Source organism: Glycine soja, chromosome 11 (genome assembly GCF_004193775.1).
Source record: "Glycine soja cultivar W05 chromosome 11, ASM419377v2, whole genome shotgun sequence".
NCBI classification, from domain to species: domain Eukaryota; kingdom Viridiplantae; phylum Streptophyta; class Magnoliopsida; order Fabales; family Fabaceae; genus Glycine; species Glycine soja.
In genome coordinates this window covers 37138262-37200756 of record NC_041012.1, presented here as the reverse complement: position 1 = coordinate 37200756, position 62495 = coordinate 37138262, and the positions used below count along the sequence as shown (strand labels likewise).

The 62495-nt window shown below is 32.8% G+C and overlaps 6 protein-coding genes, 1 long non-coding RNA gene and 1 pseudogene across 14 annotated transcripts; 3 read left to right on the top strand and 5 right to left on the bottom strand.

Annotated features, from left to right (window-relative positions):
* Nucleotides 1-2763: 2763 nt before the first annotated feature.
* LOC114375344 (protein RTF1 homolog) lies at nt 2764-7020 on the bottom strand. 2 transcript variants are annotated; one of them, XM_028333120.1, is made up of 3 exons: nt 6556-7020; nt 6327-6412; nt 2764-5112 (listed from the first exon to the last, which is right to left on the bottom strand). In XM_028333120.1, the coding sequence occupies exon 3, from the start codon at nt 5080-5082 to the stop codon at nt 3112-3114; it is 1971 nt and encodes a 656-aa protein (XP_028188921.1). In that variant the 5' UTR covers nt 5083-5112; nt 6327-6412; nt 6556-7020; the 3' UTR covers nt 2764-3111. The 2 variants fall into 2 exon arrangements, with proteins under 2 accessions (XP_028188921.1, XP_028188922.1); XM_028333121.1 differs by lacking the exon at nt 6327-6412.
* A 3604-nt stretch (nt 7021-10624) lies between these two features.
* Nucleotides 10625-13414, top strand: LOC114373256 (annotated as a pseudogene).
* Nucleotides 13415-13889: 475 nt separating this feature from the next.
* Nucleotides 13890-16494, top strand: LOC114375723. 2 transcript variants are annotated; one of them, XR_003658828.1, is made up of 5 exons: nt 13890-14133; nt 14224-14393; nt 15097-15560; nt 16188-16239; nt 16345-16494. It is a non-coding gene; the product is annotated as an uncharacterized LOC114375723 (long non-coding RNA). The 2 variants fall into 2 exon arrangements; XR_003658827.1 differs by having other exon boundaries at nt 15097-16494.
* A 13779-nt stretch (nt 16495-30273) lies between these two features.
* On the bottom strand, nt 30274-34909 carry LOC114375627 (phosphatidylinositol N-acetylglucosaminyltransferase subunit A-like). 3 transcript variants are annotated; one of them, XM_028333459.1, is made up of 9 exons: nt 34782-34909; nt 34544-34689; nt 33055-33627; nt 32117-32271; nt 31813-31903; nt 31539-31655; nt 31344-31447; nt 30811-30901; nt 30274-30719 (listed from the first exon to the last, which is right to left on the bottom strand). In XM_028333459.1, the coding sequence occupies exons 2-9, from the start codon at nt 34667-34669 to the stop codon at nt 30471-30473; spliced, it is 1506 nt and encodes a 501-aa protein (XP_028189260.1). In that variant the 5' UTR covers nt 34670-34689; nt 34782-34909; the 3' UTR covers nt 30274-30470. The 3 variants fall into 3 exon arrangements, with proteins under 3 accessions (XP_028189260.1, XP_028189259.1, XP_028189261.1); XM_028333458.1 differs by lacking the exon at nt 34782-34909 and having other exon boundaries at nt 34544-34775; XM_028333460.1 differs by lacking the exon at nt 34782-34909 and having other exon boundaries at nt 30516-30726; nt 34544-34775.
* Nucleotides 34910-35925: 1016 nt separating this feature from the next.
* On the top strand, nt 35926-44572 carry LOC114373495 (epoxide hydrolase A-like). Of its 4 annotated transcripts, XM_028330964.1 has the most exons (8): nt 35928-36096; nt 36178-36392; nt 37088-37255; nt 37507-37742; nt 37869-38073; nt 39472-39578; nt 44259-44347; nt 44432-44572. In XM_028330964.1, the coding sequence occupies exons 1-6, from the start codon at nt 36027-36029 to the stop codon at nt 39478-39480; spliced, it is 903 nt and encodes a 300-aa protein (XP_028186765.1). In that variant the 5' UTR covers nt 35928-36026; the 3' UTR covers nt 39481-39578; nt 44259-44347; nt 44432-44572. The 4 variants fall into 4 exon arrangements, with proteins under 4 accessions (XP_028186767.1, XP_028186765.1, XP_028186766.1 ...); XM_028330965.1 differs by lacking the exons at nt 44259-44347; nt 44432-44572 and adding an exon at nt 42133-42301; XM_028330963.1 differs by lacking the exons at nt 39472-39578; nt 44259-44347; nt 44432-44572 and having other exon boundaries at nt 37869-38669.
* On the bottom strand, nt 40310-42632 carry LOC114373494 (bifunctional epoxide hydrolase 2-like). Its single transcript, XM_028330961.1, has 5 exons — nt 42483-42632; nt 42199-42413; nt 41450-41617; nt 40948-41183; nt 40310-40798 (listed from the first exon to the last, which is right to left on the bottom strand). Exons 1-5 carry the CDS (start codon nt 42550-42552, stop codon nt 40552-40554), a joined length of 936 nt encoding a protein of 311 aa, XP_028186762.1. The 5' UTR covers nt 42553-42632; the 3' UTR covers nt 40310-40551.
* LOC114373493 (cytochrome P450 71A26-like) lies at nt 44174-47011 on the bottom strand. The gene is made up of 2 exons (XM_028330960.1): nt 46062-47011; nt 44174-45023 (listed from the first exon to the last, which is right to left on the bottom strand). The coding sequence occupies exons 1-2, from the start codon at nt 46983-46985 to the stop codon at nt 44412-44414; spliced, it is 1536 nt and encodes a 511-aa protein (XP_028186761.1). The 5' UTR covers nt 46986-47011; the 3' UTR covers nt 44174-44411.
* A 993-nt stretch (nt 47012-48004) lies between these two features.
* LOC114375319 lies at nt 48005-56271 on the bottom strand. Its single transcript, XM_028333093.1, has 13 exons — nt 55532-56271; nt 54199-54298; nt 53736-54078; nt 53050-53162; nt 52330-52458; nt 52025-52118; nt 51751-51861; nt 50538-51106; nt 50082-50347; nt 49512-49662; nt 48825-48922; nt 48667-48748; nt 48005-48443 (listed from the first exon to the last, which is right to left on the bottom strand). The coding sequence occupies exons 1-13, from the start codon at nt 55987-55989 to the stop codon at nt 48360-48362; spliced, it is 2598 nt and encodes an 865-aa protein (XP_028188894.1). The 5' UTR covers nt 55990-56271; the 3' UTR covers nt 48005-48359.
* Nucleotides 56272-62495: the final 6224 nt, after the last annotated feature.

The window sequence follows — 62495 nt, the reverse complement described above, 5'->3', positions numbered from 1 at the left end:
TAGCCCGAATTTGGAGTATTTTTTAATATGTTTTCTGGTATCTCAAATTAGAAGCATTTTTTGTTTTAGTGTCCTGATTAAAAAATTTCTATTTTTAGTCTTCAAATTTATGAAATATTGTTTTATTCTCTTAACTTCATTTTTTTGGAAGACTACAAATTAATTTTTTTTTTAATCTCTCAATTTCACTTTTGGAGACTATAAACAATATTCTCTACACATTTAAAAGACTAAAAATAATATATTTTAAATTGGAAACAAAACCAAAAATATCTTAAATTTAAATTACTAAAAATATCTAATCCTTTTTTATATAGAAAAGCATTTTTTTAAAAAATAGTGATCATTATATCATCACAAGTCCAATTATATAATTGATTAAATTTAATACTCCACCAAAGTCTCAAACCAATTGTCGACCACTTGAACCCAATTTTTATAACACCAATTCAATAACTTATGATTAACTTTAAATTGTATAATCACTCACTGATCATTGGGATATGTCTCCCAAGTAATGAACAATAAACATTCAAATGTCAAGCTCAAGAAGCCTAGGATCATTTTGATGCCAATGAAGCTATTTCATAGACTGAAATGAGAAATGACACAGATCTTGACCCAAAGTGATATTCTGCGGAGCACATCTCTTATTTAACTCAATCAAATGTTCTTAAAAGTTGCTTTGAATCTTTATTTTTTAGATAGCATGAGTAAAAGTGATTTTGAATTTTTATTTTTATATATATACATTATTTTGCTTTTTTTTAAAAAAAAAAGTGATTTTGAATCTTTGCATTGTATATGCTTGAAACTGTATTATCTTATTATCTTATGTGATTAATAAAGAATTGTGAGTACAATAAGAATTTACATTAAAGATATTCTCAGTATCAAAGTAGATTGAGTTTGTAGTTAAAGTGTGTGCCACCAAATTAGCTTGTCTCCTAAAAGGTTGATTTGTGTAGAAAGAATACAATCTCATGATATTTATCTTTTTTTTAATTTAGTTAATGTATAAAATATGAGACTCAAGAGCGACTACCAATAAGTCAACAACCACATAAGTGAATTGACACCACACTTTAATCCAAAATATTAAAGTTTGAGTTTTTGTATCTTATCTTCACTTATATGATATTCATCATTTTCATTCTTACACAAGGTAAAACTTCATCTCACATTTGTATTCCAATACTTTCTTTTTCCCTTCCTCCTTAACCAATTCAACCAACTTTATATCTTCCCTTTAGGTGTATGTATTTGTGATGAGTTCACTTCCCTTGGTTCACACATTTAGTATTTTGAGATTATTGGATTTATGATGCATATGGTATGTAGTGTTATAAGGCACAATTCTTTACTACTTGTTGCTCATGATTTGCATGTATGCTATCTAGTATCCATATGTTGGTGGTGTGGTGCCTTTATGTGAGGAATGCTACAAGAAACACGAAAAGTTTATACGCATTTTTAGAAATAATCTAATAAGAGTTTTTATATAAAAAAAATTAATTAATTAGAGGAATAGTCAATTGAGGTCATGTAGTAGCAATGGTTCAATTCAAGGATATAAAATTGTTGTTGGGATTGACCAAAATTGTCCAAAGGAAATAAAAGGTTGGGAAAAAGTTGCTGGAGAAGCCCTCTCATTCTATTCGCTAGATTCTGTTGGTTGATGTGGAGATTCAGTTTTTTAAGCATATAACTAGAATAGAATTTATGATGTTATACAATCCAAAAAATTAACAAAAAAAAAAAAAATAGATGTTACTACTAAGTACAAGCTCTTGTTCACAACCATTGGACTAGGCATTGCAAAAATCCTTTTCTTGATAATAGCTTTTTTAATTGCTTGACAAGGTTGGAAGATGTTGCTTGCCTACAAGCAAAATAGAGTTGTTTGTAGTCTTACAGTATAAATATTCAACTTGACCATGATGCATACATCCCAGGAAAAGCTCTTGTGGCCTAATCTTCAGCATAATGACAACTTTCACATTTGTTATAACAGCCTCATTTTGACCGTATATGACAATTCCAATTTCCAAGCCTAATATTAGAAGAGAATTATTTTTTTAAATCGCCATTAAAAGAGACAATTTGAGTGATTGAAAGATAAATTATGTAAGTAGGTGCGCTAGTGTGTGTATTTAATTAAGAACCACTAATGATTCTTTTCTCTTTACTTTTTCTGTCAGTTCGATTCATTTTTTACGAAAATGGTTTCCGTATCATATAATACTAGTTAGATTTTATAATTTTCACCCAGAACAAAAAAAAAAATTAAAATAAAAAAAGGAAAAAAATAGAAAAAATGAAGAGGTAATTCAAAGAGAAAATGACTTTAAGCACAATTTGGTAACTCAAGAAATTCACAAAAAAATGTTCTTATATTAAACTAAGTGTGGAAACAACTCAATTCAAGCGGTTGAAATACGATGGATAAATAACGTAAATAACAAGGTTCATATATCTTCCATACCATATCATGAATGCCACACCTCGACCATATATTTCTCTATTTTAGCCCATAAGTAACATTATGGTTTCAGATGCCATTATTTTGCATTTCACCATTGTTTTTTTAAATGATTTATACTTTGAATCTGTTTATCATGAATACAATGAGCAAATGAGGTAGCTACTATTGCTTGCCATAACAACTACAACAGTTCTTAAGAGAACCCTTCCTATACCAGAAAACAAGAGCACAAGAAAAGTCCGTGGATAAGTATAACACTTAGCACAGCACACAGGAAATTGAAAGTGAAACAAAAGTTCTTCTAGACAATAACAGTCTCAACTCAAGAGGACAGATAGTCTGTAATATTTCACCATGATATCAGATTTCATGTGCATTTATCAAGCTTTCTCTTTAACTTCCAACAATCTGGCTAAATAGCATTGTTAAATTACACACATTCTTCACTAACATTTATGAAATATCTATTGTTTTATGTTTGAGCATTGAGAAATAAAAAATCTATGGAAACATGACCGCTTAAAAAAATCAAAATACATAATATTACAGTCAACACAACACAAACCATCAGCTCATAGAGCCTCGGACTTACCTCAACTGGCATACTGCAAGAGCAGCAACAAATTTCAAAGAAGCCCTCTTCTTCTTTTGTAATCACTGACTGTCAGCGTCAACGCATGCCTCCTACCATCATTTTCAGAGACTCTAAATCCAACTGTTGATTCTATTCTTTGTTTTCTTGCCATAAATCCTGCCTGAGCTCCTGGAGCCCCACCATACTTTTGAAGTAATGCTAATGAAATTGGCAGCTCGAAATTGTGCAGCATATTTGACTCTGTCCCTTGATCCACAGGAGCACTTGTATCCACCAACTTCCCAGCACCAGCAGCAGCTTCCAAGGCAGCAGCGGTAGCCACCATGCCAGCCTCGGCTGTCACTGGTGCTCCTGTTGCATTGCTGCCAGCACCAGCCACATTGCCATTGACAATATTATTTCCAGCTGCAGCCTTTTCACCAGGTTTTGCAGCATAGTAATTCCTTGATCTAGTCCATCTCCTTGAAAATGGATCATAACCTGCCTCCCCTGCTTTCAAACCTATATTCACTGGCTTCAATTCAGAAGCATTCTTGAAGTTCTCAAACCTGTTTTTTCTATTCATCTCAGCCAGTTTCAATGCCTTGGCATCCTTCTGCTTTGCTTGTCTCGATGCCTCTAATTCTTGCAGTCTTGTCTTGATCCTCTCCACTTCTGCCTCATCATGCTTACTTTGTGCTATTTCCAATTCCCTCCTCAGCCGATCCTTCTCAGCAGCAACATTCAGTGGCCTTGTTGAGGCAGACTTTTTCTCTTGTAACATCTGCTTCACAGTAGCCGCTGAGTAGACAAATGTGATGGCTTTTTGGATAGCTTGCTTTTTTTCTAGCACGTCTTGTTTACTTGGCATCCGGCCGCCACTGCAATCTACTTCCTTAACCCACTGTTTGAACTCCTCTTCAATTGGAGCAGAGTCACTAACCATAGCCATTTGCCACCTAGCAGCAGAACTTTCATTTCCCCAAACAACATTCAAATACTTGTAGGTAGTTTTATTTTCTAATTTATACTGTCGATCAGGTTCTGAAGCATCAACATTTTTCACCATGCAGAGTCGGTAGATTGGTCCAGTTTTTGATCTACCAATTCCCACTCTTACAAAGCAACCAACTATTAACTCCTCAAAGAAAGGCTCCATAAACCATTTGGCAAGTTTTGATCTGCGAATAGTTATTTCCTTTATATCCTGAAATGATGGACCCTCAGACCCAGCTAGTGCCCTGTCATCATCACTGTCAGCAATTCCTCCATCCCCAGTTGACCCTTCATCGTCACTATGGGACCTACTTTCACTCTCACTATGACTTGAACTACTGAGACTTGTTGATGTGAACGTTTTGCGCTTTGGCGGAGAAAAATGCCGGGGCCCTGCATTTCTTGATGCCTCTCTCAGTCTCCGGTGAGCTTCCGGATCTTGCTGTTTCAATCGCTTTGCACGCAATTCATTTAACGCATCATTCTTGGCTGACCTGTCAGCAGATCTGGCTGATGCACGCATGCGCGATGACGACATGGGGGGAGACTGTTTTCTGGGTGCTGCTGCCTTTCCTTTCTCACGCTTTGATGCTATCTTTCCCAACAAATTTTTATCATCCTTTTTTGTAGCCCTGTCCGATAAGATCATCTCTCTTTGAAGTTCAGTCATCTCAGAAAGCTTTCGCCTGTCATCCTCATCCTTGTAGAGATCATCGCCAATATTTGATTCATCACTGCTATCACCATCATGATCGCTGCGACCATCATCATCTGCTTCTTCCTGACTGCCTAAATCATCATCTCTTTCTGTTGGATCTAGTCTTTTCTTCAGAGGAACTTGTGATCCAGAGGGCTTTCTGCTTGCATAATTGAGTTCGTCATCTGAATCGTCATCCCTAGAATCACTCCCACCATCTGAATAGGCGCCATCATGTCGTCTCCTTGAAGGTGGAAGAGAATGACGATTTCTACCAGCTGTACCAGTTCTCCCCGCAGCCTCCAAAAGCAAATTCTCCAAATCGGCCATATTTGTCCTGACTTCAACCTAAATCCTATCCTGCATAAATCACAAATCCACAAAGACCGCTTTAGATGGGAATAACATGCATAAAATATTTAATTGGGTTCATTAATGTATCTAAGCCATATATGGTACTAGTTATGGTATACAAACATATTCAACGCATGGATAGTCTATATAAGGGTGTCGAATTCAGAAAAAAAAATTAGCTCACGGTTTGTGTAGGTACGTGGTTTGACTTTGACATCTTTTACATTATTACCACAAATTCTTTTAAAGAGAACGCGGTAAGCGGTACATGTGCTGTGAATTTAGTACACACTATGCAGGTTGTTGATAGAATTATGTAAGCCTTGCAAGTCATAGTTATGATATACAATAATGTTCAATGCATCTGTGTGGATAGCCAACATAGGGGAGTAGAATTCGGAAAAGGATTGACACGCAGTTCATGTTGGCAGGCGGTTTGTCACCTTTCACATTATTATTGCAAGACTTCCTTTAAAGATGAAAGAGAACCCACCCACAGGGATTATTAAGAGAATTATGTTAGCCACACAAGTAGTAAATAAGATATACAACAAGAGAAATGATAACAACACACTAATATCGGTTGAAATTTATTGGAATCCACACATTTTGGTGGGTTGAACTCCTCTTTTGGCGAGTCTCTCTCCTGATTTTGTAGTTTCAATAAACTTTTAAACCAGCGGGGAGTATGTTAGTTAGAGAGTGTGTTACTAGCATTCCTTAATACAACAATGTTCAATGCATCCAAATGGATATTCGATATAGGGGACTTGAATTCGGATATGGATTGAAACACACATCATTTAGGTAAGTAGTATGTCATCTTTTAAATTATTATCAAAAGAGTTCTTATAAAGAGAAGTCGGTTCATCTATGTAATTTTATTTTATTTTTGCTGAATAAGTTCATCTAGGAAAGCAGTTAGTAATCTTTTGTCATCTTTTACGTTACTATTAGAAGACTTCCATTAAAGATAACCTAAAATGCGGTACACAAGTGCTGTGAGTCACAGGTTTATTGAGAGAATTATGCATTTATGCAACTAAGCTCAAGTCAACTAAAATCATAACTAAACTCAATAAGCAAAGTACTCTCTTGGGTCTAAATAATTTTGATTACTTTCTAATAAAGCCAAATAATAAAAGTCCCTTTTAAACAGTGTTCAAGAACAAGAAGATCTAGGTATGAAACAAAAAGAATTCATAGATCGCGAAGCTTACTGCTAGAAAAAGCTTCCGTGGAAACGATATGGGAATTAATCACAAAGGGCGACGTTGAACGTGTTTGACTTCAAATTTGAAAACGTCTACAGTGAAAAAAAGATAGAGAGGGTTAATCGTTAAAAGAAACTAAACTAGGGTTTGATTCTTGAAACTTGAATTCTGAATAGAAAGATTACAATAACTATTTTAAGGAAACAAGATATAATGAGAGAAAGAGAGAGCTTACAGATAGAGAAAGTGCGTGGAACCACAGGAAATAGAGAAGTACTGAACAACTAAAGTAGTTGCTTTTGTTGTATCCTTTCTCCCTCTCCCTTATGCTCTGTTTGGTAGAGTGGGAAAGTGTCACAGGTCTCCCACCGTGGGAAACCAATTTTGTAGCGTTGGGATGTTTTCATTTTCAAAATCGACGGATGAGATTCTTTTTTATTCTTTTCCCGAATTACCCTCCTTCTCTCCCCTTTTTCCATCTTCTGCATCTTCCCCTCGTCCCAGAATACCACCCATTTCAGCACCACTAACGGCGTCAGCAACGGGTCAATCATTTGAGGCGCAGAGACAGGTGTAGAGAGCGGAAAGCCCTTAACGGTGAAGATGTCGCCGTCCAAGGACCCTCACCGTGAGGTCGACGGCGGCCACGGACGCCGCACGTGTGTTCCAGCCGATGATGGCTGCTGGAAGGGGGTTTGGTTGGAAATTGGAAGGAAGCGGGGTTAATTCGGGAAAGGGAGAAAAAAAGAAGAAGAAAAGTTTCCCACCATCGATTAAAAAATGATATATCCAACGGTATAGGATTGGTTTCTTACGGTGGAAGAACTAAGGTATGGTATGTTTGATTCACAGAGAAACAAGAATGGGATACTATAAGAATATTTGTCTAACTTTTAATTTAAAGATGTGTTTGGCTAAGGAATAAGGGATTCAACCAAAGACTATTTGTTAAACATTTAATTTAAAAAAATAACTAAAGAATGTTTAACAAAAATAAAGATTGATGGATTAAACAAATATTTATAAATTTTTAATTCATTAAATCCCATATAATTTTTTTCTAATTTAACAAAAATAAAAATACAGTATTATTCGGTAACTTTAGTCTCTCACTTTCAAACTTGCTATTAAAGCCAAAGCTTTGGTCTCTCACTTTCAAATTTCAATATCTCTTGCTATTAAAGCCAGAAAGTTTTGCAAACAAAATTTTGGACTTTATTTTCATGCAATCCCGTCCAAATATTCAAATAATTTGAGCTACCTATTATCCCCCTACTTGTCTTTACAGTAATGTAAAAACATTTTCAGTAATCATGTATATTATTAATAATTTTATTATTTGTTTAATTTCGTGACACATATAATTGCATTTATTTTATATTTTCCTTATTTTAAAATGTTGTTTTCACTCTTTTAGTTAGAATTTAACTTTTCAGAAATCATTTTAGTATGTTTAGATTTTGGAATTATTTTTTTTATGTTTTCATATGTTTTAAATGAATGTTTAAAAGTTTATTGTTAAAAGAGGATGACTCAAAGTAATATATATATATATATATAATTCTGGTACAGCAGACACAAAGATACACATCCAGTTAGAGAAAATCAGTAGTTATCCTAGTTTTATGAGATGTGAAACGCCCAACAATAAATTGTACTCATTAGGCCACAAATGTCATGTTGACACTTTTTGGATAGAAAAGCAAAGCATTAAAAAATGTTTTTGGAAAAGAATAAGCTATTGGTTGGTATCCAGCTGTGTGGAACTCTCCCCATCCTCCATTCTCTACCTTCAAATGCACCGTTCACCGATAAGTGTTTTCTTTTTTCTTAATGTTTGTTTTAGTTTGATCACTCATTTATTTGATTTTATGGTTTAAATGTGATTTGAAAATATATTTTAACTATAAATTAAAGAAGAATACCTAATGGATATTATTGCTAGACATAGAACAAGATTCGTTAGTCACCTTTAACTCCTCTTCTTAAAGAGTGTAATTTTGTTAAACTATGTAAGGGAATGGTATAGTTTAGTCAAGGAACTTATCTCTTATAAGAAACTAGAGATTTAGCATTTTTATGAGTTGGTATAAACAAAAAATGATAAATATTAATTAATAACTTGTGTATGCATGAATGGGTAGTTCACTAAAGTTAAACCCGAAGATTCATAATCATTGTTTTGTGCAACGCTTTTTCTACAATCTAGATCCTTTAGAATCATAAACTATTTTTATTAGTTTTATTTTTAAGTTTTCATCTTTATTTTGGTTCTTAATAATTGTTATTCAAGTCTGCTGATATTTTGTCTAATAAATCAAAAGTGTGTAAATTATCAAATATTGTACAAGTCCTTCGAGAAAATGATATTTGAACTGCCCATTTTATATTACTTGAGTGATTTGGTAAGCTTGCCAAAGATGAAGTATTTATATAAATTAATGATCCACCAGCTAAGTATGGTTACTCGATTCAAGAGATCATGTTAGTTACTTAATTAAGAGATAAGTAATGTTGAATCACCATCCTCTTTTCCAACTCAACTGTGTATCTATACACATAAAAATCTATAAATATGTAGATGCAAAGAAATAAGTGGAAGTAAAAGAAAATATGATGAAATTTAAATAATTAAAATTCAGTGAGAGCAACAGTAAAATAAAATAGATATAAAGAATAAAAATATAATATTTTGGACAATAATCACACACCAACCAAATTCTACAATTAATGTTAATGAAAATGCCAAAATGTTGTACTTAATAAATATAATATCTAAAGTGAAAAGAAGAATGATTATCTAAGACTTTTGAACAAATTAAAGCATTGAAAATCAAAAGGAAAAAATGATTAAGGAAAATAGAATATAGTATCATGGAATGAAATTTCAACCTTAAAACTTACCTTGAAAACCTACTTGTCCCTGTCATTGTCCTTCTTGTTTGGAACTCAAGGTCTCCGACATTACAATTTGAAATGTTACGTATATGGAAAGTTAGTTACCATGTTTTAAAAAAAGTGGGAAAAATTCATTTCTAATTGAAAGATCAAGTTGCGATACTCAATCCAAAATCATAGAGATTGTAGTCATTAAGATTGTAAACGAAGAATGTGTGATGAGCCTATATGTGGTTACGTGAAAAAAAAGGTAAGAGAATAAGAAATTTTTTTAGTCCAAATAGTAGTGAGATTTTAACAAAATTTGAAGTTTTAGATAAAATTAATGAAGATTCATAAGCAAAAAATGACATCAATGTAGAATGAAGATTCATGGAATAAAATTCTAACCTTGAGAACCCAATTGTCCTCGCTATGACCATGCTTGTTTTGTTTTTCTTTGTCATTAATTTTGAAGAAACCATAGAAAATGATTGGGAAAAGAATGGATGCAACTTGACAAAAAAAAAAAAAAAAGAATGACAGATAGAAGAACAAGAGATAATTACATTTTATTAACAACGTGGGAATACGAAGAAGAAGATGGTTCGAGACTCAAGGATAAGAGAGTCTGAATCAAGAGAGATGAGGTTATATTTTTTATATTTATCATTTATTTATCTATTAAACAATTTTTTTAGAGATAATTGAATAAATTAAGCATATTTATGTAATTACTAAGGGATAAAGTAGTTTTTTTTTTTAAAAAAAAAACCAAAAGGTAGTCATCAAAAGATATTCCCTTTATACAATGGTAGGTATAAATAATAAAAAAATATAGGTACGTGATTATCAATGGATTTTTTTATGTAAATTTAAAAATAAAAAATATTACAAGTAGTATACATTTCTATTTATGTCAAAGGAAAAAAATATATCTGTTAATTTTTTTAATAATTAGTATATTTTATTTTCATAAATAGAAGATAACACTAAACATTTTAACAAATCTTATGAAATATAAATTATCTACTAGAGATTTAAATATTTATTTTAACCAATATTTAATTTCAATAATAAAAAAAAGACATTTGTATTTTTGCTTTTGAAATATAAGTAGATTTTTTTATTGTTTGGTTATGATATTAACGATCAAATATATCTCATATATTTTTTTTTATATTTACTTTATTATTTATTTTCAAAGAAAATAATTATATACATAAATATTTTTTAACACGTGGTACACACAATAACATGACTTGTGGCCGTGAGTATGCACGGGTATGGAAGGTTTATTACTCAAGACTTGCCAAGGTATGTCACTCGAGAGTATTCTTTATAATTATTTTCAAAGTGATTTTGGTAGGTACTAGAATTTTACTACTTATTTTAAGAAAGTTTCCCACTCTACCAAACAGAGCATAAGGGAGAGGGAGAAAGGATACAATAAAAGCAACTACTTTAGTTGTTCAGTACTTCTCTATTTCCTGTGGTTCCACGCACATTCAAGAATCAAACCCTAGTTTAGTTTCTTTTAACAATTAACCCTCTCTATCTGTTTTTCACTGTAGACGTTTTCAAATTTGAAGTCAAACACGTTCAATCGTCGGCTTTGTGATTAATTCCCATATCGTTTCCATGGCAGCTTTTTCTAGCAGTAAGCTTCGCGATCTATGAATTCTTTTTATTTCATACCTAGATCTTCTTGTTTATTCAAGAACGCCGATTCACTATCAGGTCTCTATACATTAGGTTGGCGCTTCTTGGACGCCGATTCAAAGCCTCCAGGTGTTGAATTGTGGGCAGTTCTTGATGTCCCTGTACATTAGGTTGGCGCTTCTTGGAAAAATTTAAGCCATTCACTATCAGGTCTCTTTTCTTGGACGCCAATTCAAAGCCTCCAGGTGTTGAATTGTGGGCAGTTCTTGATGTCCCTGTACATTAGGTTGGCGCTTCTTGGAAAAATTTAAGCCATTCACTATCAGGTCTCTTTTGTGCTTCAATCAACTTCCTGGAGTCTTCTACCACTTATTCTGCTCCTGAATTGGCATTTTAATCAGCTTTGGGCACTTTAAGATACGGTACACTGCCACGTGAAATCGAAAAAGTGTGGGTGCCTCTACTAGATGAAATTCTATGATTATTTGCAAAATTTTGGTGTACAAGATTGGCCCTGTCCCTGAAATCGGAAAGTGTAGTTGCCTCTATGAGATGAAATTCTATCATCGTCTGCAAAATTTCTTTATGCAAGAATGATCCTGTCCCTGGAATCGAAAAAATGTGATTACCTCTATGAGATGAATTCTATATTCATCATTTGCAAAATTTCGATATGCAAGAATGATCATGTCCCTGAAATCGGAAAAATGTGATTGCCTCTATGAGATGAAATTCTATATTCATCATCTGCAAATTTTCAGTATACAAGAATGACCCTGACCCTGAAATTGAAAAAGTGTGGTTGCCTCTATGAGATGAAATTTTATATTCATCATCTGCAAAATTTTCGGTATATAAGAATGACCCTGTCCCTGAAATCGGAAAAGTGTGGTTGCTTGCCTCTATGAGATGGAATTCTATATTCATTATTTGTGAAATTTCCTTATACAAGAATGGCCCTATCCCTGAAATCGGAAAAGTGTGGTTGCCTCAATGAGATGAAATTTTATATGCATCATTTGCAAAATTTTGGTATACAAGAATGACCCTAACCTTGAAGTCAAAAAAGTGTGATTGTCTCAGATGATTTCTTTATTCATCATTTGCAAAATTGGGGTATTCGAACCCTCTATAAGGTTGACCCTGGCCCTGTAATGAGAAAAGTGTGGTTGCCTCTATGAGATGAATTCTTTATTCATCATCTGCAAATTTTTGGTATATAAGAATGACCTAAACCCTGAAATTGAAAAACTGTGGTTACTTCTGAGTTGGATTCTTCATTCATTATCTGCAAAATCTGGGTATATAAACCCTTTAAGGTTGACCCTAACCATGTAATAGAAAAGTGTGGTTGCCTCTATGAGATGAATTGTTTATCCATTCATTTGCATAATATATAAATCCTAAGATGAATTCTTTATTCATAATGAGCAAAATTAGGGTATATAAACCCTATAAGGTTGACCCTGAAAACAGAAAAGTGCGGTTGCCATTATGAGTCTAATTCATCTGAAAAATTGGAGTATCTATAAGGTTGACTCTGACCCTCTAAACAGAAAATTTTTTATTGCCTTTATGAGATGGATTCTTTATTGACTTAAAAATTAGGGTATATAATGATGACACTGACCTTGAATTTGGAAAAGTGTAGTTGTCCCTTGGAGATGGATTCTTTGTTTAAAAAAGAGATGTTAATTTTTAGCCTCAATGACCCTAAACCACTCTCAGCGGTTGCACTTGACAATGTCCACAGATCATTCAGATGGGTCAAGATTAGGAATTAATCTAGAACAAACAGTTACAGTTGTACTCCAGCCTAATGAACAGAAAGCAGGTATGAACCATGTCAGTGAAACAAAGATACAATACAACCAAGCTGGTCCCTGAGTTCTATATTTGGAAGAAAAATCAGTGGAAGATGTGTTCTTGCCAAGTTGAGTAATGTTTAACTTCATGCTGAGAGAGGTCTAGTCTCTCAACTTGATAATCTCTAGAAGAATACTGCTAAATTTGCTGCTAATGACACAGGTCCTGAGGATTTTAGAAGGAATGCTGGCTTTGAATTATCTGTTACTTCCAAAAGGGTGCATGCAGAAATGAAAATGAGCTCCTCAATTCTGTATGAATATCCAATCAAAGAATACACTGAGACTTAACAATTTGATTTAGGCCTAACGTGGAAGCATCCAATTGTTTGGTCTAGCCCACATGCACCTTTATATGCCAGTAGATTTTCGATGGGAAGTGGGAATGAAAGGGGTGCTATTGCAATATCCTTGAAATCGATCCAGGGACTTGTTGCAATCAATAATGTTAAAGAGAGGTGTAAGTTGCAAGCTAATGTTCTCCAAATTGTGCCTTGGTATGTCAAGGTATATTATCATACTTTGCAATTAGTAGTTGATGAAAGTCCTCAAGCACTCACAGATTTTGTTGAGAGAATGCGTGTTTCGCCTTCCGAAGACAAAGTATCACCCTGGGTGATGGAGATGATTCTTCAATTTCCTTGTGAAATGAAGTCAGCTGTATTGAGTATAGTGTTTGATAAGGCTTGATCAAATTTTTACTTTCCATTTGTACTTTACTAGTTCTTTTTCCTCTCAATGTTTGCCTCACTTTTTTTTGTTGGCATTGAACTGTGTAAGTTAATGTTTGTAAACAACCTCAAAAATCTTAATAAGTAACTTATTGTATTATATGAAAGTAGGACTGGTGTTGATATCACGTGAAAGTAGGAGGAATCATATAAAATATCAATTTGATTTATATTTATAACTTTTTAAAGTAGTGATGGAAGTGAGTGAGCCAGGCCAAACTCTGGCCCTGCTTGAGTAAAGGTGAATTGCCCATTTAGCTCATGCGCTTCCCTTAAATTGGCCAGGACAGTAAAATATAAGCCTGTTTAAACCTTCCTCTTTTAGGCTGCTATGCTCATATGGGCCTTGTTGACCCATTTATAACATACAGTTAAGTACATGTCACCATGGCATAAAAAGCTGATAGTAATGTGGTATCGGAAACCTTATGTGATATGCTCACTTTAGATTATTTTAGGATGGATGAATAGGAAATTGGTTTGTTTTTCATATCAAATTGGATTTTGACCTGCTTTTGTTTGTCTGCATAGGGCTTCTTACACATTGATGAATACCCTCTAGATGTTAATCAAGGATTTGACATTCCATCAGCAATAATAAGCTTTCCTGACTTCCATGCTGGTTTGCAATTGTCTAATAAATCTCGAAGCAAGTCACCACTGTTGTCTAAGTTACAGGTTATTTGAATCTCCACTCTTTCTGCTTATAACACGTATACATATAGTATTCCTTGGTCATGCCTCTAACTATCTGGATTTGTAATGCAGGAAAAAAGTCTTCTTCTCTCTTACACAGAACTTTTACTTGTACCCTTGATGACTCCTGATTTCAGTATGCCATACAATGTCATCACAATTTCATGTACAGTTTTTGCTTTGTATTTTGGATCATTGCTAAATGTTCTCCGGAGAGGAGGAAAGACTTTTGAAAAACAAAGGTAAGCCTTAGCTCTTGTAGTGTTTGCATCCTGGGACACAAGTAATGAAGTAATTCAATTTCGTACAACAATGAGTAATCCCCAAGCATGACGCTTTTGTAATTAACAAAGCATTCTTACCTTAATAGCCATAAAAAAGAAAGCATTCACTTTGTTCTCTCTCTGCATTAGCTTTCCAGATTGTTGCCTAATACCTTCACTGAAATTAATGATCGAATGCACTTATCACAAACTAGACATGAAAAATTCATTAGCAAACTAAATAGTCTACATGATTTTTTTGTGTTATGGTGGTCCTCGTATATGAATGTCTTTGTGTTGCTAAAGTATATTAATAGAAACATCGTATCTTATCAGAGAGGATAAGAAATTTAAACTTGTAGAACTTTGAGTGTTTGGACTTCTCAATGCCCAAAGGCCCCAATTCTCTCACAAATGACAAGATTAATAGGCAACATGCCTTATTTGTTAAACCAACTTACCTCACTTACTAATGGGTATCCATCATATATAGATTTAAGTCTGGTGTGGAGGATTTAATCTAAATTTTGATCTGTAAGAGTAACATGTACTTTTATATCATAAATTTTAATTGTTTACAGGCCTAGTGTTATGTATTTTAGCCACTGCCTTCCCTCTCATTCATTCTTTTGTTTAATTATTCTTATTCAGCTGCTAACGTCTTGTGTTCTTCTACCTGTAGATGCAAACAAAGTAGTGTTCCTTCACTGAGTGCTATCTAAACTATATCTGCCAAGCTTAGAGGCAGACCGTTGGAATCAAGTCTGCCCTCTCCCTCGTCATCATTCTTTGTTAGTCCAAAATTGATTCTTAGAGTACTACTGGTTGCAGGAATTTGCCGTTACATGGCAATACTATTCACAATGATATCTTTCAACTAAGTAGTTTTACTTGTACTATAGTCTAATTGCATGTATTTTCATGTACAATACAAACCTTCCACTGCCCAATGTGCCTTTACTTTCTGTTAATATATCATCTTGGTATTCTTATTCCACTTTTTATAGTGGGCTCATGATATTAGCTTTCTAATTTATGTATGCATGGTTTAAAACTGTTTTTCAGGATGGTAGCACAACACTGTGAAGAGTTGATTTAGTTAAGAGGAGCTTACTATCATAGAAGCTGAATATCCAATGACTGAAAGTGAGTACGTAAGCCTAATTGGCCTTCTAAAATCAAGCACTTGCTCAGTCCTTCGAATACTAGAGTACAAAGTATGCTTATTCTCTAGCTTTCCTTGAATTTTCTTTATTTTGTACAAGTATACAGTTTTTCCTGTCTACTAGTTTATAGTTTGATATTTAAAATACTCTCAGTTTCCTTGGATTTTCTTTATTTTGTACAAACTTCCTGTAACAAGCTCTGTTTGGGAAAATTTATGCAAGTTTTCAAAATAAAGGGGGGTTTTGTGAAGTAATGGCATAAATTCAAGGGAGTTGGGACTTAGGAGTAAACTATGAGTAATTTGTAGAAATTAGTTTTAGAGCATTCTAATATAAAACCTTTCTTATTAGCATGTAAATGTCCAGGTCCTTTTAACATACAACATTTGCTGGTTTGTGTTAGAAGTCTTTGTATCACTTATGTTTTTTATTTTCATTTTACTAACTTAACAGGAAGCCAAAATCATATATCTTTAATTATGGAGGCTTTTGGAGACAGTTTTGAATCTCCACTAGCACATTTCTTCCTTCATCTTTTCTTTATATTTTTCCTCTTTCCTTTTTTCTCTCAAGTTTCTCAATTTTTTTTCCTTTTCGACTTCTTCAGCATACATCTTGTCTCTGCCCCCTCTTCTCTATGCCAACATGTTATGTGCTAGGTGAAGAAACAACCTTTCCTTCAACTCTTGTATTTCACATATATTTGGCACAGGATACAATCATACAACTTCTCCTGTGGATATTGTGCCTTTTTTTTCCAGCAGGTTTAAAGATACCCCATCTATACAATTGGAATATCGAACACCTCTAGTTGAGCATTCTAATCTTTGCAGTGAAATACTGGTAAAAATTGTTTTTATTCATAAATTTCTACTCAATTTGGTTGCTCAGTTCACATTTTATGAAGTGATAATGTTATGCACTCTTAATTTGGCTATACACAATAATATTTGTAAGGAACCATTATTCTTGATTTGATTTTTTTAAAAGTTTAATTAATTGAATATTATTTTAAATATATAATGTTTTGTTTATCTATTTTTATCTTCGTATATTTTTTTTTCAATATAGTCACTTATAGAGAATTGGAGTAGTTTTTTGAGACCATTTGCATCAATTGCGAATAAAGGTTGCATGTTAAATAGATCAATTTGATTGATGAATTTGATTCATATTATATTTATTAGTTCTTATGGAAATTGAAATTCTATATTCATCATCTTCAAAATTTTGATATACAAGAATGATCTGTCCTTGAAATCGGAAAATGTGGTTGCTGCTATGAGATGAAATTTTATATTCTTCATTTGCGAAATTTCAATATATTAAAATGACCTTGCCCATGAAATTGAAAAAGTGTGATTGCCTCTACGAGATGAAATTCTATAATCATTTGCAAAATTTTGGTATACAAGAATGGTCCTGTCCCTGAAATCAGAAAGTGTGGTTGCCTCTATGAGATGAAATTCTATATTCATCATCTGCAAAATTTCTGTATGCAAGAATGATCCTGTCCTTGAAATCAGAAATATGTGGTTGCCTCTATGAGATGAAATTCTATATTCATCATCTGGTAAATTTCGGTATACAAGAATGTCCTTGACCTTGACCCTGAAATCGAAAAAGTGTGGTTGCCTCTGAGATGGAATTCCATATTTATCATCTGCAAAATGTCGGTATATAAGAATGGCTCTATCCCTGAAATCGAAAAAGTGTGGTTGCTTGCCTCCGAGATGAAATTCTATATTCATCATTTGCAAAATTTCGATATACAAGAATGACCCTATCCTTGGAATTGGAAATGTGTGGTTGCCTCTATGAAATGAAGTTCTTTATTCATCATCTGCAAAATTTTGATATACAAGAATGAACCTGACCCTGAAATCGAAAAAGTGTGGTTATGTTGAATAAACTGAGAAAGAGAGAAAAAAGAGAAAACTTGTAGAATAGAAAAGCTGATTTTATTGGTCATCAAAAGTTGATTATAGAAGGTTACAAAAAGAGGTATATATAGACCTCTATTATGTTATTCTAACAGATTGTAACCAACCCTAACAGATTCTAACCAACTCTAACAAAGTACAACTTTGAATATTAAGGAGGTGCTATTAGTCAAAACTAACTGCCCTTACCACTATATTACGATAACTTATCACTAGATGGGTGCTGTTAGCAAAATCTAACATCTCTTACAATTAGTTTATAGAACTGTTTTCACAGTTGATTGACATCATACTCCAATACCCCCCTTCAAACTCAAGGGGGAGATTTTTCAGGAGAAACACTCTTCACATTGAGTGTGGCTCGACAAACTTCAAATCGTGATGTAGAGGCTTGGTGAGAATATCAGCCCACTAATCTGGAGCTGAAACATGGACAATAGTAAGTTGCTTGGCTTGAATCTTCTCTCTTATAAAAAAGACATCAATTTCCATGTGTTTGGTATGACTCTAAAAAATTGGATTGGGTGCAATAGAAATTGCACTCTGAGTATCACAAAAAATAACATGAGTGGTGAATGATACTTGCAATTTTGTTGGCAAAGTATGAATCCAAGTTAATTTAGTGGAAGTTTGAACTATACTGCAATACTCAGCTTTTGTAATAGACCTGACAATGACTTTCTGCTTTCGAGACCACTAAGAAATTAATTTGGAACAAGAAAAATAGCAGTCTCTGAGGTAGAGTGCCTGTCATCCACATTAGATGTCCAATCAACATCACAGAAAGCTTGAATGATTAAGGGCTTTGTAACAAATGTAGGTTGAAGAAGCAAACCATGAAACAAAGTGCCCTTTAGATACCTTAATATCCTTTTTGCCACTGTCCAGTGAGAATCCAAAGGAGCAGCCATAAATTGGCAAACTTTGTTGACAACAAAACTAATCTCAGGTCTAGTAAAGGTAGCATACTGTATTGCACCAACTACAGACCTGTATAAGGTTGGATCATGAAACGCATTAACACCATGTTAAGACAACTTGCAGTTGGATACCATTGGAGAAGAAATAGAGTGAGCTTTAACCATGTTAGTGTTATGAAGTCTCTAATGTATTTGCTCTGAGTCATAAGGATAGAATTGTTGAGAAGATACTTAATTTCCAGACCCAGGAAATAATCTAGATAACCAAGCTGTTTGAGTGAAAAAGCAGTGTTAAACTTGTATGTAAGTTGTTGTATTAGTGAAGTTGAACTACCTGTTAGAATAATATCATCTACATAGACCAAGAGATAAACAACATGATTTGTTGGCAAAAAATGAATAAAGATGAATCACATTTGCTCCGAATAAAACCAAACTACAGTAGAGTAGATTGTAGTCTGTCAAACCACTGCCTTGGATTCTGTTTTAAGCCATAAATGACTTTGTTGAATTTGCAGACCAATGACTTATCTGCAACTTCAAAACCAAGAGGCTGAGTCATGAAAACAGTTTCTTCAAGTGACCCATTCAGAAAAGCATTATTTACATCAAGTTGAAATAATTTTCACCCATGAGACAAAGCCAGAGTAAGGATGATCCGAATAGTAATAGGTTTGATCACAGGATAAAAGGTTTCATGAAAATCAAAACCATGAACTCAATGAAATCCCTTGGCTACCAACTTAGATTTAAACCTGTTAATGAAACCATCAACATTTTCCTTTACCCTTAAAACCCATTTATAACCAATAGCTTACCTATTAGGAGGTAATGGTACCAAGTCCCAAGTTATGTTCTTTAGCAAGGCATCATACTCTTGTTGCATAGCAGTAAGCCGATCTGTATTTGCCAAAGCTTGTTTTATAGTTTTAGACTCAAAATGAGTAAGAAATATAGAAGGATGTAACCTAGGGTTGTGAATACCAGACTTAGACCTTGTTTGATAGGGTAAGTATTGACTGGTACAAAATTTGGTATAGAAATAGATTCTGAAGAGGATGAAGCAAGGGTAGTAGACTCTGAATTGACAAGCTGAATAGAGGTAGATACAATGGAAGTATAATTTTGAGGTACAAACACAATGGTGCTAGGAGATTCAGTTGATAAAGGAGAAAACCTAGGAGGAACCAGGGAACATAAGCTGTACAAGACACTTGAGATGTTTGAGGAATGGAAGAGACAAAGGGTGGAGAAGGATTTGGATTGAGACTAAAGTAGGAATCAAAGTTAGTGATTGAACTGGTAGAAGTGGGAAACAAATCAGAATAGGGAAACCTTAATTCATTAAACAAAACATCTTTAGAAATGTACACTCTACCAGAAGAAGATAAACATTTGTAACCCATGTGGGAAGAAGAATACCCTAGGAATGAACATTCTTGAGAACGAAAATTCAGTTTATGTGTGTGACATGGTCCAATAAAGGAAAACAGACATGCCCAAAAGTTTAAGAAAATGATAATTAGGTTCCTTTTTAAACAAGGTAACAAAGGGAGTGGCAAATTTTAGAGAAGTATTGGGAAACCTGTTAATGAGATAAACAGATGTAGCAAAAGCATAATCCCAAAATTGCAAAGGTAAAGATGATGATGCAACAATGTTAGACTCAAATCAATTATATGTCTATGCTTTCTCTTAACCACACCATTTTGATGATGAGTGTGAGGACAAGTAAGTCTATGAGAGATGCCAAAAGAGGCTAAAAGTGTAGAAAAAGTTATGTATTCATCTCCCCAATCAGACTGAATACTTTTAATTTTGAGGTTAAGCTGTAGTTCAACCATGGACTTGCAAGTTTGAAAAACAAAAATGGTTTCAGCATTGGACTTTATAGGATATCAGAAAAGGGTGAGAAGAAAAGATAATTGTATTATTGCTTATCTATCAAAATTACATCCTCTCCTATTTATAGACTTTCTTTTACAATCACTGGATGATAATTCTAACAGAATTTGGCAGCATATGCCTTGGAGGAATTCAAAAAACACTATCAGGGGACAACATCTAACGGCACCAAGGAGGCAACAAGGATTAGCGATTCTGTTTCCAGAAGATTGCTGCCAGCTCGCCATGCTACGTTGCATAGTCCTTCAGGTATTGAGGTCTGCTAATTTCCCTTTTTGGCCTCCTGTCATCTTCTGGTTTTGCTTCGTGTTCTGTTATTGGTGTTTCATTAGATTCTGCATATTGTGGTATTCCATTAGGCTCTGTATCCTGTTTCTTATTCATAACAATGCCTCTACCAGAAGAAATTCTATAATTATTTGCAAAATTTTGGTATACAAGAATGGCCCGGTCCCTGAAATCAGAAAGTGTGGTTGCCTCTATGAGATGAAATTCTATACTCATCATCTGCAAAATTTCGATATGCAAGAATGATCCTGTCCCTGAAATCGGAAAAATGTGATTACTCTATGAGATGAAATTCTATATTCATCATTTGCAAAATTTCGATATGCAAGAATGATCCTGTCCCTGAAATCGGAAAAATGTGGTTGCCTCTATGAGATGAAATTCTATATTCATCATTTGCAAAATTTCAGTATACAAGAATGATCCTGTCCCTGAAATCGAAAAAGTGTGGTTGCCTCTATGAAATGAAATTCTATATTCATCATCTGCAAAAATTTCAGTATACAAGAATGATCCTGTCCCTGAAATCGAAAAAATGTGGTTGCTTGCCTCTACGAGATGAAATTCTATATTCATCATTTGCAAAATTTTGGTATACAATAATGACCCTATCCCTGAAATTGGAAAAGTGTGGTTGCCTCAATGAGATGAAATTCTATATTCATCATCTATAAAATTTCGGTATACAAGAATGACCCTGGCCCTGAAATCGAAAAAGTGTGGTTGCTTCTATGAGATGAAATTCTATATTCTTTATCTGTAAATTTTCAGTATATAAGAATGACCTTGTCCTTGAATTCAGAAAAGTGTGGTTGCCTCTATGAGATGAAATTCTATATTTCATTATTTGCAAAATTTCGGTATACAAGAATGGCCCTGTGCCTGAAATCGGAAAAGTGTGGTTGCCTCTATAAGATGAAATTTTATGTGCATCATTTGCAAAATTTTGGTATACAAGAATGACCCTAACCTTGAAGTCAAAAAAGTGTGATTGTCTCAGATGATTTCTTTATTCATCATTTGCAAAATTGGGGTATTCGAACCCTCTATAAGGTTTACCCTGGTCCTGTAATGAGAAAAGTGTGGTTGCCTCTATGAGATGAATTCTTTATTCATTATCTGCAAATTTTTGGTATATAAGAATGACCTAAACCCTGAAATTGAAAAATTGTGGTTGCTTCTGAGTTGGATTCTTCATTCATTATCTGCAAAATCTGGGTATATAAACCCTTTAAGGTTGACCCTAACCATGTAATAGAAAAGTGTGGTTGCCTCTATGAGATGAATTGTTTATCCATTCATTTGCATAATATATAAATCCTAAGATGAATTCTTTATTCATAATGGGCAAAATTAGGGTATATAAATCCTATAAGGTTGACCCTGAAAACGGAAAAGTGCAGTTGCCATTATGAGCTGAATTCATCTAAAAAATTGGAGTGTTGACTCTGACCTTCTAAACAGAAATTTTTTGATTGCCTTTATGAGATGGATTCTTTATTGACTTAAAAATTAGGGTATATAATGATGACCCTGACCTTGAATTTGGAAAAGTGTAGTTGTCCCTTGGAGATGGATTCTTTGTTTTAAAAAGAGATGTTAATTTTTAGCCTCAATGACCCTAAACCAAGCTACATGTTTAAATCTTTGTTGCAGGACTTAAATCAAAAGGCATGTTTAAAGGTATATAAACCCTTTAAGGTTGACCCTGATTCTGAAATCGAAAAAGTACAGTTGCCTTGCCTCTATGATAGATTCTTTATTCATCTGAAGTGTACAGACCCTATAAGATGACCCTGGCCCTAAATGTATAAGATGAACTTGGCTCTAAAAATGAAAAAGTGCAGCTTTCCGTATGAGATAGATTCATTATTCATCATTGAGATATATGAATTTTGGCCTATGACCCTAAATCAAGCTTCATGTTTAAATCTTTATTCCAATTTAAAATCTGGATAGAATGCTTTCATGACCCTAATAAAAACTACAATATAAATTGTATTATTGATGTCACCTGGATGGTAGGTATGATATGATGGCCCTGAATGCATTTTTTATATGAATGAAAATCAGTGTAAAAATTCAGTTGTTATGCACCCCAGATGGAATTATCAAATTGCAGATTTGGGTTTGATTCTCTTGTTATTACTTGAATAATTAATTATGGCAAAGGTATGAGACATTGCATTTGATATACTTAGTTTGCTGGAACTTCAAAATAAATTGTACTTGTGACCTTGCACTTTTATTGTCAAAATCATGAATAGTGGTTCTTGAAAATGTATATTCTTTGAATTTGATGTAGACTACCTTGAAGACTCCTTCCTTGAATCTTGAATGATGACAATTTCCAGAACTATGGGATTTGTGAAAACTTTGTTTATTGTGACTTACGAATGTACCAAGTTTCTTACAGTTTTGTGATCATAATTGTTGTATTACTGTATGGAATTTGATGTGGTGGTGGCTCTTAAAACATAATTCAACTGTTGTTCTAACTCTCAGAACTTTCCTACTAGTTCACTATAGCTTTTGCATTTCAAGTCGCACTTATAGAGAAACCTTCACTTGCAGACACTTTTAGGCATCAGATTTTTCCACTCGTTATTACAATTTATACATGAGTTATATTTGGATATTAATTATGATTAGCTCCAACTTTCTTTAGCCTTAGAAGACATTTGGTAGAGGATAAATATTTATTTTCCAAGAATCATAGGTCGATAAACTTATTTTCCCATGTTTGATATTTATTTAAAAATAAATAAAATTCCTAGGAAAATTCCATTTTTGATAGTTCTATGGAAGTTAAACGAAACATTGATGTTTTACTTCTCTGTGTTTTTCATTTTTTTATGTATGCCATTTGGGTTTTTGTCAGGGATATTTTCTTCTGTTGCATTTTATCCCAAATAAAAATATGTCGTGGAAGGAAATTATTTGTGGTTCTAACATCTTATATATTACTATTATTATTCACAACAAGAACATAAGCCTTTTACCCACAATAAAGTTTGTAAGGAAGTCCTTTTTGTGACATCGAATACTTATGGGCATTCTGGGTTTCACTATTTCTATAGTTATAGTCTGGTTTTCATTGCTTACACTTTATTCCTACGATTTTGTGCTTTTGCTCTGGATTGAAGCAGCAACGGTATATAATTTTGTTGCATTCTGATTGCTTATAATTTTTTTTTCCTGAATATACTAAGTAACATGTGGATTAGTGTTTAATGGACAGGTTCAGAAGTATCATATTAAAGCAATGAAGTTATCTTTTACCCAAGGTCGATGGAACTATGAAAGATGGGGTGGATTTGATTCAATATCATGCAGCAATGCAAAGCCTCTAGGAGTTGAATTGTGGGCAGTTTTTGATGTCCCTCTACATTAGGTTGGCGCTTCTTGGAAAAATTTAAGCCATTCACTATCAGGTCTCTTGTGCTTCAGTCAACTTCCTGGAGTCTTCTACCACTTATTCTGCTCCTGAATTGGCATTTCAAATAGCTTTGGGTAGTTTAAGATATGGTACACTGCCACGTGAAATCGAAAAAGTGTGGGTGCCTCTACGAGATGAAATTCTATAATCATTTGCAAAATTTTGGTATACAAAAAAGGCCTTGCCCCTAAAATGGGATCGTTTGTTTGTCTCTATGAGATGAAATTATATATTCATCATCTGCAAAATTTTGGTATGCAAGAAATGATCTTGTCCCTTAAATTGGAAAAATGTGGTTGCCTTTTTGAGATGAAATTCTATATTCATCATCTGCAAAATTTCGGTATACAACAATGACCCTAAAACCAAGCTGCATGTTTAAATCTTTGTTGCATGACTTCAAATCAAAAGGCATGTTTTAAGGTATATAAACTCTTTAAGGTTGACCCTGAAATCGAAAAAGTACAGTTGTCTCTATGATGGATCCTTTATTCATCTGAAATGTACAGGTCCTATAACATGATCCTGGTCTTAAAAATGGAAAAGTACAGCTGTCCATATGAGACAGATTCTTTATTCATCATTGAGATATATTGATTTTAGCCTTAATGACCCTAAATCAAGCTTCATGTTTAAATTTTTATTGCGAGATTTTAAATCTGGATACAATGCTTTCATGACCTAATGAAAACTACAATATAAACTGTATTATTGATGTCACCTAAGATGGTAGGTATGATATGATGGTCCTGAATGCATTTTTTATATGAATGAAAATCAGTGTAAAAATTCAGTTGTTATGCACCCTAGATGGAATTACCAAATTGCGGTAACCACACTTTTCTCATTGCAGGGTATATAAACCCTATAAGGTTGTCCCTGACCATGAAATGAATATGTGCATTTGTCCCTATGTGATGGATTCTTTATACATCATTTGAAAATTAGGGTCTATAAGATGACCCTGGCCCTTAAAATGGAAAAGTGCAGCTTTCCGTATGAGAGGGATTTTTTATTCATCATTGAGATATATTAATTTTAGCCTTAAATGACCCCAAGCTTCATGTTTAAATCTTTATTGCAAGATTTTAAATCTGGATAGAATGCTTTCATGACCCTAATGAAAACTACAATATAAATTGTATTCTTGATGTCACCTAGATGTGAGGTATGATATGATGGCCCTGAATGCATTTTTTATAGGATAAATAGTAATTTTTGTCTCTCAATATGTAATTTGCTGACATTCTTGAAAGATGAAAATATAAAATTTACTTTCTTAAAGTGTAAAAAGTGCAACAAATATGTTTTGTCGTTAACTTTTGTCTGTCATCGTTAATAAAATCGCTTAGGTGGCACGGATGGACAAATTTATTACTGAAATGATTGTCAATGTGGATTGCCAGTATAAAGCTATATTTATCATAATATTTTTTTTTGACTTTTTGTCTTCCCAATACACTGATAAATGCGTCCTTGAAAGATGAAAATGTAAAATTTAGTTCCTGAAAGTATAAGAAGTGCGAAAAATATATTCGGACGCTAATAATGAATTGTATAAGAGGAAAACTATGGAAAAAATGATTAAAAAACAATAAAATACAATTTAGGATTTGAACTTTTATATTTTGATTATCTATCTATTTATTCATCTATCAAATTCTTAATTAGTTTTTTAATTAATCAATATAACTACTTATTTTTCAAAATAAAATAAAATTCTTTAGTTTTGATATAAAAAAATTGAGTTACAATTTTAAAAAAATGAAAGTATTTTATTTCTTGATTTTTTTCAATTAATTGTTAATCTTTATTATGTATTTTGTCCCTATATGTCAAATGGATTGTAAGGTTGCTATAGCCCTTAGATATAACTCTACGTTCCAAAGGCAAATAATAAACCTCTCTGTTAATTCTTTTTGTTTTGTTTTAAAGTTAACTTTTATATTAGTTTGAGTATTATTGTATTTTTTATTTAAATTTATTTAGGTTCTTTATTTGTTAGTAATTGTTTTCATTTCATTCATATTATGTATAATAAGTGTTGTCTCGAATGAAATCAAATAAGATGTATGCGAAGAAATTCTTTTATATATATATATATATATATATATATTAAGGAAAATGACTTGTAATTTTATTTTAACTTTATCTAGTTTAAATTTTGTGAGATTTTTTTTAAAAAAATAGTTGATTAGTTTCTTTTTTTAAAATAAATAAATAAATTTGGTCCCGCAGTCGATTGTATTTTTTCTATTCAAAACTCTCGACATATTATTTTCAATCTAAATATGAGGACACTTAAGTTGAAATTGTGATATGGAATAATTTTAAAGATTAAAAGTGAGAAATTTAGTAAAAATTTGATAAAATTATAAGATATAAATCATAAGATAAAGTTTTTTTAACAATAAAGATTAAGGTTTGACAATGAAATTAAAATAATATATATATATATATATATATATATATATATTAAAAGAAAATTTAAAAAATATATATATATAAAGAAAATTTTAAAAATATATTAAGTAAGTACTAAATAAATAGGAGCACTAGATTATAAACACATAATAATAATAATAATAATTAGTCAATGTATTATTAACGTCCGGATATATTTGTCGCACTTTAGGACTAAATTTTATATTTTCATCTTTTAGGGACACATTTGTTAGCAGATTAGGAAGACGAAAAGTCAAAAAATTATTATGACATATATGTTCTTATGCTGATAATTCATCTTAACAATCATTTCAGTGACAAATTTGTTTCTCCCTTCGTGTCATATAGACTATTTGATTAACGGTGACTGATAGAAGTTAACGACAGAACATATTTGTCACACTTTTTACACTCTCAGAGATTAAATTTTGTATTTTTTTCTTTTAGATATGCATTTTTCAGCGAATTACACATTAAGAGACAAAAATGATTATTACCCTTTTTATATGAATGAAAATCAGTGTAAAAATTCAGTTATTCACCCGAGATGGAATTCTCAAATTGCGAATTTGGGTTTGATTCTCTTGTTATTACTTAAATAATTAGATGTGGCAAAGGTATGAAACATATTGCATTTGACATACTTAGTTTGCTGGAACTTCAAAATAAATTGTACTTGTGACCTTGCACTTTTATTGTCAAAATCATGAATAGTGGTTCTTTTAAGTGTATATTCTTTGAATTTGATGTAGACTACCTTTAAAGACTCCTTCCTTGAATCTTAAATTATGACAATTTCCAGAACTATGGGATGTGTGAAAATTTTGTTTATTGTGACTTTCAAATGTACCAAGTATCTTGCAGTTTTATTATCATAATTGTTGTATTACTGTATTGAATTTGATGTGGTGGTGGCTCTTAAAACATAATTCAAGTCGGACAGCTTTTGCATTTCACGTCGAACAGATAGAGAAACCTTTAAAAACTCTCGGAACTTTCCTACTAGTTCACTACAGCTTTTGCATTTCAAGTCGAACAGATAGAGAAACCTTCACTTGTCAGACACTTTTAGGCCTCATTTTTTCCACTCGTTATTACAATTTATACATGAGTTATACTTGGATATTAATTATGATTAGCTCAAACTTTCTTTAGCCTCCAAAGAAATTTGGTAGAGGATAAATTTTTTATTTTCTAGAAATCATAGGTCGAAAAATTTAATTTTTTATGTTTGGTATCTATTTTAAAAAAATAAAATTCCTTAAAGAAGGTTTTTTGAGAATGTTTTTACTCAGTTTCTCACAACAACAAAAAATCCATAAGAAAGGTATAAATCTTAATTTTCCGAGCAATTTTTTTAACACATTAAAAATATCATCTTACTTTTTATTAAGTTATTTAATGTGATAGAATTTTTGTGTAACTATTTGATTCCTTGAAAACTTATCTTAAGATTCCAATGATTATCCAAAAAAAAAAAAATTATTCATTCCCAGAAAACATGAGTCTCACGCATGGACTTATCCCGTATTGAAGGCCCTCCAAGTGTCATAGATATGGGTGCATATTAATGGAAAAAACTAATAATTATTATGATTAATCAATTTGTTGGTTGTATAAAATGAGTTGTTTTGGAGTGCCTATAAAATTGTGATAATGTTAACACGGATAAAATTAAGGTTACATTTTGATTTTTTTATTTTTTTAAATTTGTGATTCTAATTTTCTATTTTTTTATTGAGACATTTTGTCTTCAATTTTTTTAAAAAATTGTGATTATAGTTCTATTATTTTTTAATTGAAACATTTTCTTTTTCATTTTTTAAATGCAATTTGAGTCCCCTTTGTCCTTCACTATCTATTTTTTAATAGATAAAGTTTGTTGGTAATTAAATAATTAAAAAACATTTTTGTCATGTGAATACTAAATAAATACTTATTGGTCAACGTTTATAAAATATTTAGATCAACACATACAATTGACTACAAATTTATAATGACTAAAATTATGAATTTTTAAAAAGTAAGAGATAAAATGTCTCAATTAAAAAATTGAGAGATTAAAAATTTTAAAAGTAGAGAATGAAATTTTTAAATTAAAAATAAGAAATAAAAATTGTGAATTTGAAAAAATAGGGAGACCAAAATTATATTTTATCCTAAAATTAATTGTATTTGTTAGACATATAGGTAACGGATATAATATTTAACAACTTATAATAGGATTGATTTTTTCCTGGGTTTGAATATATAAATTTTAAATGAAAATGCATTGAAAAATATTATATTTTTTTAAATCTTAAAATTTTTAGTGAACATTATGATATTGATTGTCTAAGTTTATTTTAAAAATTGAAAGTACCAACAAAAATATTAGACTATATCAAAAGATTATATTTTTGAAGTATATCTTTTTTTATATTAACATTATTGACATGCATGAAGTTGCAGTTACTTAAATTCTATTTAAGATTAACAATTTTATAAGATAAAAAAATTATTCGATATCACAAGATTAATTGAATGTATTTTTTAAAATTAAATTGATTGTATTAGTCATCTTATTTATTGAAAGTGAAATGTTAAAGCATTTTAGAGACAAACACTTGGTAGCTAGATGTAGAATATTTTCACATATTTAAATCATATAAGTCTACTATAGTATAATCGATGTTCTTTTAAAAGTAAAGTTGTTAAAATATATGTACATATAAATAAAATCAATAATCAAAGTATTCAGTATAAAATAATTAACACGGTAATTGTCTTAATATTGAATTTCAGTTACTGATCAATTATGTTATACATATAAAATACCAAAAAAATAGTTTGTGCATCGTACAGGTAACCCGACTGATCAATAATAACATGCAACAAAGTCTTAATTTAAAGAATTGTTTCCTTTTCTTTTTCTAAAATAAAAATAGCCTTAAATAAATTAATTTTTAAAACTAAAATACGTGCTTGAATTAAATTATTTTAAAGAAATTATGTATTATATTTTGAGACCTTTTTAAGAAAAATTATTCCTTGAGTTAAAAAAACAACTATTCCTTTAAAGTTGGGTTAAAATAAACATGCGACGAGTGTTGGGAATATTTTAACTTTAGAATATAATTAACTAAAATATTTGGGAATATAATGCACTATTTCGTTAATTATAAAAGGCACAGTAAATATATGAAGTTAGAAACCGGTGATCAACTCAAGAATATTGAAATATTGACTGTTTACTTTTAATTAACTTACGAATCTTTATTCACTCAAATAAGGGTTGAGAAAAAATTTTACCCCTATAATTTTCTTTCATTTTACTCTTCACTTCCATCCACTTCAAGAAGAATGTCAAAAAAAAAATTCCAATGCACAATGCTAAGTGTCTATTAAACACAAATCTAGAAACAATTATAGACAAAGTCCCTCTATTTTTAGGTGTAGAAAGAATTGTTGAGTCAACATTTATTTATTACTATTATTTTAATAGTCATGTTACTTACAAAAAAAAGTGAAAATTTTTAAGTTGAACAAGGGCTATGTTCACTGTTCAGACAAACATTAAAATATGCATTTTCATTCATAGTCATGATTAAACTCTTCATGGCCGAGATTGGAACTGAATTGAGAATCAAGTGAACACCCCTGCATTGTTTTTGGGAAAGTTCATATGATATTTGCATCTTATCATCAATAATATATATCAAACACGCTCTAACAGGATCCGTTGCAGTTTTAAAATGTTCAATATCAAAGATGAAGCAGTGATGTGCAGTTCTTAATAATAGTTTGCTACACAACAAAATATTTTTTGGATGAAGATTCCATGCAGATTTTATAAAACACTGCAAGGATGTTTGCATCCTATTTCTCAGTAAGTTCATGGATTCATGTAGTAAAGTTGAATGCTTGTAGTGAGTGAGTTCACACTTTTTGTTTCTGGATTAACTAACCTGTTATGTTTTAGTACCTCTAAATCTAATAACAGCAACATGTATACAGTCCAATAGTACGCATGAAAATGACAGATGATTATCTCCATCACTAATAATTATGCATTTCAGATTAATCAGCAAACAACGGCTATGTGGTTCACCAAAATAATGCATCACACCGCCCTCCTCATGTGTCATGTTAGGATTTCTGCAACATCTCTTCATCACAGATGTGTGAAAAAATAACATCTGGCACCTCCTCAATATCATCTGCAGGCTAATAATGGAAATTCAAATGTTTCACAACTTTCAAACATGAATAACCAGAAAATGTGTAACATATCCAAGACCAACAACATACCTGCCATAGTTCCAGAAGATGCCAAAACAAAAAACCCAAGATCATAACCAAGGAAAAGAGCTTGCCTGCCCATGCTCCACAAGACAAGTATCTAAAACAAAAGAGACAATAGAATTAGCCACCGATATTTCTAAGTTCCTATTTATGTTAAGAGGTGACACAAGTTCAATAAAGAAGAAAGTCTATAAATAATAATCAGATTTGTTTTCCTACTCCTAAATTAGGCATTGTTTTTCCACACAAACTAATAAGGTTTTAAAAAACGGTCTGCAACTGTGATTTTGTCTGCAATTTTTCTCAACATTGCGAACTAATTATGCCAACAAAAGAATTGCCAAAGTTGTAATTTAGTCAAATAGAGATACCAAAATAGTACATTGGCTTTACCACCTGCTTATGTTACAGGCAGATTAAGAAAAATTGTTACAAGCTAAATCACATTATTGAAGCAGAATGAATAGTTGAGTTCCTTCAGTTCCTTGTACAGTTATGTGTTGCTGATAGAATCAAACTGAACCTATGAAAGTATGTACCGTGAGAGAGATTCTAATAGACTTTGATTGGGGCACTTCGAAGCACGATCATATACAATTTCAGTCCGTTTGGCAACATCACGCCAGTTGTAGAGTTCCCTCATCTACAGAAAACAAATAAATAAATAAATGAATTGAACAGTAACTACTTTTCACAATGAAAGTATCAGAATAAGGCTTAAACTACAAACTCACTCGATTGTGCATGACTTGAGGATCAATTTCGGGAAGCATATATATTGCCTTTTGGATTGCTTGCACTATATCACCAGGATCAGGTTCTGCTAACACAATCATGTCATCTGGTAAAACCTATGGCAAGGGAGTTAATCTGTATCAACCATTGATTATAGTATTCCACAATTGTTTGGTAAGATATGTAAGTACATAAGATAGTTTATATAAGAGGAAACTATATAAAAAGCCTTTATAGTACCATAGAGGTACATAGAATATGTATGATACCTACCTCAGGAACACCTCCAACTCGTGTGCTAACTGTTAACAATCCACAACTAGCAGCCTCTAATATGGCCATGCAAAAAGCTTCTGTCAAGGAACTGTAACAGCACAAAGCTCAGATAGGACAACAGGTACAAAATAAATAAATATCGGAGAGAACACAGAAAAATCAAAACAAGGATTTAAAGCACTAAGAACATAGCCACTGTGAGCTGATGAAGTCATGTCCTCAACACTTATAAGTTGAAATCAATAATTTCAAATTAGAAAGCTATGAGTGTGCTACAATACAACCTAGCTTGAAGCAGTACCAGGTTAAGAAGATGTGCCCAGATATTAGAACAGATCGAACTTGTGCATGTGGTACAGCTCCCAATAATTCAACTCGATCAAAAAGAGAGTGTTTTTCTCTCATCTCTTCCAACCGCACCCGCTTAGGTCCATCACCACCAATAATGAATCGAACCTTCAAATAGATATATAAGTTATGCCTTTAAAAGCATTCAGTAAAAATCTAAAATATACAATCCATTCTGGACATACATATTTCTCTTGGTGCATAATTAGCAGTGGTTCCTACATGAGGAAGTCAATAAAACAGTAATGCAACAAACATAAGATGCTATATAGACAGGGGGTGCTCTGTCAATAGTCCAAAATTCACATCATAGTGATGAGTGATGAGAAACATCAAACATTTGATTTCAAAGAATTGAGTTCTACCAAGATGTTAGGTTAGCATAAATGATTGTAAGAATATACTAAAAGGGCACTATTTTGTGTTATGCATAATTGCATACACAGGAAATTCACCATATAACTTTTTGTCAAAGGTCAAGCCATCAAGCAAATTATTGGTAAAAAGTTATTTTAAAACTATAAGTATCCAAAATTTCAATAGAAGAAAATTTAAAAAATTAATAGATACAGTTGCAGCACTAAATTAGTAAATTATAAAAATAGAATTCCATAAAAGGTAGAGAACTGTACAAGTATTTCATGTACTTAACGGCAATTGTACCTTTTCAAAATACTCAACAGAGCACCAGAAGAAGCACCATAAATTATTTTTTACCAAACATAAATTTTCAACTTTTGTTGTCAAGAAGCATCATAACAGAAAAGAATACCATTCCCAAAGGAGTCTTAACTTAATCCATTCACTCCATGGTACACAGAAATTGTCTCAAATTTCATAAATTGTACTATGCAAGACAAAACTAGCTGTTTTCAAATTTCAACAACTCACATTAGGATGTAACCGGCATACTTCCGGAATAACTTCAACAAGCAAGTCTGCTCCTTTCCGGTAAACCAATCGACTGATAACAACTACAACAATCTCCAATCCGCCAGGGCGCTCCAATGCTGGCTTGAACATGGCAGTGTCAACAGCATTAGGAATAACAAAAACCTTCTCTGGTGCCAAACCTGACCTCAACACCGTGTTTTCCTTGCTTGTGTGGGAAACACAGATAGCTTGGCTCACATCTGCCAAGGTAAACTGCATCACCTTGTTCATGTGGATGCTTCCAACATCTCCAAAACCATGCAGTGAATGATCAGTGAAGACAACCTTGTATCCCATGATCCTAGCATGCAAAAGTGCATCATGGCAAAGTGTTGAAAAGGTTTGGTGTCCATGCACTACAGTAATTCTTTCTCTAATGAGAATTGTTCTTATAATTGGTAGTATTCCATATAAAGTTGGAAATGTACTCTGATTAAAGAATGGTCTCCATGGAACATAGTAAACTTTCAAACTACCAGTCATATATCTAACCCCAGAGCGATTTCCATAAGCATGAGTTACCACTACCACCTGAAATAATAAAAATTACCAAAGCACAAGTTATTTAGAAAAAAGGCAAATTAAAATTACCCCTTCAGTCCTCCTACGATTTGCAATTACTACGTACATTATTAATCTTCCTTGTATTTATTATTTAAAAAGAAAAGGAAGGTATATATAATTCAATCCTAATTACTGTCAAATTAACCTTCTGATACCACAGCAACAAACAAAATAAAAGTCAATTTCGCTTTATACTAAGGCGAAGTACCAATAATATAGCATAATGAAGAAAAAGGGCATGGAATTCCTTGATGCAGTTACGTGAACACCATTTTCAATAGTTATATAATGTTGATAAAGATAAGCACGAAACGATCAAGATTCATAACTATGTATCACTTTATTCTTAAAAATTCTTCAATAAAAAAAAAGTTTCAGCCTGTTTGTTCGCTATTTTTAGAAATGTTTTCTATAGAGAAAAAAGTTGACAAGAGTAGTTTTGAAACTAAAAACTTAAAAGTTAAAACATCTCTAAATTATTTAAATTTTCTATTACTCGTGTTTTTTCTTACATTTGCCTCTTTTCCCCTCATTTATACTTTTGAAAATTAAATTTTAAAATTATTTTGTAAAATAATTTTGCAAACTGAAAACAAAAACACAATCAAACATAGTAGCTGGTTGAATCCTTCTATTCAAAATAGCTGTAACTTGGGTTTGATTTTCAGATTTGTTCCTTACAAGGCAATACTTAATTAAATTTCAGGCCTTGTAAGGGACATATATCTTCTTCCCCCAAATCTAAACTTAAAAGTTAAAAGTATCAAATATATATATATATATATATATATATATATATATATATATATATATATAATTCTCTAAACATACCCTTTTAAAAAAATGCTAAGAAAAAATGAATGGAGAAAATTTTGAGGCTGACCTTGTGGCCTAACTTGAGCAAGCATTGAGAGAGATAATAAACGTGGTTCTCGACACCACCAAAGTTGGGATAGTAAAAATCAGATACCATCAAAATTCTATGCTTTTGGGGTGGCGAATCACCCATGACATGTCAGAATCACGTACCTGTGTGTTGCATTGCATGCACCAAAAAATGAAAATGAAATAATAAGGTGGTGAAATATTCACTACAAGTGAAAGAATATAGTGATGCACACCTTGCAGCAACTACAGAAGAATAAGAAGAAGAAAGTGAGTGTTAGAGAGGGACTTGGAAGAAGACAAGATGAGAAGAGAAAACGCTCCTTTTTCTTCTATTGGTGGCTCTCAACGTACGCTTCCAATTCTTGCTACGTTCAGTTTCAGTATGAAAGAGTATTGTATCTACATTTTTCTTACCTTTTACGTGTGTGAATGTTTTAATGCAGTTTCCCATCATTTTCTTCATTTCTCCATTTGGTGTAAATAATTATTATTAATTACCCTTATTATTATTTCTTAATAAAAGAGATTCCTATCATATATAGACTTATTATTTAAGTTAAGAATTTAATTTATGAGAACAAGGATTTTTTTTATATTCAAGTTAGCAATTAATCTTTTATAGTATTGTACATAAAAAGAAAATTTTGGCACATTATTTCCCACCTAAATTAGGGACATTTTAGACATTTTATTAACTATTTTTTAATTTAACAAATTATATTAATTAGTGTGACATTTATTACAAAGTAGATTTTGAATGCACGCTTTATAAAATAATTTATTATATTTTTTATTATTATTAAAGATTGAGAAAATGATAGTGGATTTTAATTTTGTCATTATTGAGTGGTTGTTTCTTTACTAATTTATTAAATGAATAACAGATATATTTTATACTAAGAAAATAATTAACTTTATTAAATTAAGTTATTTTTAATTTAAAATTAAACCCTCTTTATAAATTATTTTTAATTAAAATTTGATATTAAGAGTAAAAAAAATCAACCTTATTAAATAAAAAACATTTAAAAAAATCTCTTTTGAATAAGACATAATTATAAGTATGTAATTGAGACCAGTAAAAAATATGATAAATTAATTTTGTGTTTAATTTAATAACAAATTAATGAATCTTTAAAATTTTATAAGTTAATATCAAATTAATTTTTAAATATTATAATTTAATAACAAAACAATCTTCTAAATTTAAGAAAAAGATTAATTTATCACAGTTATTATAGGTAAACTAAATTTATACTTTTTTATCAGAAAATAATAATTTTTCTCCGCAAAACACTTTCATATACGGATTCGACTAATAGGCCTAAAAAAACTTAACTTGGTTGTTTTCAATTTGATAAAATAATCCATTTGCTGAATCAGCCATTAAACTAATGACAAGTAAATCATCCATGTTTTCGAGGAAACTAAGAAGATGTGACACTGTCAACAACAGAGAAGAAGACAGTCACTGAGTTATGGATCGAATCGAACACAAGTTCGTCAACGTTGGAGATCTCAAGCTCCACGTTGCTGAAATAGGAAGCGGTGAGAATTACTATACACCACTGCATTTTCAATAAGTTAAACACTGTTCTTTCTTCTTCTTCTTCTTCATTGTTTCTTCAGGTGGAAACGCCGTTGTATTCCTGCACGGTTTCCCGGAGATATGGTACTCGTGGCGGCACCAGATGATAGCCCTGGCCGATGCCGGATTCAGAGCTGTCTCCTTCGATTACAGAGGCTATGGTCTTTCCGACCCGCCGCCACCCGGTAATAAGGCCACCTGGTTCGATCTTCTCAATGATCTCCTTCATATTCTTGATGCTCTTGCTCTTTCCAAGGTACTACTCTCTATTCTCTAGCACAACATTCATTTTCAACTGTTTTCACTACTCTAAAGGTAAACTTTCAAGATCTCATTACTTGCTTACAAACTTTACTTTTTAGTCTCTATCAAGGTTTTAAATATCGGTCGTTACAGTTTCGTTGCGTTTGTTGATATTGCGGCATAAATGCGGCCGAAGCGGTTCCAATTGCGGTAGCCTTGCAGTCATGGACAGTTAAAAAACCCTTGATGTTGCGGTGGCAGATCATCTTTTGAAACCTTGGTCTCTATACTTAAAAACCACTCACATTTTAGTCCTGCATAAACACTTTCAGATCCTTTTTGTTGTTACCATTACCCAAATTTTACCTTTTAGTCCTTGGCATTTTGTATCGAGTAGCCAGAACTATTAGAGATCCGAAAATACTTATCCAAAAAGGATAATTTTTAAGTGTAAGGACCAAATGAGTAATTTTCCTTTTGTTTTTATCTACATGTGGAATTTAAGATTTTACATTTGTTTCAAATATCAACTGCAAATTCAATATGTACTTAATTTTCCTCAGTTATCATACCTTGAATAAGTTTTAAAAAAGAATGGTAGAAGTATTAAAGTGAGTTTCAGATGTTAAACAGGTTGAGAAAAAGTTAGCTCACTTTTTCATAGATTATCTGGTCTGGTATACTAAACCGCCCCTCAATGCACTTTAGGTGTTTCTTGTAGGGAAAGATTTTGGAGCTCGCCCTGCACATTTTTTTTCCATTCTACACCCTGAAAGGGTCTTAGGAGTTGTCACGTTAGGAGTTCCATATGTTCCCCCAGGCCCCTCTCTGTATCACAAATTCCTTCCTGAAGGCTTCTACATTTTGAGATGGAAGGTAATTTTAAAGTACAAAACTTACATGCAGTTCCTTAAATCCTTTTGGTACTGTATTTTTATTAGAGTTTGAGATTTCACAAGACCTTGAATGCAAATTTTCATTGTACAGATCACTAAATAATGAGACTCTAATTTTGATTAGAGATCAGTAGTAAAAGCACCTAAAAAATTGCATCTAAGTTTTGTACAATTTGCTGTAAAAAAAAAAAGTTTGTACGATTACCATAACTTTGATTCTGTGTATATCAGGAACCGGGAAGGGCAGAAGGTGATTTTGGACGCTTTGATGTAAAGACTGTTGTGCGAAATATTTACATCCTCTTCTCAAGAAATGAAATACCAATAGCTAATGAAAACCAGGAGATCATGGATTTGGTGGAACCTGATACTCCTCTTCCCACTTGGTTCACAGAGGAAGATCTTGCTACATACGCGGCTTTGTATGAGAATTCTGGACTCCAAACTGCATTGCAGATTCCATATAGGTGCTAGCATTTGTTCTTTGTTGCCTTTTTAGCGAAATGCTATTTCTTTTCTACAAAAGTACAAAGCAATTATGAAAGCATGGTGAATTCTTGTTGATGTTGAGTTGGTTTTGTATGTATTTGTAGGTCATTTGGTGAAGTGTTTAACTTACCAGATCCTGTGGTTAGAGTTCCAGCACTTCTGATAATGGGTGGCAAGGATTATATTCTGAAGTTTCCAGGGATTGAGGATTTAACAAAGGTTGAAAAAGCAAAAGAGCTTGTTCCCAATTTGGAGGTTACATTTATCCCTGAGGGAACCCATTTTGTTCAAGAACAGTTTCCCCAGCAGGTGAATCAACTTATCCTTGACTTCCTTGCCAAGCACATTTGATATTGGACTTCACGAGTGGTGTATGTGGATTGTGGAAAATTTAGCCAAAGTGCAATAGCAATACAAAATGGTTGATTGCTGAATCTAAAATGCCAAATGATGTGAATCTTAAATGAATGATGATGACTGCATTGAATCCTCCATATTCTTCCTCAAGAGTTTGAATCTTAAATGGTGATGGAGTTTTTCAATTTGTTTTAGAGAGAATGAAGTCTGACAACAACAAAACTGATTTTAGTTTCCTTTGGGAAATACGATTAGCATTCATTGACAATGCTTAGTTCTGCAATCTCTTGCTCTGATGTTGTGGTTTCACCGCCTAGTTAGCGTTGGAAACATTGACTAAAAGTGCAACTTTAGTACTATTAGTATTAATTAATTGGTGTTTTTCTCCCACGAGCATTTTTAAAGCTGAAAAAGATCAATGCTATACTGATGTCAATGTTTATTCCTTCATTCCAATTATATGTGCAGAAGTTCTAGATATCAAGGTGAACTTCTTCGTCCTTTGTAGCATAGAATGCTATTTTAATGTACATTTTTTCTTCCTTCGACTTAGGGATGACAAAATAATTCACACCAACGTATATCTATGGATAAAATTTATTATGAGTAGAAGATGAATAGTTTAAACTTAAGCATTTGTGAAATAATGGGACTTTAATCATCCGCTCATTAATAGAGTGGGTACTGGTATCATAGTGTTTGTATCAATAGGTACCCACTGCCCATTAAATTACCTAACTACGCTCTTGTTTTTTATTCCCAAGGGTGCAAGTAATTGTTGGCTTTCGGGAATGCTTCTCAAATGCTTAAGTTTATCAGTATGTAGTTGAGGAATGACTTACGTAATTGTATCAAATAACTTATGTTTTTCGTAAAGCTAGCTACCATTTGATATTTATGAATGGTATATACTTATGAAATATGAATTATATAAATTATATTTGGATATGAGATCACTGTAAGCTATATAAAAATGTGATTGTACTCAAAATTCAGGATAAATTCTGTTGGAATATTTGCATTGATGTCTTTACCACATTATAAGTGGTAGTGCCACATAGTTAATGCATAAGTGATTAATCCCGTTACCATATTCTTTAATAAAATTCTTTTGTTTCTAAAAAAAAGTTTTATGTAAGTTTAATCACTTTAAATATTTAGAGTAGTTTTTACATAATTTCGTGTGAAGCTCATTTTTTTTATTCTTATGAATTATTCATGGATACCTACAAATAGTTTATAACACTTACACATTATGTTCAACCAATTGAACTAGATCTTATTGACAATAAAAATAACATTTAAAATAGATTAAAATCTCTTTTAAAACTTTTAAAGTGCTTCATGTAGAGTCCCTGAAATGGAGCCTTGTTCATAAGCATGACAACGGGATCCGCAGTCCTGAACATTCGCTTGAACTCGTCCAGATTTTGACGGGAAAAAGTCGAGTTGATCAGGTTTGAATTCAAATTTTTCCCACATTTCAAATTTGAGGGTAGGAACAGTTTTAGTAATGCTGATATGTGTTCCGTCCCTATTAAATTGCAAAAATACCCTTTATATATATATATATATATATATATATATATTGTGAAGACTCCTCTCTGTAGATTAATTTGTTTCTGCAAATTCTTATGTCCTTTTCTGTTAGATTATTAAATCTTTCCTTTATTTCAATGAATTTTCGGTGGTGGGGCGGGAACGGAGGGCAATTTTTTGGCCCTGTCGGTTTTTGGGATGAGGAAGGGTTTGAGATTCGGGGGCGGGTAAGCAAAAACTTCCCCCCCACCCCCCAATTGCCATGCCTACTTGTTCAAAGTTGTTAATTGAAAATTGTATATTTATTTGTGGGAAAAAAAATATATAAGCACAGTGAACTTTTGTCCTTTTACAAATAGACATCGTTAACTATCATTTTATCCTAATTAATACTTAAGTTTTTACAATTATCTCAAGAGACCCCCTTTCGTTAAGTTGTTGTTAAGTACTTAACTGAATTATTCTATGTCATTAATTCAAATTGAATGTTGATCGTTGATTATTTTGCATTTAAATCAATGGCATAGATTAATTTAGTTAACTATTTCATAGCAAGTTAAACAGAAGGGTTTATTGAGACAATTGTAGAAGATTAAGTGTTAATTAGGATAAAATGATAGTTAAAGGTGTCAATTTGCAGAGTTAAAAGTTTAGGGTGCTTATAAGTTCTTTTCCCTTTATTTGTTAACTAAGAAACCGGTTATTTATTTATTAGCTAGACAACTCAGTCGCATATTTCACGAATTCTTTGTACAAGAAATTCATCTAACAAAGCTCTACCAGCAAGCTTTGCATCATTTAGCTTCAGCAATCGATCATTTTGTGCTGCACTTTGTCTGATTTTCCCACAGTTCACAATCCACATACACCATTCATGACGACAGTCCAATATCAAGTGTGCTTGGCAAGGAAGTCAAGAATAAGCTGATTCACCTTCTCGGGAAACTGTTCTTGAACAAAATGGGTTCCCTCCGGGATAAATGTAACCTCCAAGTTTGGAACAAACCATTTTGCTTTTTCACCCTTTGTTAAATCTTCAATCCCTGGAAACTTCAGAACATAATCCTTGCCACCCATTATCAGAAATGCCGGAACTTTAACCACAGGATCTGGCAAGCTAAGCACTTCACCTAATGACCTACAAATACAAACAAAACCAACAAACAATTAACAAGAACTCACCCAGAGATAAGAAAATTTGAGAGTTCGAGAGACCATGTTTTCATTGCTTTGTAGTAAGAAACAACATTTTTTACTAAAAGGGCAATGACGAACAAAAGCTAGCACCTATATGGAATCTGCAATGCAGTTTGGAATCCAGATTTCTCATACAAGGCTCCGTATGTTGCAAGATCTTCCTCTGTGAACCAAGTGGGAAGCGGAGTATCAGGTTCCACCAAATCCATGATCTCCTGGTTTTCATTAGCTATTGGTATTTCACTTCTTGAGAAGAGGATGTAAATATTTCGCACAACAGTCTTTGCATCAAAGCGTCCAAAATCAGCTTCTGCCCTTCCAGGTTCCTGATACAGATAGAATCAAAGTTATGATGATATCACATTCACAGGTCATCATGCTGAGAACAAAGGAATTTAAAATAGTGTATATAATGTAGATAAAATTTCTTAAGAGTTTTTAGTGTTGTTCTCCGATTAGAATTGGACTTTCTCGTGATAATTGACATAATGGAAGTTTGCATTAAGTTATTAAGGTGAAATTTCAACTTGAATTAAAAACAGTACCGAAAACATTTGAAGCAGTGCATCTATGTTTTGTCATTTAAAATTACCTGCCATCTCAAAATGTAGAAGCCTTCAGGAAGGAATTTGTGATACTGAGAGGGGCCTGGGGGAACATATGGAACTCCCAACGTGACAACTCCCAAGACCCTTTCAGGGTGAAGAATTGAAAATAGATATGCAGGACGAGCTCCAAAGTCTTTCCCAACAAGAAACACCTGAGTGGAATCAATTAGGCAACATATAACTAAATTCAGTCGCATCTTACATGTAGGCATCCTTCATGCCTACATTAGTATGCCTTATCATACCAACTCGATCTGATTAAAGTAAAAAAAATTGGGTTAAGTTGAATTTACAGGTTTGATCAGGTTAGATTACCTTGTTTTAATGTAACCTGATTATGTTAAGTCAGGTATCAACTTTAACAATCTCATGCATCATATGATTAGATTCTATTTTTAAAAAACACTAAATGTAGTATTCAGTATAAAAAAAAAAATCTAACTTTTTTTTTGTATGTGTAAGAATCGAAGATAAGTATTAGGGATTATAACAACTCAGGCAGTTCAACTAAACTGAGCTAGCCCTCCTCCGTTAAAAAAAAAAAATCAAACTTTTGATACGAGATGTCAATTTTCTTTCAATTTTATAATTTCTAGCTTTTTCCTACTTCTTTTTTCTCTGTTTATTACTTTGGTAACAAATCTTATGATCTGATCCCAAAATTCAGCTTTAGAAAACTGCAAACACTTCAACACACTAGAAAAAAAATGCTATGCTAGAGAATAGAGAGTACCTTAGAAAGAGCAAGAGCATCAAGAATATGAAGGAGATCACTGAGAAGATCGGACCAAGAGGTCTTATCGGGTTCGGGTGGCGGGTCGGAGAGACCGTAACCTCTGTAATCGAAGGAAACCGCTCTGAATCCGGCACCGGCGAGAGCTATCATCTGGTGCCGCCACGAGTACCATATCTCCGGGAAGCCGTGCAGGAATACGACGGCGTTTGGACCTGAAAAAGGGGATTGGTGATAGGTGAAGTACAAAGAATAGAAGTAAAATGCAGAGGAGTGGTTCTCACCGGTTCCGGTTTCTGCGACGTGGAGCTTGAGAGCACCAACGTTGACGAACTTGTGTTGGATTGGATCCATGAACTCAAAGCACTCAAGTCAAGACTGAAGAACTTAGTTTTCCTTGACGATAAGTCCACAAGCAGTTGTGCTTGTGTGTATTTTATTAGAGTCTAATTTATACTAGTATTTTAGAGGCTGTACTATATTTGATAAAAAAATAAAATAAAAATAGGTGTATTACATACAAATAAATGTTTATTTTTATATAATTAATTTTTTTATTATTATTTATATAACTACAGAGTTTAGTTTTTAGTAAAAATATACTAATCTACCTAGTAGATTTTTTATTGGATCCTCACTTCTGTATATAACTTTTTTACTAGTATTTTAGAGGTATATAGGTGAGCCTTATACTCAGTCACAGCTTTAATTTATGTATAATTGAATGATGTTAGATTTTGATGATCTTTATTGCATTTTGATATGTACATAAAGTGTATATAAAATTATTTGAATTATCTGATCAGGATGCTGTAATATCTTCTATTCTTGATTATGAGCAAACATATCTATATGCTAAATTGAAATGCTTCTCAAAGCTATTTAATGAAGTTCAACCATTATATTCCAAACTTCTATGATCAAGTGTCTCAATTATACTGCTTAGTAGGAGCCCTTGTGTGGCCGTATAGGGTTAAACTCATAAAATTGGGCTACAACTTAACAAATCTAAAAGCCAACACAAGCTAAATCTAAAAGGTCCATTGTAGCTTGCATCTTCCACAAGCTATTTTGATCCATCAAAGAGAGGCAGATTCTCTCTCGTATTTGTTTTACGTCTCCTTGTAGTGAACTGAACATGACAAGTTGTTGTATGATAATCATTAATTGCTTGCTTTAGTGAGTATTTTATTGCTTGTTGCTTACCCAACATGACAAGCTTGTTGCTTGCTTTAGTGCGTATTGTATTGTTGTATGATAATCATTAATTTTGTTAATGCTTTATAACTTGTTTGTGTGATCAACAATTATTGTTATATTCAAGTTATGCATTAAAAAAGTGAACTTTTTTTTTTTTAGACTTGATCAATACAATGACTAATACGGACAGTTTGAATTAATCGTTAAATTAAATATTAAATTGTTGGTTTGGAAAAAGAGTCATTTTTTATATTTGATTCATATGTAGAGGTTAAATTTCTTTTGTAAATTTGATAAAATTTTGGTTTAATATTTTTTGTTTTATTCTCTTAGTACATACTTGATTGTGGTGGAATTAATGTTACTACTTTCATGTTAAATTTAGTGATCAATGCAAAATATTACCTAAATTTTGTTAAATTTAACAAAAAAGACTTAATTACTATATTTGAATCAAGTAGAAAATATATATTCTCAAATGGGATAAAGTCATACCTTTTATGAAAAAGTGAGGTTTTCATACATGATGTAGCTTTCTTAATATCACAGAAGAGGAAAGATGAATCGAAACTGTATGAAAGCAATTCACATCACTAAGAAGTATGAGAAAGGGGTTGAGCATTTTTTGGGATTTTCTCAACAAAATTCACCAAATGTGGGTAGAGAATATTATTTTTCTTGTGCTAAATGTTTGAATAGCAGATGGCAAATACTAAACGACATAAAGACACATCTTCTCTTTGATGAAATTCTTCAAAATTTTACAGGATGGATATGATATGATAAATTGAAATGCATGCCAGTTTATATCTATAACCTGCCAAATTAGATTAACAAACACATAATCATTCGTTAAGCAGGAACAAAGCTTGTGCAATCCATTAAACCACAATTGGAAACGACAGCAACCAGCAACAACACAAATGCTTCCACAACATAAAAGAGTCATGTAAGCTACAATATTATGAAACACAAACTTATTGCTCATAACTTCTTTTTCTGATCATGATATACTAATTTCTCTCATATGCAGTTGCTACTGCATAAAGAGGATATTTTCTATTAGCAGCAAGGCCAGGAGTTTCAGACATGTCCAAGTCCTCTCCTGCAGCACCACCAGGCAATGACCAATCAAATTGGTGAACAAGGTTTGCTAATATCCCCTCAACTATAATTGTGGCAAACGTTATAGCGGGGCAACCCCTTCTTCCAGCACCAAATGGTATAAGCTCAAAATCATGTCCTTTGAAGTCTATTGAACTGCTGAGGAACCTTTCTGGTTTAAACTCTAGAGGTTGGTCCCAACATGAAGGGTTTCTTGCAATTGCCCATGCATTCACTAATACCTGAGTGCCAGCTGCAATGTCATACTCCTTCACTTTGATATCTTCCATGCATTTCCTAGGGACTATTAAGGGAAGTGGGGGATGAAGCCGAAGACTTTCTTTGATCACAGCCCTCAAGAAGTTCATTTGGCCCAAATCATCCTCGGTTACGTGAGTCCTATTACCAACCACACTTCTTACCTCTTCTTGCAATTTATGCATCACATTTGGGTGTTTTAACAGCTCTGACATTGTCCACTCCAGGGCTGTGGTAGTGTCAGTAGCAGCAAGAAAAAAGTCCTGAACAAAATGAAAAACAAAATTACAACACACCTTGCTGATAACAATGTGTTTCAATCTCAGTAGTATATATACTACAAGAAAATAATATGTATGGGCACGTTTGACACAACTACAAGAAAAAAGGATTAAATGTGTTTTTACTTTTTGGTCCTTGCAAATATAAATATGTTCAGTCCCTATAAAATATGGAATCAATTTAATTAGTCCCTCCATTACAGAAATATATTCATAAAACAACCATCTCTTTTTGTCTCTGGTTTATGATACATCTTCATAAATAAGGAACTAAAAAGAAATGAGTTCTTTTACGGATTAAATGTGAACATTACCTATTTGAAAAGAACAAAAACAAATTTAACCCCTAATTTTTGTTTCCACTCCTTTCTTGCTTTACATCTTGGCAGCAAATTCTTGCAGTTGCCCCTCATTTTCTTTTACACGATTTCCAAAACCTATCCTTCTATGTACAATTAATGTTAGCTTAATAACAAATCATCATAGGAAACTCATATACAAAGGTCACATTATAAATCCCCACTATCCAAAAATAAAAGCCATTGCAGATGAACTGTTTAACTCCCCAGGAGAGAGGTATAAGCTGCTAAAATTTGTGTGAAATGGTTTGCTTATTATAGCAGAAGCTCCACCACGACGGTATCATCCGTCATTGCCGCTCATACCCACTCGTCGTTGTTTACCATCTTCGCCATTCGAGAATAATAACAGTCATCAAAGGGAACTCTAATGACAGAGATCTAATAAAATTATATTTTTTGGCTGTTAAAAGTGGTCAGTATCTAAATACTACTAAACGATTTTAATTTTAAATTGGCGAAATGATAATTTTGAATGGTTGTTAAAGATAAAAGACTAAAGTGAAAGAAAAGAAAAAGGATAAAGGACATAATTTGATCAAAAAAATCAACCAAGTGAGAAAAACTGGAAAATGTGATGAAAAATAAAGAAAAAGATAAGATGAAAAATGAGATGGTAGAGAAACCAGGTGGACTAACATAAAATGATGTTCTTACTGACCAGTATCAAAGCCTTCATCGCAGATCTATCAATGAGGGAGCCAGTAGTGTTACTTTTTTCTATAGAAAGCATAACGTCCACAAAATCATTCTGCTCCTCACTATCAACATCACCATGGCCATCTCTTCCATTCCTAACATGTTCCTCAATCACTTCATCTATAAACTGGTCCAAATGTTTAGCCACTCTTTGTGCTCTCTCATACAAACCACTAACCTTGTTCATAACCCAATCAAGCCAAGGAACATAGTCTCCTATAGACACAGCACCCAACAACTCCCCAAACTCCAACAACAAACTCTGAAACTGAGTCCCTTCTCCCCCACCGTATCTTCTTCCAAAAACCACTCGACACGCCACATCATTCGTAAGTGCAGCAAACATATCAGTCAAATTCACATGCAACGAATCACTACAACACCGTTTAATGTCTTCCATCATTCTAGCAATTTCCTCCTCTCTCGAACCGCGAAAGGATTGAACCCTTTTGGTGTTCAGAAGCTGTGACACAGTTAGACTCCTCATTTGCCTCCAGTATTCTCCGTACGTGGAACTTGCAAGGTCTTTGGAACCGTACATGAGGATGTCGTTCATCTTACGTTGTGGCCTGTCTGAGAAGATCAGGTCATGAGTTTTCATCACCTCGCACGCTGCATCAGCAGATGAGACCACAAGCACTGGTACCTTACCAAAATGAAGTAGCATTAGAGGGCCATAGTTTTGAGCCAAAGTTTGGAGTGTGCGGTGTGGGAACAAACCAAGTTGATGCAGATTACCCAGTAGAGGTAACCTTGGAGGTGAAGGGGGTGAGTTTTTGGTGGTTACTGCATTGGAATACCATTTGATGATGAATATTAGAGAAAGGAAAAGAAGAAAGAGGGTGAAGAAAAGCATTGTGAATGAATGCAAGTTGCCTTGGGGCATGGAACTTCATGACGGATGACTTCAACATAACTTTACCTTAGGCAATTGGTTTATGCATCCACGTTTTCCTTGTGCACCAGACAAGCTTTTAAAAATAAATAAAAATTTACAAACTAATGACCCAGGATTTTTAAAGTTAGATCAAAATTAATTATAATAATATCAAAAATTTATTATAATTAATTATGATTTAATAATATATTTTATATATATATAATTTCATAAAAAATTATATAAATAAATTAATTATTAAATCAAAATTAATTATCACAAAATTTATTATGTAAATTTACATATGTATTAAATATATATTAAAAAATTAATACTATATATAACGATGTTAATTATTTTATAACATAATTAAAAGTCACATGATCGAATCCTGTCAAAATCATTAATTTTAAATTGATTTGTAAGAATTTTAAAAAAAAAACAATTGCCTTTCCTTATACTAAGTGGATGGTCACTATTTAGTTTAGACAATTCCTTTGTAAGCTAGTAAGTGGGCCAAGTCACACGAGACACCAAAACATGGACTGATACTAGGTATACCCCGCATTATTGTTGGTGTACCCAACATTTTTTGAAAATGCCAAAACTGTGTTACACTTACTTCGCATTTGTGCTGGATGTGCATGAGAGTGATCCGTAAGACTTTTATGAATCAACTTAATCCGTAAAAGACTTATAGATCAACTTAAAAGACTTACAAATCAAGAGTATTTCAATCTTTTCCCCTTAAGTATTGGTGCACCAACAATAATGCTGGTACACCTAACATCAGCCCAAAACATGTTATTTACATCATGCACACTGCACACATAAGGAACGGCCATTAATTTATTCTAGTATGAATGGAAAAAGACAAGCTAGGCGATGGCCAAAACATGTTATTTACACCATGCACACAGAAGGGAATATTTGTTTGTTGTTTTTTATGATTGTTTCTGTTCGTTGTTTGTGTTAGAATGGGAAATGTTAACGCACAAATCTCCGATGGTATTTAACATTAAACAAGATTGACTAATCCAGCTAGCTATATTCCGAAAAAAGGGGCGTGGGCACTTGAAACAAAAGATATAAAGCTTCCGGTACAAGAAAATGAATGAATAAACAAGAATATTGAAAAAAAAAAAAAACTACCACTATTGATTACACACACAAACTATGCTAGGTACGTATCTCACTATTGATCTTTTTTTGTATACAAGCAACTCAGCATCATCACCAGCATGGTGATACAAGAATAAGGGTATAAGGGCTGTGAGCAGAGAATAAAAGTTGGTCAGACTCGTGTAACGGAGTCCCATTTCCTCACAACAAACCCTAAATTATGCTGTGGCTGTACAGAGTTTTCCTTTTGAGCTTTCATTTTCATCGAATTCTACACGATTCAATTACCTCGCTGACAGCTTTATGAGTCTCCGGCGAAATCATGTTCAATGATAGATGGAATTCCTACAGACAAGACACAATGATGCGTTTAAAAAGCTATCAATGGTGTGAACAACACTCTTAAAAGAAAAAAAGGAAAAGGAGACGAGGCCCCCAGGTGTCCAACATGATTAAGGTGAAACCCCAGTTACCATTCCCGAACAAAATTAGTGTCTAACAAACAATATGTCAAGCTAGCTTCACATTTTCATCACCATGGTGTTAAAAATTATCAACAGCTACATACCACAAATCTGTCCAACACAGGTACAAGACTTGCTAAGTTCTGGTCTGGAAGATTGTCAGCAATTGCTGCACGTATGCTCTTACTGTAGAACAAAAAAAGTAAATTATATAGGCCTTAAAATATGCAACAAAACAATTCAGAATTGATAAGCAATCAACCTTTCAGTGGAAAGAAATGCTAGAAGCAGCGCAGAATAAGCTTCCACAATCATTTTCTCAGCTTCTTTTTCGCCTTGTAGAACAGCTGCCTCATCATTCTGCATGATGAAACATATGATTAATAAAATTTCATATATTTCCACCTCTACATTACAATGGACACACTTTAAGTGTTTTCTACTTTCTAGCATTGATAAACAACTAAATAAGGACAATGGCTACAAATCAGATGAGATCTACTAGAACATTTTCACATCTTGGAAGTTTGAAGCCAATTCCTAATTGTTTTCCATATGCATCCTATTGCATTATCCATGTCAGAGCACAATCAAGTCAAGCACAATTCCAACTTCCATTTTTCTTTACCCATTGCTTGTTCCATTTGAATTAACTGCTTTTTTTCTTTTGCAACTATTTCAGTTTAAGTAAACAAAAACAGCTTTTAATCACCTCATAATGCTGAACCATTATGCATGATATGGTAAACAAGTTGGACAGATTAGCTATAGATTTCCCACTCAGGAATATAAAATCAGTAATTTCCCAAGTCCCACCAAAAGAGCAATTCTAGTATTTCATGCTATTCCAAGCTTCCCACAAGCACATCAATAGATATGGAATAAAACTGCGAATAAACAAAATAAATGTCGCAAGAATTCCAAGGAAAAAAATTAACATGCTACCCACAAGTTGCAATTGTTTATCTTCCCCAGCTCCTTCACTTTCACCCAGGTTAGCCAAGAAAATGGAGCATAATAATTGAATAACATCCTTCCGAACCTCCTGGTGCAAGCTTACTGAGGAAGGTAGATGAACACTGGCTGCAGCAAGCCGTGATCTGCAAAAAAATAGTAGCATGCTTGAAAGGGTTTTCACAAATGGCTTACTTGGCATTGAATTTTATTAGTCCCACCATTGGATTGGAAATACACATTTAAGTTAATCAAGTTTACACAATTTTAGGTGACTTAAAAATTAGTTGATATTTCATTAGTCAACTTCATTTTTATGGACATTATACTTTTATTACATAATGTTTAATTTATTAAATTTGGTATGTATGATCATTAAGATGTTAACACATGATTCAGCAATCATATTTGTTAAAATTAAAATCCTATAAAAATTTATTAAGAGGAACAAGTGCCCAAGACTTTCTAAAGTAAGGAGATCTAATTGTTCGGAATAAAACTATCTTGTCCATGTACCTCTATTAGTCTCATTAACAACAGCCAGTTCAGAAGTTACTCAAATTACCTGTTATGACCATCCTTCTCGACCAGGTTTACAAGCAAGCCCAGAATAGCAACAAGGAAATCTAACTCGTGATCAGTCAGATGCCTATCAGATTGATTATCTTTTGTAGTTCCTTCACCATTTTCCTTTATTTGAGCAAAGGATGACGATGACGAGCTGAAAGAAGGAAAATGACCGGCAATTAACATAGACATAGTCTCCAGTCCTCCATAGTTAGCAATTTGCCGACAGCCAACGGGGTTGTCATTGGTCAAATTCATCAGAACCTAAAATAAGAAGTGAGTTAGTGAATAAATTGTAACTAGCATCAAGATTACAACTGCACATTAAACAAAAATAACTCTCAAATGGTTAAACAGGGAAGCAAGTCATCCACTTTCACTCAATTACCCAAACATTACGAGAATAACTGTATCTAAATGATACATAGAACCAAACAAAATCAGATAAAAATACCTTTACAGCAGCAAGAAGACAGACAGCAAGAAGGCTGGAATCTTTTTCATCACCAACATCAGAACTGGAACAATTGATGTCTCCATTACTTAATTCTTGTTGGCTCACATTGGTGTGAGATTGACATTCATTTTCAAACTCTCTGTTTGCTACCACATGCTTTTTAGAATGAGATTTTTTTGGTTTTCCTGATAATAGATCCCACTTAGAGGGTGCAAAGTCATCCTCATCAAATGCAAAGGGATCTTGGCTATCATCCAAGATTACAACTGGGGTATCTTCCATAAAGCGAACATTCTTCCCGGAACTATTTTGAATCCTGGATGTTTTACAGTATGAACTCTTTGATGCACCACTACAAGACCCAGACGTGGAAGAATTGACCCTCATCTTTAGTGAATAAGAATCAGTAGTTGAAGTGCTGGGAGTTTCAGCAATGGATAGCGAACTTTCCAACCAATTACATGTCAATATTCGGCTGATCTGAGAAGCATTAGAACTCTTAACAGAAGAGGCTCTCTCCACACTGTGGTACTTTCTAGTGGAACTGATGGATAAAGTCTCATTCTCTGTGAATTCAAAAGAAGGAGCATTCAGAAAATCTGAAGACTAACTTATTTCTACATTACTAAGTCACCACCAATTTATCTTCTAGAAGTTAGATTGTTAGAATATGACAACAAACAGTGCACAACCCAAATACCTGGGAAGAAACAAATTATCTTTATAACATAAGGTGCAGAACAATGAAAGACAAGGCACAACAATGATGGTCATTCTACAAATTACCACATCCTGAACAAAGCTAGCTTTCTACAAATTACTCCACCCAGACCAAACCCATCCCCTTTTCCTCTCAATTCAGGCCTATCATGCAGTACCAGTTCCTATCGTTCCCTCTAATATTCTAATTTCTCCTCAACAGATTTACCACTTCTAATTTCAGTTATGCTCCAGACTTAACAACACAAATTTTCCATTTATTTACTATTAGGTGTCCTCTTCATCCATGTTTGCATACATTAACCTTTTACATCCTGTCCCTTTCAGAATGCCGTATGCCTCAGTAATAGAGGCCTATCTCCTAAAAGAGGGAAACAATTCGAGAAATCAATCCTGTCTCATATAAAAGGATAAGTAAGAGTATGAAGGTTCTACAATGGTTTGGCAAATTCATGTATAGAACTCCAACCAAATAATAACAATCTAGTACCTTTATAGTCTCTGAGCTGATCCAATTCAGAATCATGACTGGTCATAGAGAAGGGATCGTAAGTCTTGTTATCATTGGATGCAGCAGAGGCACTTCGACGTAAACATAGATCTACAAGTTAGAAGATTTTTGGCAGGGAGAGAGGAAAGAAAAGCTTAGAACTGTTAGCAATGCAAACTAATCAAAGCAAAATAACATGATTACTGAAAATAAAATAACTAATAAGGAAAAGGCAGCAAAAGCAAGAAGTTACTCTTTGAGTGATCATTATTACCTGAGAGGATTTTTATGACAGTTATAATCAGCTCAGTAAAAGAAGTTGGGGGTCCCTGAGGACTCAATTTTCTTTTCATTCCAAGCAAATGAGTCTATAATGAGAAAGTAAGAGTTACAATTGAATGATTGATAAATTAACAAGTTCACCAAGCTATGAATGCAACGCAACAGACCTTGCAGCATGCATTATGCAATACAGATGGAGAAAGCCACACATGTAAAATTCAAGACAGCAAAAATTACATCTATAAAAATAAACAAACAGTTTATAAGTAAACAGGCAGGCAAAGAACACATGTCAACCTGATTCTCATTGCTTAGGAAAGTAGCATTTTCCATTATCTTCAAGCACTTGAGAAGCAAAGTTAGGCTCTTGATTCGTTTGTCATTTCTTGAATCTTTGATAGACAGAGAACTATCCTTCATCCAATTCTGAAAGACAAATCCACAGTTTCAGGTAGTAATTACCATAATTTATTATTTGAGGAAGCAAATATTGGGTGAATTTGATCCCGATTATGTTAGAAGTAATGTTGAAAGAATTGATTTATGGAAAAATTAAGGTTAAAAAATTTGTTTGTGTTTAAGAATGATATTTTAAAAATGAGTTCAGAAGAATTGATATTTTTGGATGAAAAAATACAATTACTCTTGGCATGCAAATATAGAATTTTTTTTATGGGTCCCACACCAAGAATCTATTTAACAGAAAATCTATAAAAAAATTCAGTCAAAACCAATTTGACTCGCAGCAGAATTAATTGAGAGTCTAAAAAGTTACCCAAACACTCATGTTACCATACAATCTGTTCTTTTATCTCACAAAAATGTGATTTGGAAGCTTTCCAAACAGCCTAATAAAAGAATTAGTGAAATCAGTAGAATACAATATCTCATGTCAGATCAAAAAATATCATCAGCAAATACTCTGTTTTAACTGTCTCTGTCAATTTCTTTTGGCCAAAGTTATGTCTACTACAAATATAGTAAGGCATATGTATGAACTAACATACAAGCTCACACCTCCAAATCTGAATGACAAGTCATGGTGACTTCAAAGACTGCATCAAGTCCTCCATGCTCCCTTAATTTTTCCTTGAAATTTCCACCAGCCTTCCGTACAGCACCACTGGTTTCTGAATACATGTAGTCCCCACAAAACATTCAAAGAAAATATAAAAGAATACTCAGAAGATGTTCCAATTGAGAGTATCCATAAAAGAATAAATACTGTCAGCAGGATCACGGAACATTGCAAAGCCTATTGAAGTTAGTTCCTGATCAACTATAACTTTTTGTGGAGAAAGAATACAACAGAAATCACAATTTACAAGTGAAAAAAGCATAATCCTGATTAATTTGGGGTGGAAATTAACATAAACAAACACCACTGATATACAATTCAGAATATATTAGCCCCCTAGTATATAAACAAACCAGATTTCATCAAATTAAGCACCACTGTTCTGAGAACTCATTAGTTTTATTTGTATTTCAAAATCAAGATGGCACCTCATAAACTCATCACCAATGATTTTAAACACTAAATAGTAAATAACAGTATAAAATATAAATGAACAGATTTGGTTGTCTAAATTATTTTTTAGCAAAAATACCAACATTAGCTTTTAAAAGAACACAATATAAGAGAGGGAAAAGAACATCTTCAGCCAATAATACAAACTGGAAATAAATGTCCTTTACAATACCATCAAGAGAAATGGCAGACAGACAAGCCTTCTCCATAGTCAGCAATGCTAACCATTTTGGGCATAACTCTGGTCTCTCCCCCCAACTGTCATTCTGACAAGTTTTCAGCTCTTTGCAATTTACTAGAATTTCTTGAACTCTGGAAAAAACTTCTACAGAACTGGAGTCCAATCTTCCCGTCATAGTCGTATTTTTCAAAATATCATCATTCTGACGCAATGATAAAAGTTTATAGCCAAATTTTGGTGCTTTGTCTTTAATAGCTGTGGAGACAATTGGTTTTAACAACTTCATCAGAAATTGAACAGAACCAGGTGATTCAAGGAGGTGGTCATCTTGGCCCTGAAAAACAAAAGCATATCCAGTCAAATACATAATAATAGTGATGCTCATATTGCCCATAGCTTCTTTCATTATTCATAAATACACTAACTGCAATTTCACAAACATAAGAAGACTTACATCACTGGTCAACACGTAGAAAAGGGTTGCAGCTGCAAGATTGCTGGGAGAATCATCAAGAGTGAGGCCCAAAACAGCATCAATTATTGTCTTGGCCATCCTAGAAAGCATAAAAATCAGGGATTTATCAGCTAAGCATTCATACTGGTATATTTCTATAAGAAAGTGCTCAATCCAGGGACTCAGTTTAAAATTCCAAATTTAAATGAAGATTCATGGAAATAGAATAAACAGTCATGTCAGTTCTCAAGAACTCCGTGTCAGCCCCATGTCTAAGTCACTCAAGATTTAAGTTGTCACCATGTTAGTGCTCCAAAGATTTTGTGATCTTAATGTCACAACATATTTATCCCTAAGGAAGACAAAAGTAATGACACAAAGAAACTATGAGGGACTAATTTTGAGGCAATTAAATTTCAAAGGAACAATTTGGTGACAATCTAAGAAGTGCTAGAGCAATGAAAGAAAGACATCTTTGAGGGACTAAAATGATGATAAAAAACATCATTTGTGGGATTAATTTGGCAACTAAAATTTTTGAAGGACCCCTAATCGAGAGTTTTCTCTAGACAATATTACCATGCCTCACTCACGGACAATTACATAATACTAGGGTAAATGATAAAAGCATTATTATGAATCTTCTTAAGCTTGTGAATCTCAATATGGAAAGTTTTACATTTATTACTAGATCAAATAGCAAGAAAGTCACACACAATAGGTGACTCAAGTGGGAAGCAAAGCCAGCAATTCGGGGTTCAACCACACAAGAAAGCACTGGGGAGAGGGTGCCCAATACCTCGTAAGATGTTTAATACCACACCCAAAAGGGGTACACAAGAAAACCTAGTAAGATTTAACAAAAAAAACGGCAACAAAGTCCATTAAGTGAAATAAACAAGCGAAATCCCAGGAAACTGAAACATATCTAATCTCCCCCATCAAGCCGCATTTCTAGTCTTCTACATAAAAAATGCCCAAAGAGATCTCAAGATCGAATCTACCTAAATGGAAACTATAATAAACTGAACAAAAATTTCACGAAGAAATTTACCAACCCTTTCAATTCCCCATCTCAGGGAGAAGTAAAAAGTAATAACTCATCAAATCCACGACGAAATTTACAGCTCCCAACCCATCCCAAAAATTCAAAAAGCGCCAACAAAATTCAAAATCGAACCTAAAACCACCCAAATTTAATATTTTGAACCAAACCCAACAAAATTAAAGAAAAAACAAAACTAAATCAAATCAAATAAAACACCCAAGGACTAATAAAACTTCTTTTCAAGATTCACGAGAAAAGAAGAAAGATAGAGCGAAATTGACGCACCCTTGAGTTCTTAGAAGCCTTCTCTGGTGCGTAGTGGCGCAAATTGTCAAGAGCGACACCAAGCTTGCCCTTCTGATCCGAAGAGGCTGACCCTTGCGGAGCCCGTCGAGAGCGAAATTGACCTCGTCAACGTGCTCCATCATCTCTCCGAACTCCTGCGCCTCCATCAGCGTCGACGTCGCCGGAATCCCCTCCGCCGGCGCCCGCTTCGCCCTCTTCGACTCCCTTGCTCCGCCTGCGCCGGTGCCGTTTCCGAAGTCGCCGATCTCCGAATCGAAGAAGGACCAATGCTGCGAGGACGAGTCCTGGGAGGAGAACGCGAAGCCGCAGAGAGGGTCGTCAATCTCCTGAGATAAGGAATCCCTGAATGGCTCCGAAACGTCGTCGTTTAGAGAGGACGAGCCCGAATACGTTCCCGAGAGGGTTCCTTTGCGGCGGCCGTAGGTGCGGACGATCATCTTAAACGGGGATCGGCGGCGGGTTGGTGGTGGCTAAGCGGAAGAAAAGGGGTTCGGCATTTCGGGACAAGAAAAGGGCTTTTTCGGAATTCAGCTAGCTGGGTGAGTTCAAGAACTGGAACAAGAAGAACAAGAAAACGGGGAAGAAGGAGAATTGAATTGAATCGAAGGAGAATTTGAATTTTTCTTTCTTTCTTTCTTTCTTTCTTTCTTTCTCGTTATCAGATTCTGTGCGATTTTGAATCGATGGGCCAGTGTGGTTTATTTATTTTATCCGGTAAGAAATAATAAAAACCCCTTTGGTCGATTATCTAGGGAGGGGGAGGGCACCTTCGGTATTTACAATATTTAAGACATCGTTTTCTCACTTGCAGTGGAGTAATGGAAAAAAAAATTAATGTATTTACTACTAACTATTTATTGTCCCTTGTTCAATCCTATATTATGAATCTAAATTATATTTTAAACCAGCAAAGAAAACATTTTAAAAATATGTTACTTTTAATTTTTTTATTTTATATGCTTCTAAATTTAATTTAAATTTTTATTTTATTTGATAATAAATTTTTAAAAAATAGATTTTTACTATCTCATGATACTCATCTTTTGTCTTTATTTATATATTTATATATTTGATTTTTGATTTTTTTTAACTGCTTCTCACTTTTAGTTTTCTTTTCATCTTTATTTTAATATTTTTTTAAAATTATTAATAATTGAAAATAATCTAATACTTCGTATCACAATACAAATTATCTATCATAAATCTGAATTATAATCTTATTTGTTTTTAATTTTAATTATAATATAATTCGTTGGTTAAAAAAATTATTTGTTGTGAATTTTAATTATAATGTAAGTTATATATTCAAAAATAATTATTTATTATAAATATTAGTTATATAATAATAAATATTTTTCATATGAATTACCCTTATCGATTTTGTTAACTTCGACTATGCCACGTGAAAATATTATAAGTCTACAATCATTTTTTTAAAGAAAAACATATATATCCTAATTATTATTATTGTTACAAGAGAATAAACACTTTGTCTAGGTTAAATTATAATTTTGATTTTTCTAATTGATAATTTTGGTCTTTTTAAGTTTAATTGTAACATTTGATTCTCAATAGTCTTATAAATTAATAATTTTGATCATTTCGGTAGATTATTAACAAATAATTATAATTAATTGATTTAATAAGTTAATTATAAATTAATCAAAACCATTAAATACTAATAAATTTAATAATCAATTATTAATCTTAAATTTTCACACCATTGTTTCTCTTCTTCCTTCTAATTAAATACCTCTTCCATAGGCAAATTAATAGCAAAGGATGAATTAGACAAATTCAAAAAAGATTTCATTCTTGAACAAAAATTTATTTTGGGGTTTATGTTATTTATTCCATGACTGAAATAATAGAAGATACACATTACACCATGTTTTTGAATTAAAAGAGATATTTCAAGAAATAATATATCTATTCACTCTATCAATAACTAATGTATCATAAAAAAAATTGCTTTTCTATTGATTCCTCCGGATTAGGTCAAACATTTCTTGAATGAGTTATTCAACTTCAGGGATGAATCGAAAAATATTCTTTACTAGTCTTACCTATTAAATTTTTTCAATGATTAATATTTTTATTTAATTTATAATTAATTTAATATCTCTATGAATCACAACTATGAGTTAATAATCTATCATGGGGACCACGATCGCAAATTTATAAAACTAGGAAGACCAGATGTAACAATTAAAAATCAAGGGGACCAAAATGATGGATTTAAAAGATTAGGGAACCAAAATTGCAATTAAGCCTTTTATATATTGTCATTAGAGTGTGCAATTTTTTTTTAAAAAAAAGGAAAGAAAGAAAAATGATAAAGCTTACATAAGAAATGGGGTGTGAAGAATTATTTTGAAATTGAACTTTATAGGTAGTTTTTTAAAGGGAACTTTATATGTACTTGGTGAATGATTTTTTTATATGCAGTTAAAATACAATAATGGTGTGATTATGTTAGTTAAAGGGTAAAATAGTTCAAAAAATTGGAGACAAAAAGTAGGTATCATCATTATACTAGTCTCATATATAGATTATAGTTATAGTTATAGAAATACTCATAAAAGAACAATACCACCACCAACAACTACAATGATAGCTAAAAAAACTTTTATGGAAAGGAAATCATAATAGAATAAGCCACTTCTCGCAACCTAGTGAGAGGTGTCTCCCAATTATTATGCTTCACAAAGGTATTTTATTTTGTACCATATAGGTTAGTTGTATCTTCTACTACATGTGTTTTTGTATTTTATTCTATATTTATTATTATACTTTAGTCCAATTTTAAAATGATATTTACAGTCATGGACTGATGTCTATATTGGTACTAGTAAACATTTGAAACACTTTTTCCATTGCCAATTATGTGACTTTTGCCTTTATTGTTTGGATGAGAAAGCAATATGATTTTCAAATTATAGTTTATTATATATATCTTATGACAAATTTGATGATGTAGACAAAATAGATAAAGAAATAAATAGATAAGTTGTGTTTTATCTATTTTATCTAAGATATAATTTGTAAAAGTAATTAATCCAACAAAAAGTTATGTGTTTATCAAAATCATTAATCTAATAAATATTATATTTTTGGACCTCAACTGATTATGAATTCTAATTTGGTGATTGGGATTTTTATGATAATCTCTTGCAAAAGATTCCTCAAATTGCCTGTGAAGATGATGTTAGATATACCTTTTCCTCCAAATGTGAGCAATTATATAGTTTAAGGGTTTTGTGCATGTCAATGTATAAATATACATATCTTATTGCCTCATGTCAATTGGGCATATAATATGTAATATGATGAAACTAAAGTTGTATTTGTACAATTTAATTTTACAATATGTGTGTTGATTGTTTATGTTCTACTACTACCCTGGGTGATGGTTCTATTTCAAATGGAAACAAAAATTCATTATTTTTTATGGCATGACAAATGCCAAGGTAGAAAGAAAATTGAAGGTATCAGCCTAAACTCTAAATGAATATATAAGATTTGTCATATATGTATATGATTAAACATGAAGTTCGTCTTTTTTTTTTTTTGTAATTGTACTTGGTACTAGGATGCATTATCAGCAACTTCAACTATCCCTACAACAATTGCTAATATAGATCCAAGGCTCATTTCTCTTCAGTACATAATGATGCCTTATGGTTTAGTTCCTCCTCCAACAACACAAGCATCTACGCTACACTAGTAAAACCAATGGGTCAAGCTGCCCCTTCTAAACCTAGTTTTCACAGCTCTCTTGCTAGAAAAATGGTGAAATAAATATGAATTAGACTAGATGCACGACATAAGTTTCTCATATTGCAACATGGACAAGATACCATGGGTGATTAATGTAACTATGATGAAAGAAAGTAAATTGGTTAGGTTTTGAGGCATATGAATAAGAAATTAAATTATAATTTGAAGTACAAATTTTAGTCAAGTCCTAAACCAACTAAAATTTCTTGTAAAATTCCAATGTCAGAAAAACGAAAACAAATAATGATTAAACAAATATTTTTTTCCTTATCTTCAAATTGAAAATTTCATAATAATATATTTTGACCTTTTTGGATGCTTTTGTAGATATATATTTGTCAAGTGTTAAGGAAAAGTATAGTTATACACATGACAATGTGAGTGAGTTTCCTAATGCAAATGACAATGGTTACATAGGTATTGCCAACTCTCGTGGTAATCAACCATTGTCTAAATTGATCTTTGCCTTGAAAGAATTCCTAAGGTTTTTTAAATTGACTAACCAACCCCCCACTCCCCAAATAAAGACAACAAAAGGTATTTTTTTTTTGTTAAATTCTGACATTGTTTATGTTGTAACTTATGCACTCAATTCCTTTAGTGCATGATGGATGGTCTTTGTGTCAATTTTCTATCTGAACATGCTCCAATGCCAATAAATTTGGTTTAGAAAGATGAAGTACATTCACAGGTTTCAAATCAAATGCTTCAGTTGTATGAACTAATTGGGTTAAAAATATTAGCTTTATTGTATTGTAAAATGCTTATACGTTGTTTCTAAACTTTTTCTTGTTTATTTTTGTGTTTTAGTTCTTTCCTTAGAGAGATAGATTATGATAGATATTCTGTTTTGATTTATTTATTTCTTACCCAAATGGTTTATGAATATTCGATTTTCAAATGATTCAAATAAGTTTTTATAATCCCTTAACTTTTGTGAAAACTCGATTATATCTCTAAAAAGTAAATGATGACAACAAACTAGAGTAAAGTCCAACTACATTGTTCAAACACTTTGGTGAGAACTAGATTCGCAACTAATCTGTTACAACATTTACTTCTCTATAAATGTACACCAAATTAATCTCCTAAGGCATCCACTTCCTAATTACAATGATTCCAAGCACACCACATGTGACTTTAAGGATGATTATCATCACCTCCATCATTCAAAATCTTCACTCCCGATTTTGAGTCACTTTGAAGCACAAGTTTTCAAACCCTATGTTCCCAAGCAACATAAGCAGTTGATATGATATGATAGAGTTTCACCATAATAAAATTAGAAGAGCCAAAATTACGAGGAATCTTTTTACAGTGAATCTTAAAAAAAACAATAAAATGAATAGATTATTATAGAGTTCAAAGGGTACTCATACCCATGTAAATTTCACTTGTTGATTTATCAATCCCATATGAATACTAGATAAAGGGTTCATATACAATTGTGAAAAATATCACTTTAATTAAATCCTAGCTAAAGACCAGTCATATAAAAAAAATACCCTTAAACAAAATATTATTCTTCAAAGTCATAATGACCTAACTACAATATAAAACAATAAAAAATAGGTATATTTTAAAAAAAAAAAAAGTGAATCATGTTATAATGATGTGATCCTTATTAGGAGTGGATCGCTTGATACATACCACAGAGTTTGGATGATGCCACTTTCAGAGAGCGAAGATAAGTCAGGGTAAACGCTACAAATATTACCTTGATAAGTCTAAGATTGGTTCAACAAGGAACCCAAAGAGAATTTCACACAAAATTTTATCAAATGCCAAAAGTTCCCTTTATTGAAAATGAGTTCAATACATATATATATAGTGTATCTGAGGTGCAACTGGAAAAACACCAATTTTATTTAATTTAAAATTAAAAATGAAAATTAGAAAAGAAACAGCATGGGCCTTCAAATTAGTTTGGGCCAAAATGACAATGAAAAAATAGAAATAAAAAAAAAACATATTTGACATAGATTTTCAAATTAGTCTAGGCCTTCAGTACCAATTAAAATTCTTGGAAGTGTCTCTACCTCTGGGTTTTCATCCTTCTCCACTTGGGCCTTGTTAAGTATGGTTGATACCATTTGTTGGAGGGTATCCACTGACTGTTTGGTCCTACTCCTGGTCATAGGTCCCCGTATTTGGGTAGTTTTAGGATTCTCATCATTTCCTCCTTCTTGGAAAGCATTTGCCCTCAAATGCTCAGAATCATCACCTGCAATAAATGGAGTCAAGTTAGAAACATTAAATGAAGAACTTACTCCATACTCACCTAGAATATCGATCTTATAAGCATTGTCATTGATCCTCTCTAGTACTTGGAAAGGTCTGTCTCCTCTAGGTTGAAGTTTGGACTTCCTTTGTTTAGGGAACCTGTCTTTCCTCATGTGCACCCAAATCCAATCACCTAGTTCAAGTACCACTTTCTTTCTATTCTTGTTGGCTTGCTTGGCATAGCTTTCATTATTCTTTGCAATTTGAGCATTCACATGCTCATGCAATCTTTTCACATACTTAACTTTAGCATGTACATCCTTATGCTTAAAATAAAAAAATGTTAGGCAATGGTAACAAATCAAGAGGAGTCAAAGGATTAAAATCATACACTTGTGTAGTGTTATGTACAACCCTATTGTATGCAATTTCAACACGAGGCAGACATTCTTCCCAACTTTTTATATTCTTTTTAATCACAACTCTAAGAAGAGAAGACAAAGTTCTATTTACTACTTGAGTCTCTTGGGGATTGCTTTTGTAAGCTGGCCTGTTAGGTAATGAAGCTCCTAGAAGGAGGTCAATTTGATGCTTTATGCCTCTTGAAGGTGGCAATCCATGAGGAATCTCCTTGGGAAAGACATATTTAAATTCCTGTAATAAGAGTTCAACACTAGAAGAAGCATAAAAAGTTAATTCATTAGAATTATCAGTAGAAACTTTGTTGTTTTTGCAGTACAGTAGATATAGTGGCACATAAGCAAGTAACATTTTCCTCACTTCACTCACCTTTACTAAACAATTAAATTTTCTCTCATGTGTACCACTTTTTCTCTCATGTGTATCACTATTTCCCTCACGTGTATCACTCTTCTTTTTCTTCTTCCTATTTGGTGCTTCACTCTTTCCTTTTTCTTGTTCTTTCTTTTCTCTCACTCTG

Excerpts from the sequence above, each read along its gene's own strand:
- LOC114373495 (XM_028330963.1), top strand. The coding sequence starts at position 36,027 with ATGGATCGAATCGAACACAAGTTCGTCAACGTTGGAGATCTCAAGCTC. Across the intron at positions 36,097-36,177 it reads CGTTGCTGAAATAGGAAGCG|GTGGAAACGCCGTTGTATTC; the intron begins GTGAGAATTACT and ends TTGTTTCTTCAG. Across the intron at positions 37,256-37,506 it reads TCTACATTTTGAGATGGAAG|GAACCGGGAAGGGCAGAAGG; the intron begins GTAATTTTAAAG and ends TGTGTATATCAG.
- LOC114373494 (XM_028330961.1), bottom strand. The coding sequence starts at position 42,552 with ATGGATCCAATCCAACACAAGTTCGTCAACGTTGGTGCTCTCAAGCTC. Across the intron at positions 42,414-42,482 it reads CGTCGCAGAAACCGGAACCG|GTCCAAACGCCGTCGTATTC; the intron begins GTGAGAACCACT and ends CCCCTTTTTCAG. Across the intron at positions 41,184-41,449 it reads TCTACATTTTGAGATGGCAG|GAACCTGGAAGGGCAGAAGC; the intron begins GTAATTTTAAAT and ends TATCTGTATCAG.
- LOC114375319 (XM_028333093.1), bottom strand. The coding sequence starts at position 55,989 with ATGATCGTCCGCACCTACGGCCGCCGCAAAGGAACCCTCTCGGGAACG. Across the intron at positions 49,663-50,081 it reads GAGAAGGATGGTCATAACAG|ATCACGGCTTGCTGCAGCCA; the intron begins GTAATTTGAGTA and ends ATTTTTTTGCAG. Across the intron at positions 48,923-49,511 it reads AAGATAAACAATTGCAACTT|AATGATGAGGCAGCTGTTCT; the intron begins GTGGGTAGCATG and ends TTCATCATGCAG.
- LOC114373493 (XM_028330960.1), bottom strand. The coding sequence starts at position 46,985 with ATGCCCCAAGGCAACTTGCATTCATTCACAATGCTTTTCTTCACCCTC. Across the intron at positions 45,024-46,061 it reads CGATGAAGGCTTTGATACTG|GACTTTTTTCTTGCTGCTAC; the intron begins GTCAGTAAGAAC and ends CATTTTGTTCAG.
- LOC114375344 (XM_028333120.1), bottom strand. The coding sequence starts at position 5,082 with ATGGCCGATTTGGAGAATTTGCTTTTGGAGGCTGCGGGGAGAACTGGT.
- LOC114375627 (XM_028333459.1), bottom strand. The coding sequence starts at position 34,669 with ATGGGTGATTCGCCACCCCAAAAGCATAGAATTTTGATGGTATCTGAT. Across the intron at positions 31,904-32,116 it reads GGGCACATCTTCTTAACCTG|TTCCTTGACAGAAGCTTTTT; the intron begins GTACTGCTTCAA and ends GTGCTGTTACAG. Across the intron at positions 31,448-31,538 it reads CTCAAGTCATGCACAATCGA|ATGAGGGAACTCTACAACTG; the intron begins GTGAGTTTGTAG and ends TGTTTTCTGTAG.